This window comes from Lathyrus oleraceus, chromosome 4 (assembly GCF_024323335.1).
Source record: "Lathyrus oleraceus cultivar Zhongwan6 chromosome 4, CAAS_Psat_ZW6_1.0, whole genome shotgun sequence".
In the NCBI taxonomy this organism is placed as follows: Eukaryota; Viridiplantae; Streptophyta; class Magnoliopsida; order Fabales; family Fabaceae; genus Lathyrus; species Lathyrus oleraceus.
The window spans coordinates 194679695-194751783 of record NC_066582.1 but is presented as its reverse complement, the minus strand read 5'-3'; the positions used below and the strand labels follow the sequence as shown (position 1 = coordinate 194751783).

Here is a 72089-nt window from a genome sequence, read left to right as displayed (position 1 = left end):
TGGCACCTAATAGAAGAATGTGATTAGAATAAGAGACATCATTAAACTTAGCACCTATGATATTGTAATAAACAAAGCACATGAATTAACTACCTTGGAGAGAAATCCATCATTGGCAAGCTTATAATTACTTTCTAAGTTATCCTTTGGGACAACCCTCTCGTCAACCCAGAAAACATGCCATTTTGACCAATCTATGGTTTCAGCATATGGCGAATCAACCAATTTCCTGAAATCGAAACATACAATTTTTTTTGACAAAGCGCTTAATGTTCCTAAATTGCTCGATTTAATTTGCTTATATTCAAGATTAGAGAGACAAATTTTACATTGATAATACTCACCTAAGGTACTTGATCAAAGATCCACCAGACAAAGCAACCGTGAAAGCACCTCTTTCTTTGGTAAACTTGGTAGAAAGTTGAGCAACATCATAAGCCAAGGACACAGCAAGATGTTCCTTACTGAAAACCTCAACATTCTTATAACCCTTTTCCCACTTAAGTGATGCCTCTATTTTCCCCACACATCTATTGGGTGAAAACACTTTATTATTCTTCCTTAGAGGATGATAAACAATTTTGTTCCCAACTTGTGTTGGTAAAATTGATGTCCTTAGTGATAGTGGATTTGGTTTTTGTGCACAAAATAAACTACTTTGGAGAGTGCATGAATTAGACAAATGTAGATTGAAATTAAGAAGTTAGTTAGAAATGAAACTATTAGTTGTAAATTCAAATTGAAATGTAAATGTTAATGAATCACTTATGAATAACAGCGAACACGAATACACTTCCATTTTTCGGTTTCAATCATTGAACGTGTTTGAAGAATCGTACGTGTCTCGACATTTGGGTGTTGACTTCGTTTTTCGTTTCTACTGTTCTTCATTTCTTGCGGTATGTTCTTCAATATTTCTTCATTTCTTCGTTTCAACTATATAATCTTGTTGAGAATGTTGAGAATGTTTATAATCTTGTTGAGAATGTTTATAATCTTGCGGTAGTTTACTAATGTTGAGAATGTGCATAATCTTGTTGACTGAGTTTAGTGTATTATTCTTGTTGAAGTTGTTTTGATTCATAAAAACTGAGTTTAGAAGTTGACAATAGAAAAATGTTGATGTTTGTAAGGAAAACAATAAGGTACATTGTTGTTGTTATGTTTGATTAGAAAACTGAGTTTGTAAAAACTGAGTTCATAAGGTACATTGTTATAGAAAAATTAACGTGTTATAGGTATAGTTATAGGTATATTGTAATAGAAAAAGTTTGATTCTTGTAATATAAAAAATGAAAGTGATGAGGTAATTAAAGTTGGTATATTGGCGTATCGGATACGTTATTGAAGTTTATATTAACATTGGTTATGTATAGGTTTTTGAAGTTTAAAATGAATTGAACTTTATAATTGTTAGGATATTCAAAGATACTACCTTAGTTATGTATTTTCGTCTGGATTAATTGTTTACTTTAATAAGTAGGAAAACCATGGATAAAACATGGATCTGTGCCGATCGAATGACCAAAGAGTACGAGAGTGGGGTTGCGGAATTCGTTAAGTATGCTGTTCAACACGCTGAAAACCCCAGACGAATGCATTGTCCTTGCTTGCGTTGTTGTTATATTGGTAAGGTTGACGCACATGGATTGAAATCGCATTTGCTGAGGCATGGAATTGATCAAAGTTATCAGTGTTGGATATTTCATGGTGAGAAAATTAACGAGAATGTTGAATCGAGTGGAAAAAGTAATACGACCTATGCTTCATACGACAAAGACACGGAAACATACGATTGTGATCGAGTTGAAGAGATTGTATAAGCACTGGAAGAAGATCTTCATGATTGTCCTGAAATGTTTGAGAGGATGGTAAGCGATGCAGAGAAACCGTTGTACAAAGGTTGCACTAAATTCTCAAGACCTTCTGCGGTATTAAAGTTATACAACTTAAAGGCGGGCAATGGATGGTCGGATAAAAGTTTCACAGAGTTGTTGGCCCTTATGAGAGAAATGCTATCGGATGATAATGTTCTTCCTAATCGAACCTATGAGGCAAAAAAAATGTTGTGCTCTATTGGCATGAGCTATGATAAGATACATGCTTGTCCTAACGATTGCATTTTGTTTCGTAACGAATATGCAATGTTAACTGAGTGCCCTAAATGCGGTTTGTCTCGATATAAGAAAAGATTATCTCCCGCAAAAGTCTTATGGTATTTTCCGATAATTCCGAGATTTAGGCGCATGTTTCGTAGTGAAACCGATGCAAGACATCTTACTTGGCATGCAGATGAAAGAATTATTGATGGAAAGTATCGGCATCCGGCTGATTCACCACAGTGGTCGAAGATTGATAATGATTATCCTGAGTTTGGATCAGAAGCAAGAAACCTTCGATTGGCATTATCTACTGATGGAATGAACCCACATGGTCTTCAAAGTATCTCACATACCACATGGCCCGTGATTCTTATGATTTATAACCTACCTCCGTGGCTATGTATGAAGCGTAAGTACATGATGTTATCTATGTTAATCTCTGGGCCTAAACAACCAGGGAATGACATAGACGTATACTTGACACCTCTGATCGAAGATTTAAAGATTTTGTGGGAGAACGGTGTGGAGGTTTATGATGGATATAGGAAAGAAAGTTTCAATTTGAGGGCGATGTTGTTTGGCACAATTAATGATTTTCCAGCATACGGGAATCTATCTGGGTATAGCATTAAAGGTCAACGTGCGTGTCCTGTTTGTGAAGACGGAACCGATACGATTCGATTGGAACTTTGCCAGAAGAATGTGTTTCTCGGTCATCGTAGATTCTTACATTCTAAACATCACTACCGTGGGTGGAGAAAAGCATTCAATGGAGACACCGAACATCGTAGAGCTCCACCCGCATTGTCAGGTGAACAAGTTTTTGAAAAGGTGAAAGATGTGCGTACTGAGTTTGGCAAGCCTTTTGCACATAAGATTGTGAAAGGTGGGTGGAAGAAAAGGTCGATATTTTTTGAATTGCCATATTGGAAGTCTTTGTACGTGAGACATTTTCTCGATGTTATGCATATTGAAAAAAACGTATTTGAAAGTGTTATCGGTACATTACTCAATATAAAAGGCAAGTCTAAGGATGGCCTTAAAGCAAGGGAGGACATGTTAAAAATGGGAATGAGAACTGAATTAGCACCCGTGAAGAAAGGAAGACGAACATATCTACCACCTGCTGCTTTTACTTTATCTAGAAAGGAGAAAAAAAAATTGTGTAAGTCTCTGAGTGAAGTTAAGGTTCCAGAAGGATACTCATCTGATATCAGAAGACTTGTTTCTATGAAAGACCTCAAGTTGAAGAATTTGAAGACACATGATTGCCATGTTATAATGGAACATTTTCTACCGATAGGTATACGTTCTATTTTGCCAGAAAAAGTAAGAAGTGCCATAACTAAATTGTGTTTTTTCTTTAGGTCAATTTGTAGTAAGGTGATCGATCCCGAGATCTTACCAACACTACAAAAAGAGATTGTAATTACCTTGTGTGAGCTTGAAATGTATTTTCCTCCGTCTTTTTTTGACATAATGGTTCATTTAGTTGTTCATCTTGTGAAAGAGACACAATTGTGTGGACCAGCTTATATGAGATGGATGTACCCTGCTGAACGGTATATGAAAATATTAAAAGGGTACGTGAAATCCCGAAGTCGACCAGAGGGTTGTATTGTTGAACGATACATTGTTGAAGAAGCTGTTGAGTTTTGTACTGAATATTTGTCTAACGTTCAATCGATTGGACTCCCCAGAGCTCAGATTTTCGACAAAATGGAAGGTAAAAAATTAATTGGGAATAAAATTGTGACAATATCAAGGGATGAACGGGATCAAGTTCATTTGTATGTTCTGCACAATAATAATGAGGTTGAGCCATATGTTGAAATGCACAAGGATGTACTCCGAAGGTTAAATCCGAACAGAAATGAAAATTGGATAGTTATAGAGCACAATCAAAGTTTCATACAATGGTTGAAGGATCATATTTATTTGAAGCGCTCTTCAGATCCTTCTTCGGTAACAGAAAGGTTGAGATGTTTGGCATATGGTCCAAGTTTAAATGTGTTTTCTCATAGCGCATATTCAATTAATGGATACACATTTTATACCAAAGAACAAGATGATAAGAGTACTATGCAAAATAGTGGTGTCACCGTGCTAGCTGAAGCAATGCATATATCAAGTATGAAGGACTTAAACCCCAAATATGCAAATTTGTCATATTTTGGAGTTATTGAGCACATTTGGGTGTTTGATTACGAGAAGTTTCAGATTCCCATCTTTGGTTGCAAGTGGGTGAATAGTAGTGGCATACGAATGGATAAGTCTGGATTTTTGCAAGTTGATCTTACTAGGGTGGGGTACAAAGATGAACCTTTTATTCTAGCATCTCAAGCTAAACAAGTGCTCTATGTGAATGACCCGAAGAGTACAAAATGGTCTATAGTGCTTTTCTCTAACAAAGTGACTGATGATAGCGGTGTCGATCAATGTGATATTGATGTTGAGAATGAGTCATGCATTAGACGGAATGAGTTGAATAGAAATGATGAAGTTGAGGATCTTATACCGGATGAGTCATATATAAGAAACGATCATAATGAGGGAATTTGGATCAATTCATCCGTACGCATTGCTAAGAAACAAGTGATTAATATTCCAACAAAGAAAAGAAAGAGATGTTAGTGACTTAGGTAAATTATCCATGGTTTCTTTATTTATTTTTTTCAATTGTTTTGATTATAAGTTATATGTGATAATGCAGGATTTCATTATATTTTTGTTTTCAATTGCTTTGATTATAAGTTATATCTGATAATGCATGATTTCTTTATTTTTTTGTTTTCAATTGCTTTGATTATAAGTTATATCTGATAATGCATGATTTCGTTATATTTTTGTTTTCAATTGCTTTGATTATAAGTTATATCTGATAATGCATGATTTCTTTATTTTTTTTGTTTTCAATTGCTTTGATTATAAGTTATATTTGATATTTGATGGTTTCCTTGGTTTATTACAGGTTAGACATGGCTGATGACCAACATGAGGAAGTTAGTAAAAAAGTATCCGCGGAAGAAGAAATTCGAAGAGGCATCACAGTAATGAGAAGGGTGGTCCAAGGAAGATCTCGAGGCATCATACTAGATGTCTATTGGAATAACCAGGGACAGCTTATAGAACCTAATGGGCATACCTTAACTAGTTTTATCGGTGCACTAGTAAGGAATGAAATTCCCATTACATGTGATGATTGGAGAAACAAAGAGCTGAATGAGTCCAAAGAAAAAATTTGGAGTGAGATAAAGGTACAATCATTTGGCCCTTAATTATACGGTATCAATTATGTTTTTTCAATTACCGATACTAACTATCAATCTGTATGTTTTTCTTAGCGATGTTTTAACATCGAAGAAGAAAGAAGAGGTTTTTGTATGAAATTGGCCGGAAAGCTTCTAAGAGGATTTCGGACATTTTTATCATCCAAGTTCCTTAAGGATGCGGATGGTAATTTTGTGGATGCGGAGCTTCCTAAAAAATATGAAAGTTTGATATCGGCTGAAGAATGGGAAGCTTTCAAATCCAAAAGACAAGACCCGGTTTTTCAAAGAATAAGTGCTACAAATCGGGAAAGAGCATCAAGTCCCGCATATCCGTACCGAAAAGGACGTGTCGGATATGGACGCTTAGAACAATCCATGGTAAGTATTTATAAATTGCAATAACAAATTTGTTCATCATATATTAGTTTTATCTGATCAAATTGTATGACTTAATGTGTAGCTGCAGAAGGAGGAAAGTTCAGAAACATCTCTTCCTGCACATGTTTTGTGGAAGGAAGCCCGTGTGGGCAAATCTGGAGTTCCTCAAGAAGAAGTTTTACACGTATACCAGAAATGTGTAAGTATAACATTTTTTCATTAATTGAATAACATTTTTATACACAAATATTTGACAAGTATACGGTATTCATCTGATTTTTCAGGAGGAGCTATCTCAGTCTTTATCTCCCGATGATACTAAGGGCATACTTAGTCGGGCATTAGATGTCCCTGAGTATTATGGTCGGGTGAGGGGTAAGGGATTTGGAGTCACTCCGACCTCCCTGAGTATTAAAAAAGGAAAGGCTCCTAGTAATCGGGAGCTTCATGCAAGATTGGAAGCCATGCAAGCTGAGCTTGATGCATTGAGGAGAGAAAGAGAGGCTAGCGCATCAACAGTATACAGAGATGCTTCGGACAAAGACAGTATCAACTGTACCTTTCAGCCGAACATTCCAGAGGTAATTACATATAATTGTCTTAAATTGAACTATTTGCTTAAATTATGTATTTGACATATATACACATTAACGATTTCTTGTTATTATTGGTTTTAGGGCATTTCCCATTGTCAGCTGTATTTGTCGTCACCATACTATCGGATGGTTGGCAAGGGAAAAGTGCATAACGTTAGCGGAGTATTACTCCACACTAGAGAGCTCCCTGCTGGATGTTTGAAGGTATCAGTTGATATTGCAGTTGAGCCGAATGCAGCATTACCATATCCTAGCGATGATTCGGATGCAACAACGGTGCACGAAGCAGTAGGTTCGTTTGTTGCATGGCCGACAAACCTCATATGCGTAGGATATGAGGTATGCTTAAAACTTATGTTAACTTTAATGTGTATATTCAAAGTTTAAAATTTATGCTTAAAATTTTACTTACATATTTTCCTTGGTTATGTTAAATAGACTCCCACAAAATCCAAATCAAAAGATAATGCGATTCCACGGCATACCGAGTCCACGGTTTCAAGAAAAGAGGTAATATACAATTATATGACATATATTCATGGAAGTTGTTACATTCTTAATTTGATCTAACTATTTATATGACATGTAGCTTCAAGAAAATGAGGTTAGCAATGCCTCCGCACAACAAAAAAAGGAGGTTAGCAACGCCTCCGCACGGGTAAAAAGTTTTGGTGCTAAGAAGACCGTAGCTAGGAAAAAAACTACCACCAAGTATAGGTCGTGCCTCAGGACATTTCTAGAGATGACCGATATACCGACCGGAGGTGTTCGGACCCTACATATGGAGGTAGGGATTTTCGGCTTTGATTACGACCAAATGATTGGTAATGAAGACTTCATGCAAGTTTTTAGTCATGAAGAAATCGGCGTCAACGTTGTCAATACATATATTAGGTAAATCCGGTCTACTTTGTTTTATTAATTAAACAACTTATGTTAATGATGTTTACTTTATGTTAATCCGGTTTACTTTATGTTTCAAAAGAGGTGTTAATGATGTTTTTATATTAGGTTTTTGTATGACAAATTGATGCGCCCCAATGGTTTGGACGTGTCATTCGGATTCTTAGCACCCGCGACCGTCAACTTAGTTTTAATCTTAAGTAGACCGGATACCGTGACGGAGTACGTTCTTCGGATCCTCATGGACAATAAAGATGCGGAGAAGTTGTTTTTTATACCGTTTAATACCGGGTTAGCATTTCATTCTAAATTCATCTATTATAATTATTTTCCAAGTTACCATCTAACATTTGCCTAATCATTACAGTGGACATTGGTTGTTGCTCGCAATCAATCCTATCCGAGAAATTGTGTATTATCTTGACTCGTTAGGAAATGATTGGACAACATACCCGGATATGAAGGTCCTAATTGACACGTAAGTGAGAATGTTCAAAAAATTTCTTAGTTTATGTGAATTGTTCTAATTGCTTCATTTTTATTTTATTAGCGTCCTACAAGCTTTTCGGGCCCAACGAGATATCCAAACCTCAAGGAGGGGCGCCAACTCCATTACATGGATTAAAGTGGCGGTATATTTTTAATTACCACATTTTTTATTATATTAGTGATGACACTTGATAAAACTTAGGATTTATAATCCATATTTTTTTTTCATATGTAGTGTCCTCAACAACGTAATCAAATAGATTGCGGGTATTTCATGTTGAGGTTTATGCGAGATACTCTTGCTTTGGGCCGATTAAAGATTCCCACCGATGTATGTATTTCTAACTTATGAGTTATTTTTATATTTACACATATCTCATATAATTAAATAGTTGGAATTAATTCAAAATATGTTATATTATTATGTAGTACTTTGAGGAATTCAAGTGTGCATTTTATACAAAGGATCAAGTGGACGAAATCAAAGAGGAGTGGTGTCAATTCATGATAGAGCTCAATGTTTGTTCATAAATTTGTGTAATTAATGTGTACATTTGTAGTATATGTAATGACTTGTAAATGTGTACATAAATTTGTATATATTTTGATACATTTAAGGCAAAATTGGTTTGAATTGGTATATATATATATATATTTGTTAGCCAAAAATTGGTAGAAAAAAGGCCAAAATGGCATATATAAAATGTGATAATTGTCTGTCAAAATCTGGTTGAAAACAGGTAGAAATTCTGGTTTATAAACCTGGAAAAAATGTGGTTTAAAACAAAAGCTTCAAAAATTTTCGTATACCTTAGACAGCGCTTTTGTAAAAAGCGCTGTCTAAGGGGGGGATTAGAAAGCGCTTTAGGCAAAAGCGCTGTCTAAGGGGGGGCTTAGACAGCGCTTTTTGAAAAGCGCTGTCTAAGGTATACCTAAAAAAATTAAAATAGGAGGGTCTTAGAAAGCGCTTTTGGCCAAAGCGCTGTCTAAGGGGGTGGGGCTTAGACAGCGCTTTTCAAAAGCGCTGTCTAAGGTATACCTAAAAAATTTAAAATAAGAGGGTCTTATAAAGCGCTTTTGGCCAAAGCGCTGTCTAAGAGGGGGGGGGGGGGGGGGGGCTTAGACAGCGCTTTTAAGATTTAAAAAAGCGCTGTCTAAACCTTTAGCAGCGGAGGTTTAGACAGCGCTTTAAAGCGCTGTCTAAGGCTAAAAAAGCGCTGTCTAAGGTCTTGTTTGTTGTAGTGGGTCCAATCTATCGGGATGATTTTTTATGTTTATGTCTCTAATTTTTTTCTGGACCGCCCTTTTTGGTTTTCAATCCACTGAGACGCTCATTTTTTCCTAAGCGACCCTTTCGAGTTTTCAACTTAGCGAGTTTTTCTTTTATTTTTCTAGGCGAAGTATTTCTTGATTGCATCAGCATTCACAGGACAAGGGAGCTCCTCACCATCCATAGTCGTAAGATTCATTGCACCCCTAGAGAAGGCTCTCTTAATAACATATGGGCCTTCATAATTATGAGTCCATTTGCCGCTAGAATCAGTGTTGAAAGACAAGATATTTTTGAGCATGAGGTTGCCTTCTCTGAATACGCGGGGTCGAACCTTCTTGTCAAATGCTTTCTTCATTCTTTTTTGATATAATTAGCCATGGCATAAAGTTGTTATCCTCTTATCTTCAATCAAATTCAATTGATCATATTTGCTTTGACACCACTCAACTTTAGACAATTTGGCTTCCATCAAGACTCGCATTGATGGGATCTCAACCTCTACGGGGAGCACTGCTTCCATGCCATACACAAGAGAGAAAGGGGTTGGCCTTGTTGAAGTGAGGACGGATGTACGATATCTATGCAAAGAAAAAGGGATCATCTCATGCCAATCCTTATATGTAACAATCATATTCTGGATAATATTCTTAATATTATTATTTGCAGCTTCAACAATCTCATTCATCTTAGGTCTGTAAGGATAAGAGTTATGATATTGAATCTTGAAGTTGTCATAAAGCTCTTTCATCATCTTATTATTCAATTCAACCCATTGTCAGTGATGATCTTACTTGGAACACCATATCGGCAAATAATTTGATTCTTGATAAATCTGACCACAACCTGCTTGGTCACATTATCATAAGATGTTGCTTCAACCCATTTGGTGAAGTAATCAATAGCCACCGGAATAAAACGATGTTTGTTCGAAGATTTGGGTTCAATCATGTCAATTTCTCACATAGAGAAATGCCATGGGGATGAAATAATATTGAGAAGAGTTGGAGGCACATGAATCTTATCAGCATACATCTGACATTTATGGCACTTCTTCACACATTTACAACGATCAGATTCCATTGTCATCCAATAGTAACTCACACTTAACGTCTTTTTAGCCATTGCATGTCCACTGGCATGAGTACCAAAGGATCCTTCATGAACTTCTTGCATTAACATGTCTGCTTTGTGTCTATCCACGCATCTGAGCAAGACCATGTCAAAGTTTCTCTTATACAACACATCTTCATTCAGAAAGAAATTGCCATTCAGTCTTCTCAAAGTCTTCTTATCTTTGTTGGATACCCCAAGCGGTTATTCCTGACTTTGGAGGAAACACTTGATATCATGATAGCCAGGCTTATCATATATGACTTCTTCTGCTGCAAACACGTGAGCAGGCCTATCAAGGCACATAATTTTGATAATGGGTGCATCATTCCAACGGTATACTTTATACATATAAGAAAAAGTATCCAAAGCATCCCCATTTGATTCTCTTCACGAGGTATATGATGAAACTCAACTTTGTTGAAGAAAGTCAAAAACCTTCTTGCATAATCTTTGTAAGGAATCAAGCCAGGATGAAGAGTCTTCCATCCTTTAATCTAATTAACCACCAAGGTGTAATCTCCATATACATCAAGGATCTTAATTCTTAAATAAGTGGCTTCTTCAAGACCCATAATACAAGCTTCATATTCTGCCATGTTGTTCGTGCAATCAAACATCAATCTTACAATGAAAGGGATAAGAGAACCCTAAAGAGTAATGATGATTACTCCAATTCCATTACCATAAGCACTAACATCTCTATCAAACACTAAACCCCGTCGGGATCCAGGCTCTGGTCCTTCTTTAGGCAATGGTTCATCACAGTCTTTAGCTTTTAAGTTCACAACATCTTCATCAGGGAAGTTAAACCTGATGGATTGATAATCATCAATCGGCTGGTGAGCCAAATGATCTGCAAGAATACTTCCTTTAATCACCTTCTGAGTACGGTACTCAATATTATATTCAGACACTAGCATCTTCCAATGAGCAATCCTCTCAGTCAAAACCGGCTTTTCAAAAATAAACGTGATTGGATCCATTTTGGATATCAACCAAGTGGTATGATTAATCATATACCAGCGTAGACGCTTGGCAGCATAGGCTAAAGCATAATAAGTCTTCTCGAGCATGGAATACCAAGACTCATAGTCTGTAAACTTCTTACTCATATAGTATATGACATCCTCATTCCTACCAGTTTCATCTTGTTGTCCAAGTACACAATCCATGGACTCTTCTAACACAGTTAAGTACTTGATCAATGGTTTTCCTTCTATTGGATGGGACAAGATAGGAGGTTCAAGTAGATACTCCTTGATGTCGTCAAAAGCTTTTTGGCAGTCTTTTGTCCAAACACAACCTTCATCTTTACGGAGAAGCTTGAAGATTGGCCCACACGTGGCAGTCATGTGAGATATAAACCTGGAGATGTAATTCAGGCGCTCGAGGAATCCTCTGAATTTATTTTCTGTCTTTGGTGTAGGCATCTCTTGTAGAACTCTGACTTTATCAGGATCTACTTCAATACCTTTTTGGCTGATAATGTAGCCCAACAACTTTCCTAAACAGACACCAAAAGTACACTTATTAGGATTCAAGCGGAGTTTAAACTGTCTCAAACGTTGAAAAAGCTTCAACAAATACTTAACATGATCTTCTTTAGTATTCAAATTAGCAATCATATCATCGATATAGGCTTCTATCTCTTTATGCATCATGTCATGGAAAAGAGTAGTCATGGCTCTCTGGTACGTCGCACCAGCATTCTTTAAACCTAAAGGTATCACTCTATAGTAGAATGTTCCCCAGGGTGTAATAAATGCTTTCTTTTCCATGTCCTCTGGTGCCATCTTGATCTGATTATAACTGGAGAAACCATCCATAAAGGATAAGACATTGAACTTAGTTGTATTATCTACCAACATGTCAATGTATTGTAGAGGAAAATCATCCTTTGGAATAGCTTTATTCAAATCTCTATAATCAACACACATTCGAACTTTGCCATCCTTCTTTGGAACGGGCAAAATGTTGGCCACCCATTGAGGATACTCAGAAGTAACAAGGAACCCATCATCAATCTACTTTAGAACCTCCTCTTTGATCTTAACATCTATATCAGGATGAGTTCTTCTCAACTTCTGTTTAACTGGCTGACACTTTGGCTTCAATGGTAATTTATTCTCCACAATACCAGTATAGAGACCTGGCATATCTTGATAAGACCAAGAAAACACATACACATATTCTCTAAGAAGATCTACCATCCTCTTCTTAACATCTGGACAAAATGATGCCTCAATCTTGACTTCTTTCTTGTTCTCTTCAGAACCCAAATTAATCACTTCCAAAGGCTCTTCATGAGGCTGAATGGTCTTCTCCTCATGCTTAAGCAAACGGGAAATCTCATCAGGAATCTCTTCAACATCCTCTTCTTCCATTTCAAACACAAGGAACTCAAAGTTGGGAGAGGGCATAGAGTCATTATTTTCAATGGGTTTAACAATTAATTTGCACAATGATTTTATGCTTGATTTTTACAATATGAACAAATAAACGCATAATTATGATGCAGATGTAAAAAGTGATTATCATTATCTTGATTTTTTATGTTACCATTTTTTCAGAAAAAGCAAAAGAAGAAAACATAATATGGATAAGCAAAATAACATTTTATTAATGAAGATAAAATTTGAAACAAAACCCTCATAGATTCACTTTCACCTTGAGCATAGTGAAAGGATTTTTGAAAATAACAAAAGCATATTACTTTGACAAGTGAGTAACAGAGAGAACATCAACAGCATTCCAATTCTGGCACATCACTTCGTGCGTCACAAAGATTGGGGCTTCTTGCTCTTGATCATCTTCCAGGATTGCAGTAGCAGATTGATCTTTGGAATGGATAAAACCAACACTGTGAAAAACTTCTTGGGTACACTTCAAATCTTTATGGGTTGAACCAGGCGAGAAGCCTAAAACAACTATGTTCTTATTTTCAGCAAGTTCAACAACTTGACCCCATCCAACAGACTGACCATTCTCCACAACTTGTCGGGTGTCTTTCAAATAAGTCATGGATTCCCCATTCTTCTTAACAGCATTATTAATGATATAAAGAGCTTGAAATGGAGTTCCTACGACTTCGTCAGCATCAATGTACAATAACAAAGAGAGATGGCTCACCAATATGGCATGCTCGCACCCACAATCACCAACTTTCCATTTTTCATAAATGTCAACTTCTGATGGAGAGTTGACGTCACTGCTCCAACTTCGTAAATCCATGGATGACCCAGGAGACAACTATAGGCAGAATGGATATCCATCACTTAAAACATAATCTGAAATAAGAACGGACCTATCTTCAACGGGAGATCAACCTCTCCAATCACAGTTTTCTTTAAGCCATCAAAGGCGTTCACAATAATTCCAATGAACCTCATCGGAGCACCTGGATAAGAGAGCTTATACATAGTAGACTTCGGCATAACATTCAGATAAGAGCCAATGTCAACCAACACATTGGACAGAGCATGTTCTTGATAATTCATAGAAATGTGCAGAGCTAAATTATGGTTCCTCCCCTGCTCGAGCAATTTTTCATCACTGAAACTCAAGTTGTTACATGCAGTAATGTTGGAGACAATGCCATCTAATTGACCAATTGTTACATCATGATCCATATAGGTTTTCTCCAAGAGCATATGCAAAGCCGCTATGTGAGATTCTAAATTCATCAATAAAGATAAGATAAATATTTTGGACGGGGTATGCAATTACTGATCCACCACATTGAATTCACTTCTGTTGATCAACTTCAATACTTCATCCTAATCATATTTCTGGTTCATACTTCTGGACTAGCCAGACTGCATAACAGGAGTTTTCACCTGAGCTTGCTTACCCACAGAAGCATCTTCAATTCTTTTAGGAGCCTCGGAAGCAGATACTTGACCACTTCGGATCACATCACTTACATCAACAATATTCGTAACGGAAGAAAAGGAAGGAATACGGACTTCTTTTCCATCTTCCAACATAGTAGAATTTTTCTTGTAAGGGATAGCTCTATCAGATTCATAAGGCGTAGGACCCGTTAAATGAATAACCAAAGGAGAAACGCCAGACTTTTGACTACTGGAGGCAATCACAACGGGTTCTGGGATATTGAAATGGGGAATTATGACATTTACATCATGCTCATCTTCATCCTTGTCTCTCATAATCTGAATAAGATTTTGATCCAACATCTCTTTCAAATATCTCTTCACTACAGGACACCCTCGAGGGTTTCTTGAACATATATGACAAGAAACGTGATCATGCTAATAATAACTCAACTCGCACAAAGTTACGTGCATCTCGACCAAGGATCTTCTAATTGGATTGACATCAAAAACACGATACTTTCCAGGACATCCCTAAACCATATTCACAGATGCACCACCATATTTGGGCAACAAATTCGCTTGCACATTAGAACCAAAGTCTTCAAAAGACAAAATACCAATTTGCATTAGTCTTATCACCTCAGCTTTCAAAGCAACACAATTTTCAATATCATGACTGGGTGCACCTTGATAAAATGCACAATGATGATCAGATTTATACCACCATAGAAGTTCCTTCGGAATAGCTGGCGAAACTCTAGTATGTACTAAATTCTTTTGTATCAAAGCAAGAAATTATTCCGCATAGGACATCCGAATGGGATAAAATCACACCTGTCTTAGGACATGGTTCTGTTGATTCTATTGATGAGTATGTTGTTGAAAACGTGGTTGATAATTTTGTGCTACTTGAAAAAATGGAGCAGGATTAATAACCGGGGTAACTGATGCCACATGTTGATGACGTTGGTTGCTTCTCGGAGATCTCCTATGCTTCTCTTGTGAAATAACATTAGCATCATGTTCCTTCTTCTTGGACAAACAATTCCCATACTTCCTAGAACTGTCAGAAGAACCACTCTCTTTCAATCATCCCTCACGGACGCCTTCTTCTAGTCCCATCTCCATGTTGATCATCTCAGTAAAATCACTAGGAGCGCTTGCAACCATCCAGTCATAGTAAAACAGACTCAAAGTCTTCAAAAAAAGCTTTGTCATCTCTTTTTCTTCTAATGGGGGACTGACTTACGCATCAATCTCGCACCATCTTTGTGCTTACTCTTTGAAAGTTTCCTTATCCTTTTGACACATAGCATGGAGTTGATCTCGATACGGAGCCATGTCAATATTATACTTGTACGGACTAACAAAAGCTTCACCTAGATCGTTTAAAGTACAAATCTGGGTGATATGAAGTCCCATGTACCACTTCAAAGCCGCACCAATCAAACTATTTTGGAAGTAATGAATCAACAGCTTATGGTTATCAGTTTGAGTTGACATCTTACAAGCATACATCCCCAAATGACTGAAAGAAAAAGAGTTACCCTTATATTTCTCAAAATATAGAACTTTGAACTTATGCATAATTTTCACATTAGGAACCAAGAAAAGATCATGAGCAATCTTTCCAAATAATTATTTTCCTCTTAGAGATTGAATCTCTTTCTGCATTGCTTAAAAATGATCTTGAAATTCATCCATCCTTTCATAGACACCAGCATTTTCACTCTAATCAGCATGGAAAACAAGTTCTTCCATATAAGGAGCAGTATGGACCATGGGAGATGGTGTAAGACCCCAATTTTGGCCCTAAGATCCCTCATGGCCCATATCATATCATATCATGGCCTCAAGGATCATTGCATGCCCTAGCTTCCCTCCTAGTGGGTAGGTTGCCTTATGAGTGTGGTTTTTGATCACCAAGCATGCCTTGCATTTGTATATCTTTGCTTTTCATATGTTTACTAACCAAAAAGTACAAAAATATTGTCATCTAACCATGTTACTTGCAGCTGAAGCAATCATCAATCAATTAGGTCAAAAATCAGTCAAAGTCAGGTATTGCAGTGGATGGTGGCCATTCTTGCAGAATTTGGGCACCATGATCAATAATCAAGAGTTCATATGACTTATGACATCATTTGGAATCAAAATATCAAGGAATTAGGGTTTGGAATTCATCAGAAGGTGCTTCAGTCATCCAAAACCCTAGAAAGTCAAACTTGGTCAACTGTCCATTTAATCAGTGATTTGGTGATGGGATTTGGTCTGAGAGGTCTCATTCATGCTTATACAAGATTCATATATCATGTCAAGCATCCACAATGAAGAAAATAAAGTCAGACAGGAAAGTTCCAGAAATAGAAACTTGACCTGTAATTCAAATTTGCCAAAAATGGAAACTTCTTGATCTTAAACTTACATCATCATACAAGCTTCAAATGAATTTTTGCCCAACATGAAAGTTGAATATCTTGTTCTCCCATTTTCAAAAAGTCCAAGAACTCTCAATTCCCATGTATGGTTGGCAAGATATGATCAATTCATTTTCACAAATTCTTGAACTTCAAAGGGCCATATCTCATGAACCATTTGGCCAATTTTGGTGGGGTTTTTTCCTACAAGCTCCATTTGTTCCCCTCTTTCCAAAAATTCATTTATCATTCACCAAAACCTTACCATGCAAAATGCCATTTTTGGACTTGTCTTCATTGAATTTCAAGTGGTGCAAAAAGTTGACTTTTTAATTTAGCAATTTTTAACACATTTGGCCATTTGGGAATTGTTTGGAAGGGTATTTGAAACATGTTCAAGGCCCAAACTCGGCCAGAACCATACACCTCCATGTGCATATGTCAAAAGTTAGCAAAATGCAATTTGGCTTCATTTAAGTTAACTTTGATTAGTACCTTCATTAACAATGTTAAACAGCAAATATAAGGGACATTTTCTGTCATTCTAAACCTAGCTGCAGCCATCTAAACACCAGAATTCTCTCATTTGCAAAAATCACCATTTTCACGATTTGCAATTTCTGAGCAAAACTCCCAAAAGACCCGAGCATCCTTTCCTGGTTTCATCACCTAGCCATCATCTGGAAACCCTTTGGAGCATAAAATACCAGCTGGAAGTTCATTTCATGTTCTGTTTTCTTCAAGCATCTTCAATGGCCAAACTCGATTTAAGCTGGATTTAAGTGGGCTGAGCTAAACTTCTTCAAGAACCCATCATTTCCAACCATAAGGAGGACCTGTTTCAAGCTTGCATCATCAATCCATCACTGTTTTGCCATTTGCTTCAAATCCAAGTAAGTTTTCGACCCTCTTTATTTCAAAAATCATGAGGTGCTTAGGATAGATCTTTTGATGCTGATTCCATTGAACCTTGTATCATTGAAAATGGTTAACTGTGCTGGGAGAAATCTGAGTTTAAAGTTTGTTGGTTATTATTGTTTTGCATGATTTCTTGATAGTTAGCTCGAGTTAATGAATTTTAATGGTAGCATGTTAATATGCATTGCTTGTTGGTCACAATGATATGTGTGATTTCATTTTCTGGGTGCAATTGTTTTTCACGATTGGTTGATGATGAAGAACAAGATGATGCAGTTACTATAGCCAAAACCCTAGGTTTGAAATGCCCAGAAATTTGTCTATTTCGCGTTTGGCTTTGTTTGCTTGCATGAATATCACCATATCACTGCCATGCTGTTTGTGTAATGTTGTTGGAAATTCGTTTGATGTTGATGAGCATGAAGATGAAATGCTGTTGCTGTAGCAAACCCTAGCTATTTCCAGAACTGGATTTGTTTTCACGTGCATTTGCTTGCCCTGTTACTGTTCCATTGGTGACAACCAATGAGAACATTTCATTTCCCATGCCCTGTACGCACCGTTTTGATTAATGAGGGTGTTATTACCAGAATGCCACTCGGTCAATGTTGACCTACTAAACCATGTCACTTTGTTCATGTTATTCCAAATTGATTGCTTAACTTCTAAAAATCATTTCTCACTCGTTTCAATTCCAAATTTCATGAAATTTTTTCCATCATGTTCACATGAATGTCTACTTTTTTATCATGATTTTTAATAATTTTTTGGATGGATGGATTTTTAATGGCATTAGGTTTCTTGACATGTATGCATATTTCATACCTTTTGCCAAAACCATTGTGAAATTGTGATGATGTATCCAATGACCCTGAAATTTTTTGTGGTTAATCTACACTCATTCATGTTTGTTCTGATGTAGAGTTCTTGAATTTATCTTATCTGGTTGTTAAGATATGAATTTGGGAAGTAGGGTGTGACAATTTGTGTCACACCATGGTTATGCAATTTCATGATTTTTGTTGACATGCTTCCTGACCTCCAATTGATGTGAAATTTTGTATGAACCTTCTCTTATATGTCTAGTTCACTTGTGATTTTTCCTGGAATTAATTATGCCATTTCCTAATTGTTTGAGATTTTTATCCCCTGCCTAGTCAAATGTTGACTTTGTGTGACACATCTTGCCATTTCCTTTGTGAAATTCTCATACTTTATTGGATGATCATGAAATTTTACATGTGCATACTAGACATCTTAAGCTTTGTCATGGTGTTGATCCCATTCATTTATCATTTGTTATCACTGATTTATGAATTTTTGAAGATGATGCATGTTTGTTTGACTTCTTTGAGCATGCTTGAGATTGCTTTGACTTTCTGATTTTAATTGACCATCTTCCCATGATCCAATTGAGCTGAAATTTTATATGCATGTCATGTTATGGATTGTGATTGATCATGATTTATTTTCTGATTTTTGGAATTGATTATGATTGCTTTTGAGCTAAGTCTTGCTGTTGACTTCTATGAGCTTTCATTTGCCATGTTTTGACTTCCTTTGCTTATGAAATCATGATGATGAATGATATGAATGTGGGACCAATTGAGTTTGCTTCTTAAATGTTTGAACTTGATTTTGATTGACTTTCCTTTGCTGTTTTGACTTTCTCATTCACTTTTGACCCTAGGCTTGTCCTAGGGGTCTCCTGGCTTATGTTTGAGTTCATTGTTTCAGGTTAAGCTACAAATGCTTCAAAGAAACTTTTACAAGTTGATTGAGTTTATTTGTTTATCATGAGCTAACCTTTGTTTTGTAGGTGGCTTGACTCATATGATTTGAGTCTTGTGCTTTGCACATTTGCCTGTCTGTGTTGACTGTTGATTCCTTTCCTTTTGCTTTAATTGTTGAACTGTGTACTGATTTGTTTGACTATTTCAGGTACCACTTAGTTGCTTAGTTCTTTGAACTTGCTTTGCTTTGCTATTTAGCAATTTGCTTTGAGGTATAATTCCTTTTTCTTCATGTAGTCTGGAAGACCTGGCCTGTTACTTGGCCAGGCAACTGTCTGAAGTCCTCCTTAAGAGGCAATGCTTGTGTGTGTTTATATTTGTCCCAAGCAGGAAAAGTCCTTTAAATAAGGCAATTGGTAGATCAAAGGGATAAGCAACCTATCCCCTACTATTCTGTGAGTCTTCTCCTTGCTCCCATTACATGGTTGTAGCATTGAGATCCAAGCCCAAGATCAATCGAGTCAATAATATGTGGAGAGAGTTCCTACTTTCTGAACTCCCACAACTTCTGATATTCAAAAGCTCTCCCTGATCAGGGATAAGAGCAATGAGGCACACCCCTCATATCCTTTCATCTGCTTCACCTTAGCCCCTTAATGGCAAAGTTAAGAGCACCTGTGACCCTATTCCAGTTGGCTTCAATGCCTGACCCTTTGAATGAGCCTCCTTGTTTGGTTATAGTGTGTGCTGTTTGCTTTCATTGATTGATCACTTGTTCCCTATGCACATGTTTGCTTGTATGCTCTATGCATTTATCATCATTAATTGCTCATTAATGCATAATCATCTCATTTGTCCTTGTGACATCATTATCATTGTTGTTTACCCATTGAGGACAGTTGTAAGACCATTCCTTTGGCTATTGTTCCTATGATATGGAAGTGAGTATAAGACCATTCCATTGGCCACTCATCTTATCTTTGCTTGATGCATTTGATTATATGTGAGGATGCAATTGTAAGTCCCTGCAAGTTGGCATTTGCTTTCCTATGATCACATGTTGTTTTGTTTGTTTGTATGTGAGGATACAACTGTAAGTCCCTGCAAGTTGGCATTTGTATTCCTAGGACCATACTGTGGAAGTTAGAGTAAGCCCAGACAGATTGGCATCTGACTTCCATGTTTTGTTTTTCTTTGTTTATGTGAGGATGCAATTGTAAGTCCCTGCAAGTTGGCATTTGTATTCCTATGATCACGTGTTGGATATTGGTATAAGTCCAGACAGATTGGCATCCGGTATCCAAGTTTCTTTTTGTTTTAGGAGATTAGTGTAAGTCCATTTAGTGGCCTCTGATATCCCTTTCTGCTTTAGGAGATTGGTATAAGCCCAGTGATTGGCATCCGATATCCGCTTTTGTTGACTTTCTTGCTTGTTTGTTATTATCCATTGCTTATTCCAAAGGACACACTTGAATCATCTCCTATATGATTTCAAGAGGTGAACCTCCTAGGAAGTTTTACAATCCATCCTCATCCATTCATCCCCATTATGTCCTAAACCTTTTCACACTTTACTTTCAAACTTGACATAGATATTGTGCAAACATCTTCATGTTTTCAAACTAAAAACCTGGACCCCAAGTCCTTGACCTTTTTCAAACTCCATTTCATAATACTTCTTTTGAATCAATCTTAATCATACTTTGACTCCATTTTCATAATCATAATCAATTAACTTCACCCATTCACTTGTTTTGGCTTTGTCCATTGTTAGTCTTTTCATGCATTAGCCATAGGTTTCAATTATCATTGTGGTTGATGTAAATCTTGCCTATCCTTAGTGAGTCGACTATAAGACTTCCGTACTGAAAACAGGGTTAACCCCTCTAGTACGTCGAAGCTATCCTCGCATGGTGGATGTTGGTCTTGGTCGAGTTTTCTCCCATTGATAATGAAAAGCCTCAGTGCTATTGTTTAAAACTGAATCCACCAACTTTTGGAAATCTTTTAGCCGAACTACGGCGTTTTGATCCTTACCTTTGATGGAAGGTACGTAGGCAGCGGGTTCATCCGTTCGAACACAAAAATAACTAACTTGCACATTCTTTTCTCATCATCCCAATCATGTTTGCACAATGTTTATGTCATAACAAATAACAAATTAGTACAACAAGTGTGAAAAGGGCTCCCTAGGAGTACCTAGGACGTGATGGGTGCCTAACACCTTCCCATTGCGTAATTTACCCCTTACCCAGACTCTCTGATCTTTTTATTAGTTTTCTACGTGTAAAACTTCTTAGGCTTTTGTTCGCTTTTTAGCCAGTCCTTTGGATAAATAAAAGTGCGGTGGCGACTCGAAATTTCATTGTATACCTTGCTTATGATTTAATCGATAGATCATATAGCGACGAATACACCGCTACAGAAAAGTGGCGACTCTGCTGGGGAATACGTCGATCCCTGGTTGTATTGCCTACTTTTCACCCTTGTTGTGCTATATTATTATTTGTTATTTGACATATTTTTGTACAATTTGGGATAACTGTATTGATTGTAATGTTTGAATTGCTTGATATACAATTGCTGTTTGCTTTGGTGATCTGTGAGATGAGTTCTATACCCGAACTCGAGTGCACTCTAGGATAGGAGAATGGCATAGTCTTGTTGACTGGTGTGGAGTATTCCTTAGCCAGTTGACTTGCGAGTCCATTCACTTGGTGGAGGTCATGTTGGATTAATAATGTCACACAAGTTATTTGTGGTTAGGCATTATTCTTTCAATCATGTTCCGCAGAAGCCAAGGACCTTAGTTTACCAAACCCATCTTGGCCTATTTCTTAAGAACGTAGTGCGGAGGTCGTTCAGATGTCAGTTCTGATACGATTGTTACGCGATACTACACTCATAAGAGTTTCTCTTGAGAATATTCTTGGAATACGAGTATTCGTTCCTCCGATAATATTCGAAAGATGGAACGATGATTATGGGAACCTCTGATAGAACATGTCTGGCAGGTTTAAACCCTAGTACACTCCCTTTGGGTGGTTCTTAACCGAGACTCCATGCTCGTGACTCTCAACAAACCCATGATTCGTGGTTGAGTCGTTCAAACATTGTTAATATCAATGGATCCCGGATCAGGTGTAAAACCTAAAATCCACCAAAGCGGCTGGTTGATATTAAGGATGTTCGAGCCGGTTCATGTACCGTTAATATCAATGGAACTTGGGTGTCGATAAGGTGAAAACCTAAATCCACCAAAATGGATGATTGATATTAGGGATACATAGAGCTTTCCCACGACCTTTGCTTGGTGTGCTTTGCTTGATCCTTGAGTGTGTTTGTTGCATTCATACATTCACGCATTCATCCGCATTCATGTCATCATAAAAAAGAAAATTTTCAAGGAACTTAAAGGGTTATTTGCAAAATTTTCAGACATGGAAAGACCAAAAAGGCATACAAAGAAGTACAGCTTCAAACAGCCCGATGTAAAAGAGTTAAGGAATCTGACATCATATGTATTAGATCCCTTGGGTTTCAAAGCTCGCTATGGGAAGCTTCTACCTCTGCTCACCACTCAGGTTGACGAAGGATTGATGAGTACCTTGGCTCAGTTCTACGATCCTTTGCATCATTGCTTCTTATTTCCGGACTTCCAGTTGTTGCCAACTTTGGAGGAATATTCTCATCTCATTGGGATTCCGATTCTGGATCAAGTGCCGTTCAGTGGCCTAGAGAGTATTCTATCTGCTCGAGAGATTGCTAGTCTGTTGCACATAGATGAAGATCTGATTAGAGCTAATCTTACTACCAAAGGCGGAATTCAGGGTTTTCCTTCCGAGTTCCTCATTGCCCAAGCTACCTTTTATGGGAAGGCCATGAGTGAGGATGCCTTTGAGGCTCTATTTGTGTTGCTCATCTATGGATTGGTGCTATTTCCCAACTTCGACAAGTTCGTGGACATGAATGCCATTAGGATCTTCTCAGTTCTTAATCCAGTTCCGACTTTGTTGGGTGATGCTTATGTCTCCTTGCACCTAAGGAATATGAAAAATGGAGGAGTCATTGTCTGCTGTTTACCCCTGCTGTACAAGTGGTTTATTTCGCACTTGCCGCAGACAGTTGCTTTCAAGGAGAACAAGGGATGTCTACGGTGGTCTCAGAGACTCATGTCTCTCACTAATGATGATATCACCTGGTATGATCGCGTGTATGATACCGTTCAGATCATCGATTATTGTGGTGAATTCCCTAATGTGCCTCTTCTTGGTACATGTGGTGGGATTACCTACAATCCTATTCTTGCACGTCGTCAGCTTGGGTTCCCCCTGAAGGATAAACCTAATAACATTCTGTTAGAAGGTGTGTTCTTTCAAGAGGGTAAAGATCCCCAAGGCCTGAAAGCCATATTTGTCCGTGCATGGCGCAGTATTCATAAGAAGAGTAGGAATGAGTTGGGTCCAAAGAACTGCATTGCTTTAGAGCCATACACCTCTTGGGTCAGACAGAGAGCTGCCACCTACCTGATGCCGTATGATCATCCGAGACCTACACCGTTGGATGTGGCTGGGCCTTCAACCCTCCCTACCCAACGTGTAGAGGAGTTGAGAGAAGAAGACCTTTCGCGTGCTTGGATCCGTGAAAGAGAGGAATTGCTGCAGCAGCTCAAGGAGAAGGACGCTATGATTGAATTTCTCGAGCACCGAGTGATCGACGATCCGAACGACGCTTGGACTTCTCTGCTTCCTCAGTCATCCAAATTCTGGAAGACGAGGTATGATCGACTTGCCAAAGAGAAAGCTGATATGGAAGCTGCCTATGAGAGAGAGATCAAGAAGTTGTGCACTTCTCGTCCTCCAGCATCCCGAGCTGTTAGGGATCCATAGGATGTCATTTACCTTTTCTCTTTGTAATGAATCAAAAATGCTGTATTTCTTTGTTTTGATATATCAAATGAAATATTTTCCATGAGCAATTAAAATGTTTAAATATTCAAAATATTGCAAATAATACCCTAAAGGTTCCTTGAAAAACAAAGCATTTGCACAAGCATTTCATGCATCATTCTTGCATAAACAGGTACCCCTTTTTCTGGTCTTCTTGTCCTAACCTTTGCTCTTCATTTATTTTGAAGACAAGCTGACTCACCGGTATTATACGCGAGTCAACTCTGCCAGAGTAATGGAGCAATTGGAACAAGAGAACAGAGAACTAAAGGAAGAGGTCGCCAGACTTGGCGCTTTGATGGAGCAACTCCTTGCTGCTCAGAACCAGCCTGCCCAACAGCCAGCAACGCCTGTTCAGAGGACAGTCATTTCAGAAGTGGCTACTTCAACGGTGCCAGTCAGTGCCCATCAGTCTAATGCCATGCCTCCCGGTTTTCCTTGGGGGATGCCTCCAGGCTTCATGCCTGATCTGCCAGCTCCTACATTTGCTCAAATGTCGGCATCTAGCCCGGTCCCTGTTCCCGCTCCTCCTATCGTGCATACCATGCCTAGGGTAGACGACACCATCTATCACTCTGAGGCGTCTGAGGGCTCAGATGTTCATGAGAAGATGGATGCAATGAACGATCAATTCCTTGAGCTGAGAAAGGAATTGAGGACTCTCCGTGGCAAAGATCTCTTCGGCAAGTCTGCAGCCGAATTGTGCCTAGTTCCCGGTGTCAAGATACCAATCAAGTTCAAGGTCCCAGACTTTGAAAAGTATAAGGGGAACACCTGTCCACTAGCTCACCTGGTCATGTACGCCAGGAAGATGTCAACACAGACTGATAATGATCAACTCCTGATCCATTATTTCCAAGATAGTTTGTCTGGTGCCGCGCTCAGATGGTACATGAGTTTGGATAGTGTCAACATCCGATCTTTCAACGACCTTGGCGAAGCTTTCGTCAAGCAATATAAGTACAACGTCGATATGGCGCCTGACCGAGATCAACTCAGGTCCATGTCACAGAAAGATAAGGAATCGTTCAAGGAGTACGCCCAGAGATGGCGAGAGCTGGCAGCTCAAATAACTCCACCGCTGGAAGAGAAGGAAATGACCAAGATCTTTCTGAAGACTCTTGGCTCATTTTATTATGAGCGGATGGTAGCAAGCGCTCCCTCTGATTTCACCGAGATGGTGAATATGGGGATGCGTCTTGAAGAAGGTGTCCGTGAAGGACGGTTGGCCAAAGATGATGGTTCTTCCTCTAAACGATATGGAGCGTTTAAGAGGAAAGAAGGCGAAGCGCATGCGGTGCAGTCTCAGCCAAAGCATAGAAGACCCTCTGTTCAGAGGAAACCTGCACGACATACCAGTCATCAGCACCAGGTGGCTCACGTAGCGCCTGTTTTCAAGGACAATACTCCTCAACGTCAGCAATATCAACCTCAACAGTATCAGCATCAGCAGCAATATCAACAACTGCAATACCAACAACAACAATCTCGTCCACAGCAACAGGCTTACCAGCCTCGTGGGAGTACGAGTAATCAAGCAAACATGGGTTATGAAAGGAAGAAGATCAGTTTTGATCCGATTCCTATGTCGTATGCAGAATTGTATCCCTCTCTAATAGAGCGGAAGTTGGTTTCTCCGAGAGATCCTCCGGCTATACCTGTCAACCCTCAGTGGTGGTATAAGCCTGATCTGCACTGTGCCTATCACTCTGGCGCTCCGGGCCATGACATTGAAAATTGCCTCCAGCTGAAGACTAAGGTTCAAGACCTTATGAGAAGTGGAATCCTGAGTTTTGAGGACTCGAGCCCGAACGTCACCAAGAACCCATTGCCGCCGCATGGGAAATCTGTGAATATGATTCAGGAGTGCCTTGGGAAATACAAGGTTAAGTACGTCAGCCACATCAGGCAGTCGTTGGTTGATTTACATAAGATGCTGTGTCAGTACAGCTATTTGGAGCATAACCACGACAAGTGCCGCGTCTGCTCAGTTAACCGCTTGGGTTGCGACCAGATCCGCAGAGAGCTTCAGAAGATGTTGAATGAGGGTACCATTGAGATTCTGCAGAATCGCAATGTTGATGAAGTCGAACCTGAAGTGAATGTCATCTCACCAGTGTTCAAGCTGCCAGAACCCGTTGTTATTCGTTACAATAGCAACAAACCGAAGGCTTCCCTTCTTTGGTCATTAAACCGGCAGGCCCTGTGCCTTATACATCTGATCGAGCTGTGCCATTCCGGTACAATCCTGTTGCTGTCCAGGATGGGATCGAGGTGCCTTTGCCTTCAACTTCTGTAACCACTGTTGCTGATGTCAGTGGGTTGACCCGAAGCGGTCGTGTATTTTCTGCGCCTCCAAAGGCTGCTGCTTCTGACACTGTTGAGCGTCCGGTTGGGACCGCTGTGAATATCCAGAATCCGGCACTTGATGTTGCCAAACCCTCCTCATCCGTACAAAAGACTCATGTTTCTTCAGTTGGCCCAAGTGGCATTGTTGATGAAGAATCTGATGAGATGCTGAGGCTCATCAGAAAGAGTGAGTACAACATTGTAGATCAGCTTCTACACACGCCCTCCAAGATTTCTATTCTTTCTCTATTGCTGAATTCAGAACCCCATAGGGAGTCTCTGCAGAAAGTCTTGGACCTGGCATACGTTGATCACGACGTCACCCTGGAACAATTTGATAGTATTGTTGCAAACATTACCGCTTGCAACACCTTGAGCTTTTGTGACGCTGATCTCCCTGAGGAGGGAAGAGACCACAACATGGCTTTACACATATCCATGAATTGCAAATCTGATGCAATGTCCAATGTGTTGGTGGACACTGGGTCGTCTCTTAATGTATTGCCAAAATCCACACTCTCTCGATTGTCATATCAAGGTCCTCCTATGAGGCAGAGTGGGGTTGTTGTGAAAGCTTTTGATGGGTCACGCAAGACCGTGATTGGGGAAGTTGATCTCCCAATCAAAATAGGACCAAGTGATTTCCAAGTTACTTTCCAAGTAATGGATATCCACCCATCATACAGCTGTCTCTTAGGCAGACCATGGATTCACGAGGCTGGCGCCGTGACATCCACCCTACACCAGAAGTTGAAGTTTGTCAAAAACAAGAAGTTGGTTGTAGTAGGGGGAGAAAAGGCTCTCCTGGTTAGCCATCTATCTTCTTTCTCGTATATTGACGCAGAGGATGAAGTTGGAACTCAGTTCCAAGCTTTATCTATTGATGAACCAATCGAGAAGAAGTCTCCTTCATTCACTTCCTACCGAGATGCGAAGCTGGCCATTGAATGTGGTGCAGTTGCTGGATTAGGGAAAGTGCTTGAACTCGAAGATAATCGATCCCGGGCTGGCATTGGCTATGGTTCTGGGGCATGCAATGAGCAAGGTTTGTTCACAAGTGGAGGATTCATCCATGCCGATCAACCTGCAGAAGAGGAAGCTGCTGCTATCATTGAAGAAGAAGATGCAGAGGACTTGAACAATTTTGTTATTCCTGGTGGTGTCTGCCACAATTGGGTCGCTGTAGATGTTCCTACAGTCATCCATAGATCAGAGTAAATTGTTCACTTTGTTTAAAACCCTTCTCCCATGCCAAAAGGAGAAGTGATGACATTGTTGGCAAAGCATATATACAATGATGTTTTCATTCAATTTTCACATTGTTAAACATTTATTTTTCCTTTGTTTTCACTTTTTGCTTTTCATCATGAAATCAGTGATCACAAAAAACCATAAAAACAAGAATAAAAGCAAACATTTTTCATCTGCATAATGATTTGCTTGTTTAAATTCTGAAGTTTTTTCATTAACCGAAATCATTATGCAGGTTGATTCTAAAACCCATTGAACATAATGATCCAACGCCATCTCCCAATTTTGAATTCCCTGTATTTGAGGCAGAGGAAGATGACGTTGAAGAGATTCCTGATGAGATCACCCGTCTCCTTGAGCACGAAGAGAAGATCATTCAGCCGCATCTCGAAGACTTGGAAACAGTCAACTTGGGGTCTGAGGATTGTGTTCGTCTGGTAAAGATTGGGGCACTTCTTGAAGGGTCTGTCAAGGAAGATTTGATCAGCTTGCTACGAGAATATTCAGATATCTTTGCTTGGTCCTATGAAGACATGCCGGGTTTAGATACAGATATTGTGCAACATTTCCTGCCTTTGAAGCCTGAGTGCGTGCCTGTGAAGCAGAAGCTCAGAAGAACTCATCCAGATATGGCAGTGAAGATCAAAGAGGAAGTTCAGAAGCAAATTGATGCGGGGTTTCTGGTGACTTCTACATATCCTCAATGGGTGGCCAACATTGTGCCTGTTCCTAAGAAGGATGGAAAAGTCCGTATGTGCGTTGATTACAGAGATCTGAATAAGGCTAGCCCGAAAGACGATTTTCCTCTACCACACATTGACATGTTGGTAGACAATACAACCAAATTCAAAGTCTTTTCCTTTATGGACGGATTTTCCGGATATAATCAAATCAAGATGGCACCAGAGGATATGGAGAAGACAACATTCGTCACACCTTGGGGAACATTCTGTTATCGAGTGATGCCCTTCGGTTTGAAGAACGCCGGAGCCACGTATCAACGAGCTATGACTACCTTGTTTCATGACATGATGCACAAGGAGATCGAAGTCTATGTTGATGATATGATTGCTAAGTCCCGAACGGAAGTTGAGCATATTGAGCATTTGTTGAAGCTTTTTCAGCGTTTGAGGAAGTTCAAACTTCGCCTGAATCCGAACAAATGTACCTTTGGAGTCCGTTCCGGCAAGTTGTTGGGTTTTGTGGTAAGTGAAAGAGGTATTGAAGTTGATCCTGCAAAGGTCAAAGCAATACAAGAGATGCCTGCACCCAAAACTGAGAAGCAAGTCCGAGGTTTTCTTGGCCGCTTGAATTACATTTCCAGGTTTATATCCCACATGACTGCCACATGTGCGCCGATATTCAAGCTCCTCCGGAAAGATCAGTCTCATGATTGGACCGAGGATTGCCAGAAAGCTTTCGACAGTATCAAAGATTATCTGTCTGAACCTCCGATCTTGTCTCCGCCTGTGGAAGGAAGACCTCTGATTATGTACTTAACAGTTCTTGAAGACTCGATGGGTTGTGTACTCGGTCAACAAGATGAATCAGGGAAGAAGGAGTTTGCTATATACTACCTCAGTAAGAAGTTTACTGATTGCGAGTCTCGGTACTCTATGCTTGAGAAGACGTGTTGTGCTTTGGCTTGGGCTGCTAAGCGTTTGCGCCAGTACATGATAAATCATACAACTTGGTTGATATCCAGAATGGATCCAATTAAGTATATTTTCGAGAAACCTGCTTTAACTGGGAGGATTGCCCGTTGGCAGATGTTGTTGTCTGAGTATGATATTGAGTATCGAGCTCAGAAAGCTATCAAAGGTAGTATCTTGGCTGACTATTTAGCGCACCAGCCAATTGAAGATCATCAGTCTGTTCAGTATGACTTCCCTGACGAGGAAATTCTGTATTTGAAGATGAAAGATTGCGATGAGCCTACACTTGATGAAGGTCCAGAACCTGGTTCCAGATGGACGATGGTGTTTGATGGCGCTGTTAATCAATATGGAAATGGAATTGGGGCAGTGATTATTACTCCCCAAGGTCCACACATTCCGTTTACAGCAAGGCTAACTTTCAAATGCACGAATAACATGGCGGAGTACGAAGCCTGTATAATGGGACTTGAAGAATGCATCGATTTGAGAATCAAGTACCTTGATGTCTATGGTGATTCAGCTTTGGTTGTCAATCAGATCAAAGGTGAATGGGAGACAAATCAACCTGGTCTCATCCCATACAGAGATTATGCAAGGAGAATTTCAACTTTCTTCACAGAAGTTGAATTTTATCATATTCCTCGAGAGGATAATCGGATGGCAGATGCCCTTGCAACGCTTGCTTCCATGATTGTAGTCAGATGGTGGAATGATGTTCCCAACATTACTGTGATGCGCTTGGACAGACCCGCTCACATATTTGCAATCGAAGAAGTAAAAGATGACAAGCCTTGGTATTTTGATATCAAGAATTTCCTCCAGAACCAGGTCTACCCGCCTGGGGCATCTGTGAAAGATAGGAAAACTTTGAGAAGGTTGTCAGGCAGTTTCTACCTCAGTGGTGAAGTGATGTACAAGAGAAATTTTGATATGGTTTTGCTCAGATGCGTGGATAGACACGAAGCAAACCTGTTGATGATTGAGATCCATGAGGGTTCATTTGGTACTCATTCCAATGGACATGCCATGGCTAAGAAAATGTTGAGAGCAGGCTACTATTGGCTGACAATGGAGTCTGACTGTTGCAAGTATGTGAAGAAATGTCACAAGTGTCAAATTTATGCGGATAAGATTCATATTCCTCCGACACTCCTGAATGTGATTTCATCACCATGGCCTTTCTCTATGTGGGGAATCGACATGATCGGCATGATTGAGCCGAAAGCGTCCAACGGACATCGATTTATTCTCGTAGCAATTGATTACTTCACCAAATGGGTTGAAGCCGCGTCATACGCGAATGTAACCAGACAGGTGGTTGTGAAGTTTATCAAGAACCAGCTGATTTGCCGTTATGGTGTGCCAGAGAGGATCATTACTGATAATGGATCTAATCTAAATAACAAGATGATGGATGAGTTGTGCGCTGAATTCAAGATTGCACACCATAATTCCTCTCCCTACAGACCTAAGATGAATGGGGCTGTTGAAGCTGCTAACAAAAACATCAAGAAGATTATCCAGAAGATGACTGTCACGTACAAAGATTGGCATGAGATGCTGCCATTCGCTTTGCATGGATATCGTACGTCTGTACGCACTTCAACAGGGGCAACCCCTTTCTCTCTTGTTTATGGCATGGAAGTTGTTCTCCCAGTAGAGGTGGAGATCCCATCAATGCGAGTCTTGATGGAAGCCAAGTTGACTGATGCTGAATGGATTCAGAGTCGTTATGACCAGTTGAATTTGATCGAAGAGAAGCGTTTAACTGCCATGTGTCATGGTCAGCTATATCAGCAGAGAATGAAGAAAGCATTCGACAAGAAGGTCAAGCCTCGTGTGTTCCGAGAAGGTGACCTCGTGCTCAAGAAAGTTTTGTCTTTCGCGCCCGATTCCAGGGGCAAGTGGACTCCAAACTACGAGGGTCCATATGTTGTTAAGAGAGCCTTTTCAGGCGGTGCTTTAATGCTTACAACAATGGATGGGGAGGATTTCACTCGTCCTGTGAATTCAGATGCAGTTAAGAGATACTTTGCCTAGAAAAAAAAGTATATGCAAATGAAAAACAGAATAGCTCGCTAAGTTGAAAACCCGAAAGGGCGGCTTAGGCAAAAATGAGCGTCTCGGTGGAGAACCCGCAAGGGTAATTCAGGCAAAAATTAGAGACTTGAAAAAAAGAGAATATTTGCATCCCGCTAGATTGAGTACCTCACCCTGGGGCAATCTAGGCAAAAATTAGGGATCTGGCAAGTAACTGCATCCTGACAAGACTTTCTGTTCCATCAGCTGTCATTTCGTCAGAGGATTCTCGATTCGTCGTCGACTGAAGCTTCGGATACATCGAGATTCAAATTGGTAGAGAAAGGATCATTATGTTCAATGTAGCCCTCTTCCAATATATATCACTGATTTCAAATTTGTACAGATCTATGGAGTCTTGCCATTTGCAGGCTACCATTCCATCAAATCAATTTGAGCTTTTTATCCAATTATTTGCACTCTTATTTGTTTCAATTCAACAAATGTTTTGCATGTTTTAAATTGATAAAATATCATTGTTTTAAACAAATCAAATTTTTTAAAATTTTTTGTTTAAACAAAGTGAACATTCACAAGATTGAAAGGATACTCAAGAAAATCTCAGTGCTCTCCCAAGGGTGGCATGATTTCCAACAGGTAAGACATTTGTTCATATTCCTGGTTTGGTTGTATCTTCTTTCTTCAGACCTTTGTCGGGGTTGTTCCCCGAGCAGATTTGTTGTTAGGGTTGTTCCCCAGTATAGTCGCAAGCAGAGTGTTGTTGAAGACTTCGTTTTCTCCAGCAGCAGTTTTCCCAGCATGGGTGTTTTCTTGTAGAAGTTTCGGTGGTTGATGGTTTGTCACCTTGGTGCCCCGTCACTTTCTCCAGTGGGTCGATATCCCCAGACTTTATTTGTCTCCTCAGTACAGTCATGAGCAGAGCTGTTATTGATATCCTCATCGGATTTGCGAGTAGAGTTGTTGTCACTCTTCCCAGTGCAGTTGCCAGCGGAATTGTCTGTTTCCTCACCACGATCGCTTTCTTTTTAAAGACTCGGTAAGTCAGTGGTTTGATACCCGGTACTTTACCTTCTCCCCGGCGAAGTCGTCTGCGGAATTGTTGCTATCTCTCCATCAGAGTTTTTCTCCTCAGCAGAGCAGGATTTATTTTCCTATTCAGTGGTTGATTGGGTTGATATCCCAGTATATTTCAACCATCTTTTCCTCAGCGTAGTCTGCAGAATGTTTGTTGTGGCAGCTTCGCCTGTTGAATACTCTTTCAATCCCCAGTATGGTCGGATGATGGCTTTGGCCTCCAGTGAACGGATTGATTTCCTGACTGTCTGTGATCCCCAGTAGAGTGGCTTATCTTGCAGATTCTACTTGTTGTGATCAGATTGCTATGTGTATTCTCCCCAAGTGGAATGGTTTGTTGCAGAATCTACTTGTTTGATCTGTCCTCCCTCAGTGGTTTGTTCCTCAAGAGAGTAGCCGACAGTTTTCCCCAGTAGAGTTGCTTATGCAGTTAGATTCTATTTGGATGATATCATTCTCCCTCAGTGGGTTATTCCCCAGTGGAATTATGTGGAGTTGCTTCTACAGCAGTTTGTGCTTGTACAATGCGTCTTTTGTTTCTCAGTTGACACTGAGATTCCCGGCAGATACTTTGGGACTTCTCTTGTTCCCCTACAGATTCGTCTTGGTGGCTGCTTTGCCCATTGTGACTTTCTGTACCCTGATTGGGTCGTTTCCTGATATCTCTGATCCTCTGCTTCTCCAGCAGTACCCGCAGATCTTTGCTTTACAGCATATGAATCTCCGCAGATTGGCTCTCCAGCTGGTTTTTCCCCTGGAAGTATAATACCGGGCGTTTAGTTCCTGGACCTGTTCGTGTTAGAATTGTCTGTTTTGTCAGCATTCATCAAACATAAATCACGCATATTCATGCATATTCATAAACATTCAGATATTCATGTTGCATTTCTTGCCATGTATCCTTTGTTTGTCGTTCCCTACTTTTGGGTGATATAGATCTCTTTACAGGTCTCCCCAAGCAGATGTCGGGTGTTATAAAATCTCTCCATATAGAGTCAGCCCATAAGCAGAAAATGTTTGTCTTTCTTTCTGCAGTTCCCCACTGAGATATATCCTCGTGGATGACGGTTTCTTCCGTTTCCTCCCAACACATATATTGGGATGGATTTTCCTATTTGAGTTACATCCTCATTAGGACATGTCTTTATTCAGTCTGTCTTTTCGGATTATTCCCGAATTGGCTATTTGTCAAATGTCTTGTGCTTCCCAGTGGGTTGTTCCCCAGTGGAGTAGTTTTTGGGCCTCTACCCTCATACCGGTAGTTGTAAGTCCTACTTTTCCTGGCTTTCTTGGCAGAATTTGTGGTTATACACCTTTTATTCTCCAGCCAGAGTTTTGGTTTTCTACCTACTACCCGGTAGTTGTAAATCCTATTTTTCTGCTCTTCAGCAGTTTGTGGTTTGTTATAAACCCTATCTTGGTTTCCCGTGCGGATTTGTGATTTATTCTATCCCCACGCGGAGTTTTGATCTTCTACCCCGTATTCGGTAGATGTAAACCCTAATTTTGTGGTTATCCCCACCAGATTTTGGCCCTCTGCCTACTAACCAGCAGTCGTAAGTCCTATCTTTGCGGTTTTTCTACTTACAAACCGGTAGTTATAAACCCCGTTCTCTCCACTTGCAGAGTTAACTTTGTTGTTCATCCCAACCGATGACAATTCCCCCCTTGTGGTTATCTTCATCTAGTTCTTGATGTTGATTTTCCTTTGCTTGGATAAGTTGCTCAGATCAACACTTATATCCCCAGCAAGTTTTTTGTGGATAATTGTCGTATGCTAGCAATTTTATCCCCAGCGGGTCCTTTCACCTTTTGTCAGTGATTGTGTTCCCCGGATCATTGATTTTCATCAATGCATCCTCAGCAGATCGCCTTTCATTTACTCTTTTGTTGGTAATGTCTGTTGTTCCCTTTGATTGGTCATCATTGTATACCTATTCTGGTATCCCGATGCCTTTCTTTTCGGATTTTATCCTATAAACAACCTACAACCCGGTTAAGGATAATTTTCCATGCGAGGTTATTATTCACGTTTTGACGGCTATGAATAATATATCTCATGCGCTCTTTAGTTGGAATCCTTTGTTGATTTCCCCCAGCTGAGCAAGATTCGTATTCTCTGTAGAATCGAATATCCATCCTTTAACCAGTTTGTGTTTTGGATGATGAGTGTTTTGGAACACACACCAATTCACGTTTTTTCGGCCATCCTATAAACAAGTCTGTTGTTCTAGCTTTCTTCAGGGTGATGAGTGTTTTGGAACACACACCAATTCACGTTTTTTCGGCCATCCTATAAACAAGTCTGCTGTTCTAGCTTTCTTCAGGGTGATGAGTGTTTTGGAACACACACCAATTCACGTTTTTTCGGCCATCCTATAAACAAGTCTGCTGTTCTAGCTTTCTTCAGGGTGATGAGTGTTTTGGAACACACACCAATTCACGTTTTTTTTCGGCCATCCTATAAACAAGTCTGCTGTTCTAGCTTTCTTCAGGGTGATGAGTGTTTTGGAACACACACCAATTCACGTTTTTTTTCGGCCATCCTATAAACAAGTCTGCTGTTCTAGCTTTCTTCAGGGTGATGAGTGTTTTGGAACACACACCAATTCATGTTTTTTCGGTCATCCTATAAACAAGTCTGCTGTTCTAGCTTTCTTCAGGGTGATGAGTGTTTTGGAACACAAACCAATTCAAGATTTCGGATTTATCCTATAAACAACCTACCACCCGGTTCAGGATAACTTTCCATGCGAGTACATTATCTACGTTTTGACGGCTATAGATAATATATCTCATGCACTCTCTTGTCGAACACTTTGTTTGTTTCCCCAACTGAGTAAGATTTGCATTCTTTACAGAATCAAATATCCATCCTATAAACAAGTTTGCTTTCGCTCTCTTCAGGATGATGAGTGTTTTGGAACACACACCAATTCACGTCTTTGGTCGGTCACCTGTTACATACCTACAACCCGGTATCCTTGGTGTTCCTTCCTGAGTCTGTTACCCTTATACCGGTAACATCTCATTCTTTGATGCTTCCTCAGTGAGTTTTCTGTTGCTTCTCCCCAGGAGTCAGCTTATGTCTCTCCAATGGATTTATTTCTCCTTTGGAATCCTTTTCCCCAGTGTGAGTCCTTCACTCCCCAGTGAGGTCTCCAGTCCGCTTTTGTTTTCCCTAATCATAGTCGTGTCTTGTTCACGCGGTGTCAGTTTTGTTTATCCCCAACTAGAGTCTTGTCAGAGTCTCTGTTCCTGGTGAGTGTATTACTCCGATGGATCGTCTTTTCTTCTGTGTGAACCATATTCCCCACAGAATTTATGTCTTTTGCATACATACATTTGCATCATGAGGTCTCTTAGGGACCAAAATTTGTCTCATTACTGTTATTTAAGCCCATTCTACCGCGTCGAGATGAAGATTTCTAAACTTCACTTCTCCGGTTAGAATGACCTTAAATAGGGGCATCTGTAAGACCCCAATTTTGGCCCTAAGATCCCTCATGGCCCATATCATATCATATCATGGCCTCAAGGATCATTGCATGCCCTAGCTTCCCTCCTAGTGGGTAGGTTGCCTTGTGAGTGTGGTTTTTGATCACCAAGCATGCCTTGCATTTGTATATCTTTGCTTTTCATATGTTTACTAACCAAAAAGTACAAAAATATTGTCATCTAACCATGTTACTTGCAGCTGAAGCAATCATCAATCAATTAGGTCAAAAATCAGTCAAAGTCAGGTATTGCAGTGGATGGTGGCCATTCTTGCAGAATTTGGGCACCATGATCAATAATCAAGAGTTCATATGACTTATGACATCATTTGGAATCAAAATATCAAGGAATTAGGGTTTGGAATTCATCAGAAGGTGCTTCAGTCATCCAAAACCCTAGAAAGTCAAACTTGGTCAACTGTCCATTTAATCAGTGATTTGGTGATGGGAATTGGTCTGAGAGGTCTCATTCATGCTTATACAAGCTTCATATATCATGTCAAGCATCCACAATGAAGAAAATAAAGTCAGACAGGAAATTTCCAGAAATAGAAACTTGACCTGTAATTCAAATTTGCCAAAAATGGAAACTTCTTGATCTTAAACTTACATCATCATACAAGCTTCAAATGAATTTTTGCCCAACATGAAAGTTGAATATCTTGTTCTCCCATTTTCAAAAAGTCCAAGAACTCTCAATTCCCATGTATGGTTGGCAAGATATGATCAATTCATTTTCACAAATTCTTGAACTTCAAAGGGCCATATCTCATGAACCATTTGGCCAATTTTGGTGGGGTTTTTTCCTACAAGCTCCATTTGTTCCCCTCTTTCCAAAAATTCATTTATCATTCACCAAAACCTTACCATGCAAAATGCCATTTTTGGACTTGTCTTCATTGAATTTCAAGTGGTGCAAAAAGTTGACTTTTTAATTTAGCAATTTTTAACACATTTGGCCATTTGGGAATTGTTTGGAAGGGTATTTGAAACATGTTCAAGGCCCAAACTCGGCCAGAACCATACACCTCCATGTGCATATGTCAAAAGTTAGCAAAATGCAATTTGGCTTCATTTAAGTTAACTTTGATTAGTACCTTCATTAACAATGTTAAACAGCAAATATAAGGGACATTTTCTGTCATTCTAAACCTAGCTGCAGCCATCTAAACACCAGAATTCTCTCATTTGCAAAAATCACCATTTTCACGATTTGCAATTTCTGAGCAAAACTCCCAAAAGACCCGAGCATCCTTTCCTGGTTTCATCACCTAGCCATCATCTGGAAACCCTTTGGAGCATAAAATACCAGCTGGAAGTTCATTTCATGTTCTGTTTTCTTCAAGCATCTTCAATGGCCAAACTCGATTTAAGCTGGATTTAAGTGGGCTGAGCTAAACTTCTTCAAGAACCCATCATTTCCAACCATAAGGAGGACCTGTTTCAAGCTTGCATCATCAATCCATCACTGTTTTGCCATTTGCTTCAAATCCAAGTAAGTTTTCGACCCTCTTTATTTCAAAAATCATGAGGTGCTTAGGATAGATCTTTTGATGCTGATTCCATTGAACCTTGTATCATTGAAAATGGTTAACTGTGCTGGGAGAAATCTGAGTTTAAAGTTTGTTGGTTATTATTGTTTTGCATGATTTCTTGATAGTTAGCTCGAGTTAATGAATTTTAATGGTAGCATGTTAATATGCATTGCTTGCTGGTCACAATGATATGTGTGATTTCATTTTCTGGGTGCAATTGTTTTTCACGATTGGTTGATGATGAAGAACAAGATGATGCAGTTACTGTAGCCAAAACCCTAGGTTTGAAATGCCCAGAAATTTGTCTATTTCGCGTTTGGCTTTGTTTGCTTGCATGAATATCACCATATCACTGCCATGCTGTTTGTGTAATGTTGTTGGAAATTCGTTTGATGTTGATGAGCATGAAGATGAAATGCCGTTGCTGTAGCAAACCCTAGCTATTTCCAGAACTGGATTTGTTTTCACGTGCATTTGCTTGCCCTGTTACTGTTCCATTGGTGACAACCAATGAGAACATTTCATTTCCCATGCCCTGTACGCACCGTTTTGATTAATGAGGGTGTTATTACCAGAATGCCACTCGGTCAATGTTGACCTACTAAACCATGTCACTTTGTTCATGTTATTCCAAATTGATTGCTTAACTTCTAAAAATCATTTCTCACTCGTTTCAATTCCAAATTTCATGAAATTTTTTCCATCATGTTCACATGAATGTCTACTTTTTTATCATGATTTTTAATAATTTTTTGGATGGATGGATTTTTAACGGCATTAGGTTTCTTGACATGTATGCATATTTCATACCTTTTGCCAAAACCATTGTGAAATTGTGATGATGTATCCAATGACCCTGAAATTTTTTGTGGTTAATCTACACTCATTCATGTTTGTTCTGATGTAGAGTTCTTGAATTTATCTTATCTGGTTGTTAAGATATGAATTTGGGAAGTAGGGTGTGACAATTTGTGTCACACCATGGTTATGCAATTTCATGATTTTTGTTGACATGCTTCCTGACCTCCAATTGATGTGAAATTTTGCATGAACCTTCTCTTATATGTCTAGTTCACTTGTGATTTTTCCTGGAATTAATTATGCCATTTCCTAATTGTTTGAGATTTTTCTCCCCTGCCTAGTCAAATGTTGACTTTTTGTGACACATCTTGCCATTTCCTTTGTGAAATTCTCATACTTTATTGGATGATCATGAAATTTTACATGTGCATACTAGACATCTTAAGCTTTGTCATGGTGTTGATCCCATTCATTTATCATTTGTTATCACTGATTTATGAATTTTTGAAGATGATGCATGTTTGTTTGACTTCTTTGAGCATGCTTGAGTTGCTTTGACTTTCTGATTTTAATTGACCATCTTCCCATGATCCAATTGAGCTGAAATTTTATATGCATGTCATGTTATGGATTGTGATTGATCATGATTTATTTGCTGATTTTTGGAATTGATTATGATTGCTTTTGAGCTAAGTCTTGCTGTTGACTTCTATGAGCTTTCATTTGCCATGTTTTGACTTCCTTTGCTTATGAAATCATGATGATGAATGATATGAATGTGGGACCAATTGAGTTTGCTTCTTAAATGTTTGAACTTGATTTTGATTGACTTTCCTTTGCGGTTTTGACTTTCTCATTCACTTTTGACCCTAGGCTTGTCCTAGGGGTCTCCTGGCTTATGTTTGAGTTCATTGTTTCAGGTTAAGCTACAAATGCTTCAAAGAAACTTTTACAAGTTGATTGAGTTTATTTGTTTATCATGAGCTAACCTTTGTTTTGTAGGTGGCTTGACTCATATGATTTGAGTCTTGTGCTTTGCACATTTGCCTGTCTGTGTTGACTGTTGATTCCTTTCCTTTTGCTTTAATTGTTGAACTGTGTACTGATTTGTTTGACTATTTCAGGTACCACTTAGTTGCTTAGTTCTTTGAACTTGCTTTGCTTTGCTATTTAGCAATTTGCTTTGAGGTATAATTCCTTTTTCTTCATGTAGTCTGGAAGACCTGGCCTGTTACTTGGCCAGGCAACTGTCTGAAGTCCTCCTTAAGAGGCAGTGCTTGTGTGTGTTTATATTTGTCCCAAGCAGGAAAAGTCCTTTAAATAAGGCAATTGGTAGATCAAAGGGATAAGCAACCTATCCCCTACTATTCTGTGAGTCTGCTCCTTGCTCCCATTACATGGTTGTAGCATTGAGATCCAAGCCCAAGATCAATCGAGTCAATAATATGTGGAGAGAGTTCCTACTTTCTGAACTCCCACAACTTCTGATATTCAAAAGCTCTCCCTGATCAGGGATAAGAGCAATGAGGCACACCCCTCATATCCTTTCAACTGCTTCACCTTAGCCCCTTAATGGCAAGGTTAAGAGCACCTGTGACCCTATTCCAGTTGGCTTCAATGCCTGACCCTTTGAATGAGCCTCCTTGTTTGGTTATAGTGTGTGCTGTTTGCTTTCATTGATTGATCACTTGTTCCCTATGCACATGTTTGCTTGTATGCTCTATGCATTTATCATCATTAATTGCTCATTAATGCATAATCATCTCATTTGTCCTTGTGACATCATTATCATTGTTGTTTACCCATTGAGGACAGTTGTAAGACCATTCCTTTGGCTATTGTTCCTATGATATGGAAGTGAGTATAAGACCATTCCATTGGCCACTCATCTTATCTTTGCTTGATGCATTTGATTATATGTGAGGATGCAATTGTAAGTCCCTGCAAGTTGGCATTTGCTTTCCTATGATCACATGTTGTTTTGTTTGTTTGTATGTGAGGATACAACTGTAAGTCCCTGCAAGTTGGCATTTGTATTCCTAGGACCATACTGTGGAAGTTAGAGTAAGCCCAGACAGATTGGCATCTGACTTCCATGTTTTATTTTTCTTTGTTTATGTGAGGATGCAATTGTAAGTCCCTGCAAGTTGGCATTTGTATTCCTATGATCACGTGTTGGATATTGGTATAAGTCCAGACAGATTGGCATCCGGTATCCAAGTTTCTTTTTGTTTTAGGAGATTAGTGTAAGTCCATTGAGTGGCCTCTGATATCCCTTTCTGCTTTAGGAGATTTGTATAAGCCCAGTGATTGGCATCCGGTATCCGCTTTTGTTGACTTTCTTGCTTGTTTGTTATTATCCATTGCTTATTCCAAAGGACACACTTGAATCATCTCCTATATGATTTCAAGAGGTGAACCTCCTAGGAAGTTTTACAATCCATCCTCATCCATTCATCCCCATTATGTCCTAAACCTTTTCACACTTTACTTTCAAACTTGACATAGATATTGTGCAAACATCTTCATGTTTTCAAACTAAAAACCTGGACCCCAAGTCCTTGACCTTTTTCAAACTCCATTTCATAATACTTCTTTTGAATCAATCTTAATCATACTTTGACTCCATTTTCATAATCATAATCAATTAACTTCACCCATTCACTTGTTTTGGCTTTGTCCATTGTTAATCTTTTCATGCATTAGCCATAGGTTTCAATTATCATTGTGGTTGATGTAAATCTTGCCTATCCTTAGTGAGTCGACTATAAGACTTCCGTACTGAAAACAGGGTTAACCCCTCTAGTACGTCGAAGCTATCCTCGCATGGTGGATGTTGGTCTTGGTCGAGTTTTCTCCCATTGATAATGAAAAGCCTCAGTGCTATTGTTTAAAACTGAATCCACCAACTTTTGGAAATCTTTTAGCCGAACTACGGCGTTTTGATCCTTACCTTTGATGGAAGGTACGTAGGCAGCGGGTTCATCCGTTCGAACACAAAAATAACTAACTTGCACATTCTTTTCTCATCATCCCAATCATGTTTGCACAATGTTTATGTCATAACAAATAACAAATTAGTACAACAAGTGTGAAAAGGGCTCCCTAGGAGTACCTAGGACGTGATGGGTGCCTAACACCTTCCCATTGCGTAATTTACCCCTTACCCAGACTCTCTGATCTTTTTATTAGTTTTCTACGTGTAAAACTTCTTAGGCTTTTGTTCGCTTTTTAGCCAGTCCTTTGGATAAATAAAAGTGCGGTGGCGACTCGAAATTTCATTGTATACCTTGCTTATGATTTAATCGATAGATCATATAGCGACGAATACACCGCTACAGGTGGTACAGACATAACCGGTTGAGCAACGGGAACTTCACCCACTGGTTGATATCCTTTTGGCACGAAGTGAGGAGGCATACCCCAAGGGAAACCAGGAGGCATTTGGTGTTGTGAAGCACTGACTGGAGTCACATAAATAGGCACAAAAGTGATTTCAGAAATCACGGTCCTCTAAAATAGAGCCTGAGGGGAAGGGAGAGGTTTATTCTGAGCAGTCACCAAAGTTTACACCATAGCAGTGAGCCTTTCAAAGCTTTCCCTCAAAGTAGTCACTTATTCACGGAGTTCACGGTTCTCTTTCTCTAGATGATCCATCTTCTTTCGTTGATTAACATGAATGTTGTAACGGTGAGACAACTTGTCTGAACGAAGACCGAGAAAAGGAAGCAATAAGATAACCGACAACTTACACAAAGCAATACCAAGATGCAATATGATGCATGATATGCAAATGCAAATGCAAAGTTTTCAAGGAACTTCAGATATAAAGAAAATTGTAAACATCATAAAGGAAATAACACATTTTAAAATACTAAAAATCTCATCTTATTAATAATGGAAAGGATTACAATCTAAAATACAATCTCAATAATCCTAAAACGTAAGAGGAGAGAAACTAGGTATATGGAATCATATCCGATGATGACCCAAATCCAAGCTAATACTTCTTTCTAAGTCTTTTGATCTTTCTTTCATAGTTGCTCTTTGTGGCATCCTTCTCCATTACGAGATGATCTACAATGCCTTTCCAAACACCGGAAGTAGGAAGATGAGTAGATGATGAACTGTTAGAGGAAAATAAATCCTCTTGGTCCCTTGACCTTTTCATAGCATGTTTCTCAAGCAAATCTATCAAGTCATCCTTTTCCTTCAACTGCCTCTGCAATTCTATCTTCTCAAGGTTTGAAGAGTGAAACTTATCTTCCCAAGCATCCTTCTCTTGCTTCATCCAAGCCAAAGCTTCTTGCAACTCGTCTATACCTTCAATATTAATAGTGGGTGATTTGACCACTACTAAAGAAATAGGTCTCTCATATATGTATGCGTAAGACCCCAATTTTGACCCTAAGATCCCTCATGCAACTTCATCATGTGCATTAGCATTAGTATCATACCTTGGCATCCTCCTTACCCCTCTTTCATTGGGTTTGTTTTGGGAGAGATCACCAAGCACTATGTGATTGTATCATACTTGTATATTATCATTTTTTCTAACCAAAATACCAAAAATATGTCTTTGCATTTACCTAACTCTTTTGTAGGTAAGGCATGGTCTCATTGATCTATCAAGTTCATATCTAGGGTTTGAGACCCTCATGACAAAGAGCACAACCATGAATTGATCCAATAATGGTTATAATCATCATATATGAGTTCCAATGATTCCTACATGTCATATTGATCAAGTATTCTTCAAGAGTTTGAGGGTGATTTGCCTTGGAAACCCTAGTTTGACTGGGTATCTTGAGTAACTTCTCCAACAAGCTATTTCATCAATTGATCAAATTTATCAAGGGATACTTAAAATTTCATCATCTTATGCATATATGATATACCATGATCCAATAAAGTCCAAAGAATTGAAGGTTAGCAAGTTAGTTGGTGGTGGTTGGCCAGATGAATTCATCTGATCAAAACTGGGTCTCCCTAGACCCTATCTCCTACAATTTTCACCATATGAAAATTATTCCAAGACTAAAGTTACTCTAAATAACATTCCAAACAACTTTCATGTTGAGACCTAGATCAAGTTCTGCTTGGAAAATCATTTTCTATGTTGAAACATTATAGGTCATTTTGTCTAAACCCTAATTTGAAAGTTAACTTCCCAAGGCCATAACTTGCTCAATTTTTATGATATGAAATATTTCCAAGTTTCACAATCAAAGTCAAGATGTCTACTTCAACTTTGATGTTTGGAGTGAGATCTAATTCAACTTTTATGAGCATGTGATACGAGGTTACAATATAGGTCATTTTTGACCTATACCATTGAACAGGTGATTTTCCTCAACTTAAAAAATGCATAACTCTATAATTCTAAATCCAAATGACATGAAATTGGTGACCATTTTGAAAGTATCTGAAAGAGTTAAAACTTTGATGAAGACACGTTTCTCATTTGAAGCTCACATAAAAAGTTAATTAAGGTGGAATATTGAGATATATGGCTTTACACTTAGAAAAATTTTCAACATGTTGAAATTTCCAAACTTCCACCTCCAAATTCACCATGTTCCAAGCTCCAAATGAAAAAGTATTAAACATCAAACTTGTTCCCCTTGATCCAAGCTTTCCAAATAACCCAAGTTCATGCATGTTGGATGAAGTTTGTTAGGTATGCACATGGCTTTAACAGGGCTGCATCATTAGAAAGAATCAAATGTACAAACTTCATTTCACATTGCCTTTCCATTCAAGCTTCATTCAGACTTCAACATGAATGATTTTGGACCTTTATGCATGGCATCATGGGCCTGTACATGCCCATGCACTCGTGCCATTCACATTGTCAAATTTGGACAGATTTTGAAGTGTGCAAATAACACTTCAATTGGCTATAAATAGAAGGCTTCTGAGCTCATATGAATCACACCTTGCACGCCAGTTTTGCGCCCCAATTCAAACCCTCTCATTCTAAAGGAAAACCTGAGAAATTTCAATTTGAAATTTGAGTTTGAATCTCAACTATTGGAGATTCAAGAACTCCAGGATCCAAAGCCTTGCACCCTTACCAATCACTCCCTACTAGCTTCTCAAGTGTGATCAGATCGTGTTTAAAGTAAGCAACATCAAGTTCTGCATAGCATTGAAAGTAATTTTCAGAAAACTTCATCTCTTCGATTCTCACTCAATTCTACTCAGTTCTCTTGGATCTTTGGTTGTCTGAAGTCCTACCAATGTAGGCAAGAAGATTGAGTTGCTTAGAGGTCAAATCGAAGCAACTCAGTTGACACACCTCAAAATTCAACTCCTCATATCTTTCTATATATGCGGAGTTAGTTAAAATTGAGGTCAGATTCGTGCTCTAGGTCATTTTTTCTTTCAGATCATGTCCTCCTTTTTCATTTTCTTTATGGTGATGAGTGAACTAGTCCCATGGACCTCGCCTGAGAAGGTGACCGGAGGTCCAGCACCGGTGATGTGCTTGACAGGTTCTGAGCCATTCATCTCATTTGAAATGTTTTAATCTCACGCGTTGGTTTTAATTACCATCCCTGTGACGCATTGACTTAAGTCCATGGTAGAAAGCGCGTTGAGGACCACTTGATCTGCCACCTCAATTAATGAGGGAGATCAAGTGGTCTGCTTTTTTTGCTATTTTCTGATTTTTATTTTAATTAGTTTATTTTCATTAATTCATATTAATTTTAATATTGATCCAAAAAATACGAGAGTTTCACCAAAAAAATTCAAATAATTTCCTCTTCCATATTCTGAATTAAAATTATTTTTTGGATCATTATTAATATTTTTCATGATTTAATTGATTTTGTGATTGTTTTTAATTGTTTAAAAATACTTTTAAGTCTTTAAAAATTCTGAAATTTTTCTCCAAGGTCTTTTGACCTTGTTTGGCCTATGATAAATCTCATGGCCATTTCTTTGGTGTTTTGATGAGGTTTTAGGAATTTGACAAACCATATTTAATTTAAATGTATTATTTTAGTATTTTTAAATTGAATGAATGCCAATTAATTGTGTTGACCTATTGTGATGACTTGTTTGAGTTTGACTCTTGTTGTTGGGCCTTGGTCAAGGTTAATTTGACTTTGTTGAGTTAATATCATTGGATTTAGGGGATTGATGGAATGTACATTCCATCTCCCAAAATGAATGAATGATATTAATTTGGTAAATGTCCTCCTTTGACCAATTTGAGTTTTGATCCATTCCCCTCCCTCTTCATCTCATTCCCCTTCTTTATGAATTCATCTCATTTGGTCTATGATATCTCTAAATCCTAAGGCTAGTTGATTGTAAAATCAACATAAGTATGGATGAGATTAGGCCACCTCTTTTGCATATTCTTTTTGTGTGTGGTATGTTTCATGAGCATAATCCATTAAACTATGTCTCTAACATGCATTAACACCAAAATTCTATTGCCCGACCTCAAATAGTTGTGACTTCTACATAAGTCCAATTACGATTGCTTAACATAGCGCTAAATTTGTGACACAAAAGGCATAACATTCTAGTTACTGAGATTGTAAGTCTCCCCTCTTTCATGGTATTGTGTGGAATCTTGGCCTTTTTTCCTTCCTTTGGAAGATGTCTTGGTTCAAGGATCCATGCTTGTGATAAGTGGGTTGAGTGTTCTCCAAAGAATGACTTAAAAATAAAAAGCAAAAGCAAAACAATACTAACTTCTAACTCATTAACAACTAACATTTAATTTCAAGCCATTTACTTTAATGCACTTTAATTTTTAAGCTCTATTCATTTGCCATTGTTCATACCATTCTAATCGTTTATGTTAATGCAATTTTCACTTTGTCCATTTGGACCATATTGTGTGATATATCTTGTTTATGTATATTTTGTTTGCTTGTGTGGTCTTGGACCATTAATGCACATAATAAGAACAAAAACCCTAAAAGACTTTTGTGTGGACTGTTGACTTGATCTTGGACCAATTGGACTTAGAATTTAGGCAACACCCATATGCTAAAGGACTTGGCCAATGCCAACTTGTTGATAAACCAAGTGCTTGCAATTTGAAACTTCATTTGATGCATCTTTGAAGATCCCTTTGAGTTCATCTGCAACATGATCATTGTGAAGCTGTTATTTTGAACCTGTGACTTGTGGAATTCATCGGTTACATGGGCTATCTTGAAGAAGATCATGGAGTGGCTAAGCTTGGATGTGGCTATTTTTATTTGATGTCTTGCTCTTCAAGATAATATAATTGTGCATTTTTATGTTGCTTAATTCTAAATGTCCAATGGAATTTGGGTTTCTATAAGACATTCTTGTCTATTGGATTGCTACCAATTGGTTAGATCTTTTCAACTCTTAACTTTTAAATTTTTTACATAGGGTAGTCTCTTTATCTCTTCCCCATTTATTTAATTTCAAAATCTCTCCCTCCTTTTAAAAAATCTTCTTTGTTTGAACTATTTTTTTCTAAACTTTGACCCTATTGCAAACTAGAAACTTTGGCCTTAGGCCATTGCATTTTCTTAACTTCTTTTCTAAATCAAACTTGTAAATAAGCTTAACTATACTTGACTTAAACTTTCAAAAAAGCCAAAAAGAACTAACTCATTCAAACCTTTTTTTAGGCCTTTATGCCTTTCAAACTTAAATTTTGTTAAAAGCAATACATCCACTTTGAAATTTGTATCACGAACTACGAGGTTTTGATCCCTCATTTTTATGTTGGTACGCAGGCACAAGTCCGAAGGTCTTGTCAAACACAAAAATATAATTAATGAATTCTTTTCTCATCCCCTCATTCTAGTTGTTTGTAAACATCATTTTGTACAAAATACATATGCACACAAAAAAGGGCTCCCTAGGAGTACCTAGGACACTTTGGGTGCTAACACCTTCCCTTTGTGTAACCAACCCCCTTACCTGTAATCTCTGACATTTTATTAGTTTTGATTTGAAAACTTCTTACTTTTGGGTTTTGTTCGTACTTTTCCATTTTCCCTTGGAAATAATAAAAGCGCGGCGGCGACTCTGGTTTTATTGATCTCTAGTTTGTCAATAGCTTGACGATCATGAATTTACAACTACAGTATGACATCTTGAATTCTTTTGATATCTTCTTCACCGAACTAGTGTAAGGCTCTAAAGCTACACAATTCTTCAACCCCAACTCACTTTTTCTTTTCCTACGAATATTGTATTAAGCATGCACCATCCTAGTCTTCAATCCGTGAGTGTTTTTCCCTTCTTGGAAAAATAAACCTTCTAACAAAATGTTATTAGGTTTGTTCTTCATAGAGAACGCAAGTTGAAATCTTGCCAAAGCCGAATTGTAGTGGATCCCTCCTTGTGTACCAAGAAGATGCACATTAGAGAACTCCCCACAACTATCAATAATCTCGACGCCGTTGTAAAAACAAGAATACCAAGTGATGTCATCATTGGTGAAAGACATCAGTCTTTGAGACCACCTTAAACAACCCTTGTTTTCTTTTAAGATAGGAGACTGTGACAATTGCGAAATAAACCACTTGTACAACAAAGGTGCACAACAGACAATAGTTCTGTTTCCCTTAGAAGTCCTATGATGAATGGAGAAATAGGTGTCACCAATCAAAGTTGGAATATGATTATCAACCAAAAAGATCCTAATAGCATTAACATCAATAAAATTGTCGATGTTGGGAAACAAGACCAACCATAGATAAGTAAGGCAAGAATAGTTTCAAAGGCCACCGTGCTACCAGCATTAGCAAAAGAAGAAGCTCTCATAATCACAAATTTTAAAGTCAACCCTCTGAAACCTCCTTTGATAGTGAGATTAGCATCTACGTTAGATTTCTTCAGATATGCGATAAGCATACTTCTCCATGGTAGGCAACAAAAAGGAAACCCTATCAAAAATTGGTATACCCAAAAGATAAGCATACTCCTCCATGGTAGGCAACAACTGATAATCAGGGAAAGTGAAGCACCAGTAGACGGGATCGTATAACTGAACCAGAGTACAAAGAAGACCATCTTCAACATCAGTAGATAAAATAGACAAAAGCCTTCCAAAACGGTCTCTAAAATCCTTGGGATCATCCACAAAAGATGCTAGCTTTCTCAATTCCTTAAGATTAGGACATCTAAAACTGTATTTCTGAGTATTCCTTCTTTCATTATCAATGGTCAAAATATATGCGATGTTTGCAAAGAGAATCTCTAAGTTGGTTGAAAACTGAGAAAAATGCTCATGAATGCAATGAGTGCATGATGCAACAACCACAAACAAGATCACACAAGGCACACAAGCAAGGTCCAAAGTTTCAGAGTCACGAGCATGGAGCCAAGGGTAAGAACCAACCCACAATGTATGTAGTAAGGGTATAATCACTTATAGAACAAGGTTCTAAAAAGTTCCTTGAGTCATAATTCCATCTTTCCAATATTACCAGCTTAAACGACTACTCGTCAGCCAATAACATTCTCAAGAGAAACTCGTCCGAGTGTAGTATCGCGTAACAACTAATTCAAGTTTGCACCTGAATAGCCACTACACTACGTCCTAAAAGACCAAGATGGGTTAAGGTTCTAAGGCCCTCAGCTTCTTGGGCTCCAAGGTCGGAAAAAGTAATACCAATTACGACTACTCATAAAACATCAGTAATCCAAAAGGAGCCTCCACTGAGCGAGGGATCTCAAGTCATCTCACTAAGGATTAACTCCATGTAATCCAAACAAGACTATACCACCCTCCTATCATAGGAGCATTCAAGGCCGGATATATGAATTATCTCACCATACAGAAATCACCAAACACCAGATAGAATAAACAATAACAAACAACAACACACATAATATAAACATATAAACAAAGATAGGCTAAACCCACTGAGGATTACTCCCCAGCAGGTCACCATTTTTACAGAGGTCACCATTTTTTCTGTAGCAGTAAAATTGTGAGATTAAGCTATTGATTAACTTAACTTACAAAGAAAGAGTCGTCACCGCGCTTTTATTATTTCTAAAGGAAAGGGAAAAAGTACGAACAATATCCAAAGAAGTTTTAACACAAAAAAAGAGATAAGAGTCTGGTGGTTGGTTATGAAAAGGGAAGGTGTTACCACCCTAAACATCTATAGTACTCTATATGAACCTCTTTGAAAATTTGTGCATTTTTTTCTCAAAATGGTGTTGTTTGCAAAAGATTGGAGAGATGAGAAGAGAAATGTTTTTTATGATTTTTGTGTTTGCCAAGACTTCTTGAGTCTCATGCCTACGTACCAACAAAGTGAAATAGAGGATCAAAATCTAATAGTTCATGGTAAAAATAAAAAATATGTTTGTTTTGATTCATTTTTAATAAAAATACATTTTGTCATTTTAAGGAGAATACTCAGCTAGTCATCCACAAGTATGAGAACTTTGCATCACCATAGAGAAGGGCTTCAACTTGGATAAAGATCAACAAGTGTGCCACTAGCTCTCTTAGGTGGAAAAGAATTATCTTCAATACTATGGGGATAGGATAATTATATCTCAACTATGGAAATGACTAATGTCTAAACTTTGATAAAAGTTTTAAAAGAAAAAGTGCACAAAGGGCACAAAATAATTTGAATGAGTTATGCATTTTATAAGTCTTTTGAAATTTATTTGAGTATGCTTAAGATGTGTTAGCGTTTATTATGAAAAAGGTTTTGAAAATCACTTGACAAGTGTCAAGGTTTTATTGAGAAAGTGATTCTAGTTTGAAAACAAGAAAGTTTTGAAAAGAGATAGGAGATTTTTAAAATCAAAGAAGGAGAGGAGGAGAAGAGACTATCATAGAGCATAAAGTAAAAGCTAGGGAGTAGAGATCTAACCAAGAGATAGAAATATTTATGACATAAGTCAAACAAGAATTCCCTCCTTCGGATTAAGCCTCAAGAAAGCCAAATAAGCAAAGAATAAACCATGTATCAAATGAAACCAAAGTAACCGAGCCAAATCTTCAAAAGAAGTACAAAGTCAAAGATACCAGATGAATCCCAAGGTCTCAAAATCACAAACTTCCAAAGCAAGGGTCAAGGTCCTAGTTCTAAGTCCATAACTCCACAACAATGCTAAGGATATTAATCATAAGTTCATGAATCAAGAGAACCATTTTTTTAGAGAAAGAGAAATCCAAATTGACAAAGAGAAAATAACATAAGCATAAACAATATGATATGAGATTCTAAAATAAAAGTATAAAGTAGATAGCAAAAAAGGGAAAGACAAATTGTCATTTTTTGGAGAACACTCAACTATTCACCCACAAGCATGAAAATATGGACCTTTACATCACCATGAGAAGGGCTCCAACTTCTGAAAATGACTTACTTTCGAGACAAATTTAGCGCTACGTTAAGCAATCGTAATTGTACTTATGTAGAAGTCACAACTATCTGAGGTCGGTCAATAATAATATTTGTGTTAATATATGCTAGAGAAATGATATGTAAATTATTCTCCTAAAGCTATGCAACACAAAAAATAAAAGAGAATTGATCAAGCACAAAGACTAGGAGAGTGGTCCATTACATCAATTAATACTTCATGGTACTTAGGACAAACTTATGCATCAATTCAAAGTACCTTAAATGATCCATGATAAATTAAGAGGTAAATTTGAAATGATGAAAGTTCATCAAGCACCAATCCACACATCATGATCAAGATGGACACAAACCACCCAATTAATCAAAAGAAAAAGAAAGAGAAAGGGGATGAATAAGAAGAGGACAAGAGAGATCACACTCAAATTGGATCAAAGGCTTGATTTAGTCATCATCAAAATCAATCATCCATTTTGGTGGATTTGGGTTTTCACCCCATCAACACCCAAGAACCAATGAGTTTGATGACACCAATGATCAAATCAACTAAGATCCAAGGCTAATAAAAGTCAACAAAGGTCAAACAAATATAAAATGCAATAAAATAAAATAAAATGCATTAAAAACATTTTTAAAATGAATTTTAAAAGGGAATAAAATATAAAATCCATAAATTCCTTCAAAATACCAAATAAATGACCAAGAAAATTATGGAAGGTTGGAAATAAAATGAGAAACATAAAATAATTTTTTAGAAATTTTAAATACCTAAAAGTATTTTTAGAAAAATTAAAACAAAGGAGAAAAGAGAAAATTCAAGAAAAATAGAAAATCAAGAAATAAAATTTGAAAAAATGAAAGATGAAGAAAAATAAAAGAGAATTTTAGAAATTATTTTTGGATTTTTCTGATAATAGATGAATTTTCTAGGAATTTTAAAATAAAAAATAATTTAAAAGAAAAAAAGAAAAAAAAATCAGAAAAACACAGAGCGTTGGATCTAGCCTCATTAATTGACATGGCAAATCTAACAATCCTTAGGTTGGGGCGCACGATGTAAATTAATCAAAATAAAACCCGAGATCTGATTCAAATTGGACCAATAAAAACATTTCAAATGGAAAACGTGTCCAGCCAAACTCAGATGACCTGAGATAACTCTGACCATCTTCTTTTATGGTCCCTCATCGGAGTTTTATCGTTTCGTAAATTCAGAACATGAGCCTACCATCATTGTGATCGCCTCCTCATCACGAATTCAACCTCATGCTCCAAATTCATTTATCTAAACTGAGCATGGGTAACTTCAGAGAAGTTTCAGAAGCAAGCAAGCCACGAAAAATAAAATTAAATAATGGACACGATCAATCAACACCAGATAAGTTAGGGAAAAACATCAGAGAGTGAAGGACTACATTGTGGTAACTTATTTGAGTTCAAATGATGCTCAAAACTACCTTGTCTAAATGGTGATCAGAAGTTGATGAAACTCGATTTAGTTAGAGCACTTCAGAAGGTCTTGGAGCTTGGGAATTGTTGTAAAAACTTCAAAGAAGACTGAAGGTGCTAATGAAATCAAGAAATTAGATTGAAACAAGCTGGAATTCAAAACATGATAGTTGAATTTTTCTGGAAAATTTCATATTGAAACAGGGATTTCTTGGCTCTAAAAAGCTTGGAAATGAATGCAGTAATTTCTTCTATTTATAGGGAATGTGTTTGGATCCAAATACGTGTGGAGTCAAGTTTTATTCGTACAAAACGAATTTGATCTAAAAGTCTGAAAAGTTTGACTTGCAATCCATCAAAACTAAGTCAAATCACGTGTTTCAAGGGTTAACTAACTTCCGTAGAAGGCATAGAAATAAACACATGAACCTTTGACTTTTCTTGAGAAGTAAGCCACAAGACTTTGAGATGTTCTTAATCAAAATGAGATTGAAAGATGTTTGAAAACCTTAGAGATCATGCTTTGAGAGATAGACCCTTGAGAATGCATGGTTGATCACACTTTGATTTGAGGAATCAACAAAATTCTAGCTGAGGAGTCATGCTTGATGCTCTTGATTGAAAAGTCATATCTTGCCCAATAAACTTAAAGGAAACAAGACATATTTTTGTTATATTTATTAGTGGTTAAATAAATAATAAATATATAAACACAAAGGTAAAACACCAACAAAGATGTGTTTGATGATCCCCGTAAAAGCAAACCCGAAAATGAGAGGGGGAGATGATCAAAATGTGATCTTGTTTCTATGCAAGGTTGCAAATGACATGTGGAATCTTATGGTTAAAAATTAGGGTATGATAGTTATGGATCACCAGTTTTTAATGACATGTAGGTTAAATTTATGTATTGTTTATCTATTTAATATTTATTTTGATGTTGATTTATGTTATTTTTTCATTCTGCATGTTTTTGATTTGAAATAACGGAACATATTTAAGAAATGAATCTTCCAAAAATTCACATAATAATGAACTAAGAGGGGCTTCGAAGATACATCATCGAAGTATTCTTTTGTGCATATGGAGATGCATCTCCGAATCAAATTTTAACGAAATAATATTTTTCACCATTTATTATCTTAGTTTGTGAAAAAAAATACATCCAAATATGCATCTTCAAACATCAAAAATATTTGAATCTTTTTACCGTGGTGGGAAAGGTGGTGGAAAGAGCAACCCCGTTCAACTTATTAAGTTTTCCAAACGAGTGTTTCAGATTCAACTGAACATAAAACTAGGGGAAGTTCCTGCACCATCCACCATGGAAATCCGGGTCCCATAATTAATGCACCCTTTTCACATTTTCTTCTCCAACAACTCATTATTTCCTTCTAGTCTTCTTGACCTTATGCAAAACAAAGTTACTTTGACTTAATCACATCGTAGTTGGTTTTAGGGATGACAATTTGACTCATCCCCAATGGACACCTGCAAATTTATCCACGACGGGTATGATAAAAACCTGTAAAAATGGATATGGACATGAGCTCGGGTAATTACCCATAAAAATAAGCGGGTACGGGTGCGGGTATGGGCACATTGGTACTCACCCCCGCCTCATACCCGCACACTATATATTTATATATTTTTATATATATTTATATATTTTATTTTATATTATTATATTAAAATGTGTCTATCAATTATAAAACGTATATCAATGTTAAATCATTACGTATTTAATATAAATGTTCGTTTATTTCAACAATAAATTGTTTGAAAACTTTTTAATATTTTTAAAAAACTTAAAGTTATATGATATTTTATAATTGATCTATTTATATTTAATAGAAATGCGGGTCACGAATATGGATATAAGTACTTACATATCCATAGGACACAGAGATAGATGTTAACTTTGGCATCAAAACAGATAAAAGTGGGGCACAAGAATTTTTTCAAATCAGAATATAGAAATAGGCATTATAGTATCTACTCATACTCAAACTATGCTACTTGATTCCATCCTAAAGCAAAATGAACAAGAAAGTTCTTTTACATTGAATCCATCGAAAAAGAAAACACCAGGGGCCACAAGACTAAATTATCAATGAAATTAAACAATCTTTATATAAATAAATAAGTACAAAACCCAAAATATTCTCATTTATCAAAGAATAAAACTCTTAATAAAATTTTTATTCTATTCCTCCTATCAGTGAGAACAAAAACAGCTGAAGCTCTAGTTGATTAGAGAGAAATTTTTATAGCACGTTGATTTGTTAGTGGTAAATATATCTTCATTTGTTTTTAAATTAAAAAACATGATGTTTGACTCTCTTTGACCTTTTTTAGATCAATGTTTTTTACTATTAATTTTGTGTTTCATTGTTTTTTATGTTTGTTTGTTAGTAGATCATGGCTATGGTTCTAGATGCAGTTATTGGAAAAGTAGTGGATGAACTTTTGAGTTCAGTAGTTGAAATGAAGAACAGAGCTTTGAAGTTCAAATCAACTCTAGAAAGATTAGAAAAAACTCTCCAATCATTAGCACCGTTGATCAATCAAATAGATGAACTCAACAAGAAACTAGATCGACCAGCTAAAGAAACAGAAAGACTAATCAAGCAAATGAAAGACGGAAAAGAACTCGTCCTCAAATGTTGTGATCAAGACAAAATCCAGTGGTGGAACTGTTGTTACAAAAAGGCAGAATATCAAGAACAGCTTGAAGAGTTGGATGGTGAGATTAGAAGATTTTTTGAGCTTGATTTGAGAGCTCAAGATGCGAGGAATGGGTTGGAAGCACTTTTGGAGATTAAGGAGTTTCGTGCTGAGTTTAGAAGTGTTGGTTTGAGGAATGAGAGAATTGAATTAAGAGGTGTTTGTTTGCCTCCTCAACCACCTGGTTTTACTGTTGGGTTGGATGGGCCTTTGAATGAGTTGAAGAAGAGGTTGTTGAATGATGAGGTTAGTGTTTCTGTTGTTACGGTTACTGGTTCCGGTGGATCGGGGAAATCTACGTTGGCGAAAAGGTTTTGTTGGGATGAACAAGTAAAAGGTATGTTTATGTTAGTGAATTTTAGTTCTCTTTGTCAAGTTATATGTTAGTAACTTGTAAAGTTAAATTAGGTTTGGTAAAAATAGTTGATAGCTGGTAGCTGATAAGTTAATTTGAGTATTTACATAAGCATAGTTCAACTGATAAATATCGATATTGTTAGTTGAATATTTTGTCTCGGATTTAAGTCTAGGATCTCGCAGTTGTATGTGTCTAACCGCGTGTGATTTGATATCTTAGATACTTTGAACTTTGAGTTTGCGACTTGTATAACCCTAATCGCGCATGATTTTTTGGTTAGGTAAATTCAAGGATAATATCTTGTTCATTACATTTGCAAAAACACCAAAGCTGAATGCCATAGTGCAGAAACTGTTTCAACACACTGGCTATCAAGTTCCCGATTTTCAAAGCGATGAAGATATGTTTAACCAATTGGAACAATTGATGAAACAAATTGTGAAAAATGGCCCGATATTGTTGGTCTTGGACGATGTTTGGTTAGGATCGGAATCACTTGTTGACAATTTTGTGTTTGAGATTCCAAATTACAAGATTTTAGTGACATCAAGATTTGCAATTGGAAGATTTGGACATCCATTTGTCTTGAAACCACTTTCGGAAGCAAATGCTATAAACCTGTTTAAACATTCAGCTTCCTTAACCAAGAGCAACTCAGATATTCCTGATGATGTTGTGAAAGAGGTGATTTCTAATTTTCCATTGTCTTGTTAAACTACAAAACTAGATTTTTTCTATCATTCTTATAATATAAGTCATTTTATACACAAAACATGTTGCAGATAGTAAGAGGTTGTAGCGGTTCTCCCTTAGCGCTTCGAGTGAGTGGAAGATCGTTAAGTAATGAACCACAGATAGTTTGGCTTAACAGGGCTAGGGAATTATCAGCTGGTGGTACGATTCTCGATTCTAACACCGACATACTTTCGTGTCTCCAAAAGAGCTTAGATGTTTTGGATCCAAAATCCATGGAGTGTTTTCGGGACTTAGGCTTATTCCCTGAAGATCAGAGGATCCCTGTCGCTGCCCTTGTTGATATGTGGGCAGAACTAAGGAATGATGATGATGCAACTGCAATGGAGAGAATCTATAAACTGGTTAACCTCAACTTAGCTGATATTATTGTCACAAGGTATGTTTCTTAAATAATGTCTCATTGTCGAAACTCGAAGATTAGACTCGTAACAGATCTTTCTTTTGGCCATTTATTAACAACTCGTTTGTGTTTCATTGATCAGGAAAGTGGCGAGTGGTACAATTGACTACAACTATCATTATGTTACACAACACGGCCTTCTTCGTGACCTAGCCATCCGTAATAATAGCCAAGAGCCCGAGGATAAGAGGAATAGACTCATAATTGACACAAGTGCAAATAATCTTCCCTCGTGGTGGACATCAGAGACTGAATATCACATTGCAGCTCACGTTTTATCTATATCAACTGGTTTGTTCATCTTTCTCTCTTAAATCTTAATGCACACTCCAAAAATTCGGGTCTGGTCTAACTCTACCTCATAAGTGTATACTCTTCCTCAGTGTCCGTCTGTCCGTTTTTTTTTTCAATCTAGTTTATAATTTGTCAAAAAAATGATGAATGTTACAAATTGATATAGTACTTTATAGTAATTCATTATTGAACCTTTTTGCAGATGAGGCATTCCCTTCGAAATGGTGTAACTTGCAACCAACTCAAGTTGAGGCTTTCGTGTTAAACCTTAGAGAAAAGAAGTGCATACTACCAATGTTCATGAAGAAAATGAACAAACTAAAAGTTTTAATAATAACAAACTATGACTTCTATCAAGCTGAATTAGAGAATTTCGAGCTTCTCGACCATCTATCAAGTCTCAAGCGAATCAGATTAGAGAAAGTCTTGATTCCTTTCCTCGGGAAAACAATAGTACAATTGAAGAATCTTCAGAAGTGTTCTTTCTTCATGTGCAATGTGAATGAAGCATTTAAGAATTGCACTATCCAAGATTCAGAAATTTTTCCAAATTTGGTGGAGATCAATTTCGATTACTGTGACATGGTGGAACTGCCAAATGTGATTTCTTACATTGTATCCCTAAAGAAGGTTAGTATTACAAATTGTCATAAGCTTAGTGCACTTCATGAAGGAATTGGAAAATTGGTTAATTTGGAATCACTAAGGTTAAGTTCATGCAGTGGTTTATTAAAGTTGCCAGATTCAATCACAAATATTCATAGGCTAAAGTTTCTAGACATCTCTGGATGCATAAGCCTTAGTCATTTACCTGATAATGTAGGTGAGTTGGAGAAACTAGAAAATCTGAATATGAGAGGTTGCTCAAGCATTAGTGAATTGCCATCATCAGTTATGGATCTTGAGGGATTAAAGCATGTGGTGTGTGATGAAGAAACTGCTGAAAAATGGGAACCTTTTAGAGCCATTCTTAGTGATCTAAGGATAGAGGTTGTTCAAGAAGATTTCAATTTAGATTTTCTTTACAATCAGTAGTGATGATATTTGGAAATTGACAGAGAAATAAAGAATCAAATGAGAAGGTATTATGGATTTCTTTACATTTTTGGAGTGATTGAGTATAAAGAATTATTGTTGCAAAATAGTATGAGAAATATTCATTACATTGAGTTTCTAAGCTTTATGTTGAAGACAGTGAACAATAATCAAAAACAAAGAAACTGAAGTGATGTTTCTTTGATTTGAACTAAAATAGTTATGGGAATTGAAACCCAGAGACTTGGCAATTAAAATGGAATTCTCAGCTGCTGAGATAGGTTAAATGTGTTGTTGTATTTTTGCTTTATTTAAAATTATATAATTTTTCAATTTAATTTTTGGATTATTTTATGTTTGAAGAATGTTTTAGAAATAAATTTATTCTATACATAAATTAGATCAAATGCATGATATTTGGATTAGTTTCATTGAGATAATCTGAATGGATAATTGTGCGAGAATATTCAATTGCAAGAGTGCATGTTCAAACAAACTTGTGACATCCCTTTTTTTTTATTTTTAATAGGTGAAATTTCAACTATAAGACTAAAAAAAATAGTTATGTCTAGTAATATCAATTCAATTATGTAAGACATCAATTGGAACATTCTCCAAGGTTTATCCATTTTATCTTCTCAAGTTTTTGAAGATATTTTGAAGATTAACTTGTCATTTGATAATACTCTTGTTGCTAAACTCATTTGAAAAAAAAAACTCATTTGAAAAAGGTCTGCAAATGATGGTTTATCTTTTAAAGATGTCTATAATTGTATCATCAGGGGTCATATTGAGCTTTCTTGGACAAAATTCATTTGGCATCCCTACATACCACATGCTACGTCATTAAAAAACTTGAAAACTAATGCATAATGTTATTGCAATAGAAAATAACATGATTCGAATGAGAATGCATATGGTTTCGAGGTGCTCTCTTTGTAATCATGATATGGAAGTTGTAGACCACTTATTTCTTAGATGTAGGTTCACTTTACCCTATGATCATTACAGATATATGCAATGTTTAATCCTTTCTCGTTCTAGATAATCCTGTCAAGTTTCCGAAAAGCAACATACACGTCTCTTTTTTAAGATAGAAATGATGTCCATGTATAGCGAGAGTAGTCATCCACAACTACAAGGGCATAGAGATTTTCGACAAAAATTTTGGTTTTGGATGATCCTGAAAGATCCATGTGCAAAAGTTGTAAGGGCCGATTTGTTGTAACAATATTTTTAAATTTAAAAGAGGTTTTTACTTGTTTCCCTTTTGGAATGCATCACATAATTGACTTTTTTCAAAGCGTGTGTTTGATAGGCTAATCATTAACCTTGTGAAAAAAAACTTGTTTAAGTGGTCCATGTGGATATTGGCTATTCTCATGTGCCATAGTTAAGATTTATTATCGTTACTAAGAAGGCAAACATCATTTCAAGGAATCTTATTTAGATTCACGATGTAGGTGGTTCCATCATTAGAGATGGTGAAAATGGTTTGATCATATTTAGATTTGATAACCCTACATCCAAAGAAATTAAAAGTTACATTGTTATCTTAGTCGCATAATTGGCGGATACTTAGGAAATTAAGCTTTATGACATCAACTAAGAGAAACTCTTCAATCATTGGATTGGGAAACTTATCAACAGTACCAATACCAATTATTCTCCCTTTATTGTTATCACCATAGGAGACAAAACCTCTTTTCATAGGAGATAAAGAGGAGAATGGTGTTTTGTCTCTGTTCATGTGCTTTAAATTGAGATACCACTTAGTTTTTTATACTGTAAAACACTCCTAAACAAAAACTCAGATCTTAACTTTAACTACCCGGATCATTTTGAGTCACTTAACGTTAGTTTGATAAATATTCACATTGGGTTTTCACGAGTATCGTATTGTAGAAATATGTAGTAGACATGTTTTTTATTTTGCATTCATGATGCTTTCCATAAAAATATGAGGGAGGATGACCATCTTTACATTCATGACTTTTTTTAATGAGACAGAAAAGAGAGATGTGGCCATTTTTATTGCAATAACAGCATTTAAGAGTTTTGTATTTAGGGGTTTTATGATCATGGCAAATTTTATTAAACTTAACATTATTAGCAAGTTCATAACCTAAGTCGACCTTATTGCACAAAGCTCTTTGATTTCCAAGAAGGGGATTCAAGTTATCTCTTCCTTTAGTGAATTTTTCAAGTGTTTTTGTAAATATTTATTTTTCGTTTTTCAAAATGTCACATTGATTTCACTTGTCAGATTCAACTAAAACTTCGTGAGAAGGGGAAAAGACTTGAGCTGAAACGCTTTGTCTTTCTCTAAGAGTTTCCACTTCTTTCATAAGGTTTTGATTTTAAATTTAAAGGAAGGAGATAATTTCTTTATAAATTGAGACAATTTGTGCCAACTTACTTGTTTGTTTATTTAACTTCTTGGAAATATGAAACAAGTCCTAATAATAAAGTGGGAACTTACCTCATTATCTTTGTGATCTGCCATGGGACATATATTGACTTCTTCGTCTGAGAAGTGTCATCCTAGGAAATATGCGTTTTCTTTTCTTCCTTCAGAGGTTTCTTCGAATTTTTCAAATTTTGTTTTTTCTTTTGATTTTGAGGTCAATTTGGTCTTATATGTCATTTCTTTCCATATTGGTCTTCTATTTTTTAGAGATTTTTTTTATATTTGTTTGATTATTTCTTTAAGTGTATCACTTGAGAAAAATTTCTGAGGGGATTATGTCTCTCATGATTCTTCCTTTTAGGATTTACGTTCCAAGGCAGTGAGGATCCAGTGTTAACATGTCCCTTAGGCGACAAGGATTCTTTTATGAGGAGCCATCATTTCAATAGCCTCATAGGCGGTAAGGATTCCTCTATGAGAATCCATCATTTCAATAACCTCGTGGGAGGTAAGTATTCCTCTATGAGGATCCAACATTTCAATAACCTCGTGGGCAACAAACTCCTCTATAAGGATCCAGTATTTCGTAATCTTGTGTACAACAAGGATTCCACTTTGAGGATCCAACATTTCAATAACCTTGTGGGCGAAAAGAATTCCTTTATGAAGATTCAGTATTTCAATTGCCTCCTGAGCAGAAAGGATTCCTCTATGAGGATTCATCATTTTGATAGCCTCGTGGGCGACAAGGATCCCACTATGAGGATCCAGTATTTCAATATCCTCGGCGGCGTCAAGGATTCTTCTATGAGGATCCAGTATTTTGATAGCCTCGTGGTTGGAAAAGATTCCTCTGTGTGGATCCAGCATTTCGACAGCCTCGTGTGTAACACCATGCTTTATTTAAATTATTTATTTAACTGGTTTTGTGATTTATTAAGTTATTTAAATGAATTAAATTGGTGATTTGGTATGTTTATGTGGTAGTTATGAGTTAGTATAAATAGAGTTAATTGTCTAGTTAGTTGAGTAGATAATTAAAATAATGAGGATTATTATTAAGTTAAATATGAAATAGAGAAAATATTAAGAGTTGGGGCGGGAATTATAAATAATAGAAATAAAGATCTAAGGAGGAGAAATCTAAAAGGAGTTGGGCCAAGGTAGAATTAATAAGAGATTATATTAGGTTTTTAGAATAAGAATGGATTAAGAGCCTAATATTTGTCAGTATGTAGAAAAGAGAAACTTGAGATAAAAGGCAAGGGTTTTGGGAAGAAGAAGTTAAAGCTTGAATAAATCATTGTTGCTTGCTGAAAATCCGAGGTAGGGGGGATTATTCTAAATATGGTGTTTATTGTATGGATGGGTAGGGGAAGTCCTTAATCGCCATTACGTTTTTCTCTTTTTTTATTCATTGTTGGATGTTTGATGAGATGAATGAAATTGGTATGATAATATGATATAATTTATGTAAATGTTATGATTTTCGTGCATTGACTTTAACACAAATTTCACGCGCCTCTGTTTGTGAATATCGATTAAGTATGTGTTCATATGAGTGATATGATTTTAATGAAAATACATGATTTTGTTGATGCTAATTTGTGATATATTATGAATTTGTTATTTTAATTATTGGATAATTCTTATGTGTCGAATTCTGAGATCAAGACTTTTTATAGAATCAAAACCGGAGGTCCGGAAGGCCTCCAATGGGGAAAATAGGTTATTAGGTTGTTTTTTGTGCCTGTAACCAGTTACACACTGAGTGTAGCCGGTTACCACTGTTTGCGGTGGAAAATTGGAGAATTGAAAATGGCATATTTGGAATTCCGCAACTTTGTTTTATGTGCGACTTGAAGTGTTGGAAAGTTAACACATAGTGTTATCTCATGGAGAAGCCTTAAAAGGCTGAATGTACACTTAAGGATGTTAATATACTGTTTTACTTAAGATGCAATGTTAGTGGTTGCATTTCTAGTTGATGAGTTGGGTTTTCTGTGTTGTTTTGTCTTGCGGTTCATGTTAACTGTTGTTGGGCATATTTTGGTGACTTTAATTAATTAAATGAATGGTTAAATTATGTTGTTGAGTTTTAATAATTGATTTAAAAATTATCCAGTTGTTTAATTAAATCGATTATGTTATTTCGTGTTGTTATGTGAATAATGAAAGATTATGTTTTATATGTATAATCATATTTTATATTGAAGTTAAAAGCATATTCGGAGTGAAGGAGGGTCGAATAACTCTTTGAAGTGCTAGACTTAATTCAAAGAGCTAGTTTGAGCCAGTTTTTGTAATTTTCCGATCGGATCCCATAAGGGCTCAAACTTCTCTTTTATTATATTAGGTTTTTCACTGCTACAGTAATCCTATTCTGAATTTTGAAGATACAATATTGCTTAGACAATTTCATGGAAAACTAAAGTTCACAAGGTTGATCTGCTGTAATCGGTTTTCGTCGATACTTTAAGGTTTCTTAATTTTTAATCAAATGTCTTTTCCCTTTCAATATTTTGTTCTATGTCTTGTATGCTTTATTCAAGTTGTATAGAATATGTGTTGATTAATTTTAATTGATATATGTTCCATAACCGCGTTTGCTTAATTCGCTTGTGCCTAACCCGTTTGCTTAATTCGGAATTTGTTTGCTTAATTCAGAAATTAGGAACACATATCATATATTAGTATCAATACGCTTGTTATTGTTATTTTAACTGAAAAGGGATTAGAATCCGCTTAGGGCATGAAAATTATAGTAACCAATAATAAGTTAGAAAACCAAAACAGTAGATCAACTTATTTCATAATCACTTTTTATAATCACACTTCATAATCACTTTTTATAATCACTTATTCTAAATCGAATCGAAATCCCCATATTTTGTTTTCTTATTTGGTTAATTTGTCAAGAGTCCTTGTGATACGATACTCGAGTGTCGCTTCCCTAGACTATCGTTCTTAGTTACTCGATTTTAACCCGTGTGCGACAGCGAATCAAATCGGCGCCCTTGTCGGGGACTCTTTGATAATATTAGCTGATTTTAGAATCCTAGATTAGAGTCTTGATATAACTTTGTTTTGTTTTGTTTTTTATTCGTTTGTTGATTTTCAGGGTTGTAATATAATGGTGTAACTATCCCAACAGCGTATTAGGTGACTCTGTAAGCTACTATTCTGAATCGCTCCAATTTTTTTCTAGAAAATCATAAAAAATTCAAGAAATAATACTCCCTTTGAAGAGACATCTAAGGGATCTTGACCCTCAAAATCACAAATCTCTTAGTTTTCTATTTTATTTGATTTGCTTTCTGTTTTTATATTCTCAAAAAAATCCAAAAAAAAATTGTAGATTCGTTATTTTATTTTATTTGATTTTTAGTCAAATTTTCATAATTTTTATATTTTATTTTAATTGTTTTTTTCATTAGATTTTATTAGTGATTTTATTAGTCTGATTTGATAGTGATTTGATTATGTGTTGATTTTACTCTAATTTTGATTTTATTATTGATTTTATGCCATATTTGATAGTGATTTTATTTGATTCTACATTGATTTAATTCTAATTTTAAATTTAATAATCATATCATGAATGATCAAAATAGAATCTTAAGAGAACTTGTTGCAGTTGATTCACTTTTTGCTGATTTCTCTTCTTTGTCTGATTTTGATGACACTTATACTTGTGGTGTTTGTATTGATACTCACTTATGTTTAATTTGTGCTGAAATTGAAGTTGTTTTGCATGTTGATATTTCTTATGAGTTTTCTACTGACAAAGTTGACGTTGCATATGTAAATGTAGTTCCTACTGCCAAAATTTTACCATCCACTGAGCAACCATCTACTTTAGAGCTAAAGACACTCTCTGTATTTTTAGAATGTAATGGAAATTTTCCTATAATAATTTCATTTAAATTTGAATCTAAATAGGAATAAAAGTTGTTACAAGTATTGAGGGAACATAAGAAGGCAGTTGAATGGACCTTGGTTGACATTCCTAGTATTAGCTCATTAATGTGTATGAATCAGGTCTTACTTGAAGATGAAGCAAAAGTAGTGACGCAACCCCAAAGGAGGTTTAACCCATTGATCTTGGATGTTGTGAAAAATGAGATCTATATTGTACCAGAGGATAAAAAGAAGACCACTTTCATTTTTCCATACGATACTTTCACCTATAGAAGAATTTTTTTTGACCCAAGAATAAAAAGTGAAGGCATTGATAAAAACTTCAAAGTCAATGGACATCGCCTTAAGCTACTCCATGAAAGCCCAATTGGAAGAAGATGTTGTAAAAGAGATCTCTTTGAGAAATGTTGTTTATGCGGTCATCTATCTGCCTTGATTCCTCGGGTGTGTTCTTTCCTATCTCTCTTCTCTCTTATTTTATACTTATGTTCTTTCATTGAGGATAATGTGTGTCTTAAGTGTGGGGGAGGAAATCATTTACTTATGTGTTTTCTTGTTTTTCATTTACTTACTTATTTTATTTTATTTTTAAAGTAACATATTTTTTCTGTGGTTTTCGAGTTGCAATTGTAAATATTTTCTTTGTTCTCTTGATTAAAGATTTGTGTTGTGATGTGATTGATTCTTTTTGTGCATTCTTAGTATGATATGTAGGACTAAACTCTAAATTGTACATAATTTGTGGTAGCTCAATTAACCTTGTGAGATTTTGAGCCTTTTAATGGATAACATTAAAAAATTCATCTCTTTTTTTCTTGTGTGTTTCATTCATGTCTGATAGTCTCTAGAACTTGAATTGACTCTCGTTGAAACTTTTTGTTTACTTATGCACATTGATATGATAAAGGCAACTTGCTTTTGTTTTGTTTATTTTTTTAGCCAGTAGCCAAAAAGTCAACCCTGAATAATATCATCCCTTGTTTGAAAACCTCATTGAGCATATTATCTCATTCTTTGTTTAAACTTATTACAAGGTTGAAAGTGAAAAACAATGTTATGACTCATTCAAAGGGTTGAAAGAGTCTTGCTGGAGTTGTGTGAGGTTGAATAATTGTGATATTTGAAAGAAAACAAGTTGGCAGAATAAAATAAAAAAAATTGAAAAATAAAAAAATTGAAAAAATATTAGGAAAAGAAAAGAAGGATGTCATTACATGTTCCTTCTGATCTGTAAAAGGAAAAAAAAAGAATAAAAAGATAAAAGAGAAGAAAAATAGCTGACAAGTTGTTGTTTGAAAGTTAACAAAATATTTTTAGTTCAACTTCCACAACTCTTTCAATTTTCTTTTGACGCTTTGAATTTTAGCCTAGTACCCCCTTAGGATTTGTCTCACCCGTACCCTGACCAAGTTACAACCGAGCAAAAGTCATTTTGATCTTTGTGTGCATGTAATTCAATTGTGGATGTTAGAGTCTTTTCAAGCTTATGGTAGTACTTTCTTTCACAATGTGCTTTGAGTGTAAATAGTTAACCTAAACACTTGAGAGTTGAGTGAATTGTATCTTGTGAGGATCTTACTGCTTTTGATGTACTCTTTGGTAATCTATTTTTCATATTTGTGTTGAATGTCACAAAAGAGTTATTACTAATTTCATTTTCTTGATGTTTAAACTTAAAATTTTGTTTGCACCTTGTATCTTGATAGCCTTTGGAATTACATGTTTTGTTTGTTCTTGTTTTTTCTGTTTTGAGTTTTGAATTTATAATTTTGCTCGGAGTGCAATAGTTCAAGTGTGGGAAAATTTGATCAGTGCATTTTGATGCACCTTCTTATGCTATTGTACTTAGGCAACTCTATAGTTTATTCTATTATTTTTACTATTTTAGTGTCTTTTATATTTAAGTTTATTTTTGGCTTTATTTTATTTTCGTACTTTACTTTCAACATAAATAGTTATTTGATACTTTGTCACTATGCAGATCATAACTTGAGCTATAGGAGCCGGATTAACATATTCTAATATGCGTTGGAAAACTAAGAGAATAAGTGACAAGTTTTATATTGAAGTCAAGAGCAGATTCGGAGTGAAGGAGGGTCGAATAATTCTTTGAAGTTCCAGACTTAATTAAAATAGTTAGTTTGGGCCAATTTTTGTAATTTTCGGGTCGGATCCCATAAGAGCCCAAACTTACATTTATTATATTAGGTCTTTCACTGCTACAGTAATCCTATAGTGATCTACTGTAATCGGTTTCGCTGATACTTTGAGGTTTCTTAATTTTCAATCAAATGTCTTTTCCCTTTCAATATTTTGTTGTATGTCTTGTATGCTTTATTCAAGTTCTATAGAGTATGTGTTGATTAATTTCAATTGATATATGTTCCATAATCGTGTTTGCTCAATTTGTGTGTGCTTAACATGTTTGCTTAATTCGGAATCTGTTTGCTTGATTCAAAAATTAGGAACACATATCATATATTAGTATCAATGTGTTTGTTGTTGCTACTGTAATTGAAAAGGGATTAGAATCCGCTTAGGGCATGAAAATTGTAGTAACCAATAATAACTTAGGAAACCAAAACAGTAGATCAGCTTATTTCATAATCACTTTTTGTAATCATATTTCATAATCACTTATTCTAAATCGAATCGAAATCACCATATTTTGTTTTCTTATTTGGTTAATTTGTCAAGAGTAATTGCGATACGATACTCGAATGTTGCTTCCCTAGACTACCGTTCTTAGTTACTCGTTTTTAACCTGTGTGCGACAGCGGATCAGTGGTTCTATGCTCCTTCTTGGGGTACAGACGAGTAGGTAAATGAGTAGTTGTTTAGAAGATGAAGGATGACGTTGAGTTTATTCTTCTTTTCTCGTTTTATGCAATATTTAGGTTATGTTGCTTTGATCTGTAGAACTTAGTGGGTGAATGTTATTTTTTATTGTTTTTTTATGTTGTTATTGGGAGTTAGGTATTATAACTCATCATGTTATGCATTATTTGATGTTAAAGGTATTTTGCCTTAACAAAGTTTTATGTTTAAAAAGATGAGTTATTGTGAGACTTAACTAATTGTTGAGTTGTTTACATCATTAATTCCACTGCGATGAGCTCATGTGAAGGCGGGCATGTGATGACAGGTGTTTATGTTATTATATGTTATATTTAATTCGTGTTACGGATCAGGTTTATGTTGTGTTTGTGTGACACCCTACGTGTATAGTTGTGTAAATTCGTATTATTATGTGTGGGGTTTTAGGATGTTATATAGTGGTGTCATAACAGGTCGTTCCATCCGGCCAGGTTGTGTAACTTTGTTTATTCCCTGGTACGCGATATGTGTGTGAAACACTGTCAGTGCTCGTTTGTTTTTCTAACTGCTTGCCAACAGGAGCGGGATTGAAACAAGTGGGGGAGAAGCTTCTAGTTCTCTGAAATGTTTCAGGTGTGAGGGTTGGTTTATCATGCCACTGATTTTAAGAGTGCAGGTTTTTGGACAAATCTGTGTTGTTTCCTGAACTCAAAGAGAGTGTGGTTTAGTGAATACTTCGTTGGTGTTCCTGAATTGTACTTTGATAATTTGTGGTAGATATTTTAGGATTGACTTGGTTTATTTGCCTCTAATCCAACTTGATGTTATTTTGGGAATGAATTGGTTGGAGTTCAACCATGTGCATATAAATTATTTTGATTAATCGATGAAGTTTCTTGAATTCGAAGAGAGTATAGAGTCGAGTTTCATGACCACGAGGCAGGTAGGGATGTCCTTGAGAGAGAGTGCCCAAGTGTTCATGGTGTTCATGTCCTTGAGATGGGGAAAAGAGAGAATTATTACGAATATACCTATTGTGTGTGAGTTTCTTGAAGTGTTCCCAGATGACGTTAGTTATTTTCCTCTGGAGCGTGAGGTGGAGTTTGCTATATACTTAATACCGGGTACTACTCTGGTGTCAATGGCTTCTTATAGAGCTTCAGATTTGAGTGAGATGAATAAAAAATTGGAAGAGTTTCTTGAGAAAAAGTTTGTTTGACCGAGTGTCTCGTTGTGGGGAGCGTCGGTGTTGTTAGTAAAGAAGCAAGATGGCATCATGATATTATACGTTGATTATCGACAACTGAATAAAGTTACCATTAAGAATACGTATCCACTTTCGAGAATTATCGATTTGATGGATCAATTGGTTGGTGTGTGTGTGTGTATTCAGTAAGATTGATTTGAGGTCAGGTTATCATTAGACTCGAGTGAAATCAGAAGACATTCCAAAGACTGTATTCATAACGAGATATGGTCACTATGAAGACTATGTGATGTTTTTTGGTGTATCTAATATTCCAGGTGTATTTATAGAATATATAAATAGGATTTTCCATCCTTATATAGATCAGTTTGTGGTTATGTTCATCAACAATATTTTGATATATTCTAAGTCTGATGAAAAGCATGCGGAGCATCTCAAAATCTTGTTGCAGATCTTGAAAGAAAAAAGTTGTATGCGAAGTTACCTAAGTGTGAATTATGGCTGAAAAAAGTGAGTTTCCTAGGTCATGTGATTTCTAGTGGTGGTATTATTTTTGATCCATCTATGTTTGATGGTGTGTTGCAATGGGAAACCCCGAAGTCTGTTATCGAGATCAGAAGTTTTCTAGGTTTGGTCGGCTACTACAGGAGATTTATTGAGGGCTTTCTGAAACTGGTGATTCCTTTGACTCAAAAGGGTCAAGCTTATGTGTTGGATGCTCTGTGTGAAGAGAGTTTTATAGAGCTCAAGAAGAATTTAACGACTACTCCAGTTTTGATTTTACCAAGTGCGAGTGAACCATTTGTTGTGTATTATGATGCTCCGAAAATGGGTCTAACTGGTGTATTAATGCAGAATAGCCAGGTTGTGGCTTACGCTTCCAGGAAGTTGAAAGTTCATAAAAGGAATTATCCTATGCATGATCTAGAATTAGCAACAGTGGTGTTTGTGTTAAAAATTTGGAGGCATTATCTGTTTAGTTCCATATTTGAAGTGTTCAATGATCACAAGAGTTTGAAGTACTTGTTCGGTCAGAAAGAGTTGAATATGAGAAAGAAGAGGTGCCTTGAATTTCCGGAGGACTGTGATTTTGGGTTGAATTACCATCATGGTAATGCCAATGTCGTAGTTGATGCTTTTAGTAGGAAGTCGTTTCATATGTCGATGCTTATGGTTAGAGAGTTTGAATTAATCAAGAAATTCAGAGAGTTGAGTTTGTTTTGTGAAAGAACTTCTAACAATGTGAAGTTAGGTATGTCGAAGTTGACTAGTGGTATTCTTAAAGAGATAATATAGGATCATAAGATCGACTTAGGATTGGTTTATCGGTTAGTGTTAATCAATCAAGGTAAAGGTGGAGACTTCAGAATCAACGAGAATGGTGTTATGAAATTCAGAGACTGAGTTTGCGTACCAGATATACCAGAACTTAAGAAGAGTGTTCTGGAGGAAGGTCATAGAAGTGGTCTGAATATTCATCCTGGTGCTACTAAAATATATCAAGATTTGAATTAGATATTTTAGTGTCCATGAATGAAGAAGGAAGTAGTCGAGTTTTTTTATGCTTTCTTGACTTTCCAGAAGTCGAAGATTGAACATCAGAAGTTGTTGGGTCTGATGCAACTGCTGAGCATTCTCGAGTGGAAATGGGACAGTATATCCATGGATTTTGTGATGAGTTTGCCAAAGATGACGAAGGTATGTGATTCTATCTGGGTTATTGTTGATAGAATGACTAAACTGGCTTATTTTATTCCGACTGAAATCAGTTACCCTTTGCGGAAGTTAGTCGAATTATATATCGAGAAGATTGTCAGTTTACATGGTATTCCTTCAACTATTATGTCAGGTAGAGATCCGAGAGTTACATCGAGGTTATGAGGGAGTTTGTAGAATGCTTTAGGTACTAAGTTGAGGTTGAGTTCTACCTATCATCTGCAGACAGACGGTCAGACAGAGAGCATTATCCAGTTTTTGGAGGATTTGCTGAGAGCTTGTGTTTTGGAGCAAGGAGATGCTTGAGATAGCTACTTGTCGTTGATTGAGTTCACCTACATAAATAGTTTCCATTTAAGTATTGGAATGGCGTCATTTTAGGCATTGTATGGTATAAGGTGTATAACTCCTTTATATTGGTATGAATCAGGCAAGCATGTTGTGCTCATACCTGAGATTGTTTAGCAGAACTCTGAGAAGATCAAAATGATTCAAGAGAAGTAGAAAGCTTCACAGAGTTGTCATAAGAGTTATCATGACAAGAGGAGGAAAGCTCTTGAGTTCCAAGAGGGAGATCGTGTGTTTTTGTGAGTTACTCCGGTAATTGGTGTTGGTCGAGCCTTGAAGTCTTGAAAACTCACGCCGCATTTCATTGGTCTGTTTCAGATCCTCCAGAGAGTGGGAGAGGTGGCCTATAAATTTGCATTACCGAAATTTCTTTCGAATCTTCATGATTTCTTTCATGTGTCTCAGTTGAGGAAGTATATTCCTCATTCGTATCATGTGATTCAAGTGGACGATGTGCAAGTTAGAGAGAACTTGACCATTGAGACATCTACCTTGAGAGTAGAGGATCGCAAAGTGAAGCACCTGAGATAGAAGGAGAATGTGTTGGTGAATATGGTGTGAGGATGACCTACTAGTGGAAGCACGACGTGGGAGATGGAGAGTCAGATGAAGGAGTCGTGTTCGACTCTGTTCTCTTCAGGTAATTGTCAAGGGCGAAAATTATATAAGTACTGGAGAGTTGTAACACCTCATTTATTTAAATTATTTATTTAATTGGTTTTGTGATTTGTTCAATTATTTAGATGAATTTTATATGAAATTGGTGATTTGGTATGTTTATGTGGTAGTTGGGAGTTTGTAGAAATAAAGTTAATTATTTAGTTAATTGAGTAGATAATTGGAATAATTAGGATTATTATTAAATTAAATATGAAATAGAGAAAATAGTAAGAGTTGGAGTGGGAATTATAAATAATAGAAATAAAGGACTAAGGAGGAGAAAGATAAAAGGAGTTTGGCCAAAGTAGAATTAATAAGAGATTAAATTAGTTTTTTAGAATAAGAATGGATTGAGGTGTTTAATATTTGTCAGAATGTAGAAAAGAGAAAGTTGAGAGAAAAGACAAGAGTTTTGGGAAGAAGGTAGAGTTTGAAGAAACCATTGTTGCTTGCTGAGAATCTAAGATAAGGGAGGAGATTACTCTAAATATAGTGTTTATTACATGGTTGGGTAGGGGGAAGTCCTTAATCCCCATTAGATTTTTTTTCTTCATTGTTGGATGTTCAATAAGATGAATGAAATTGGTATGATTATATGATGTATTTGATGTAAATGTTATGATTTTCATGCACTGATTTTCGTGTGCCTCTATTTGTGAATATCGATTGAGTATGTGTTTATATGAGTGATATAATTTTGATGAAAACACATGATTTTGTTGATGTCAATCTATGATATATTATGAATTTTTTATTTTGATAATTGGATAATTGTTGTGTGTCGAATTCTGAGATCGAGGCTTTTTACGGAATCAAACTCGGAGGTCCGACAGACGTGCAATGGTGAAAAATAGATTACTAGGCTATTTTTTCGTGCCTGTAACCAGTTTTCCACTGAGTGTAACCGATTACCACTATTTTCGGTTGAAAATTCCTGAATTAAAAATGGCGTATCTGGAGTTCCGTATCTCCGTTTGACGCGCAGTTTGAAGAGTTGGAAAGCTAACACGTAGTGCTATCTCATGGTGATGCCTTAAGAGGATGAATGCATACTTAAGGATGTGATTATACTATTTTACATAAGATGTAATGTTAGTGGTTGCATTTCTAGATGATGAGTTAGGTTTTCTGTGTTTTTTGTCATTCAGTTCATGTTAACTGTTGTTGGGCTTATTTTTGTGACTTCAATTAATTAAATGAATGGTTAAATTGTGTTGTTGAGTGTTAATAATTAATTTAAAAATTATTGAGTTGTTATAATTAAATCGATTATATTATTTGGTGTTTTTTTGTGATTAATGAAACATTATGTTTTGTATGCATAATTATGGTTGTTATGTTGTGTTTGATTATTATCAATGTTGGATAATAATTGAATTATTGATTGTTGTTGTTGTGATTGGTAGATAATAGTTCAGAGTAGGAGACTATCATTGTGTTGTCAATGCATGATTATT

At 36.9% G+C, this 72089-nt stretch overlaps 2 protein-coding genes and 1 pseudogene across 4 annotated transcripts; 1 reads left to right on the top strand and 2 right to left on the bottom strand.

Moving 5' to 3' along the window:
• Positions 1-694, bottom strand: part of LOC127136638 (probable 6-phosphogluconolactonase 4, chloroplastic) — a 1191-nt pseudogene extending 497 nt beyond the window's left edge.
• A 12141-nt stretch (positions 695-12835) lies between these two features.
• LOC127136637 (uncharacterized) lies at positions 12836-16943 on the bottom strand. Its single transcript, XM_051063174.1, has 5 exons — positions 16875-16943; positions 14500-14736; positions 13977-14397; positions 13453-13799; positions 12836-13375 (listed from the first exon to the last, which is right to left on the bottom strand). Exons 1-5 carry the CDS (start codon positions 16941-16943, stop codon positions 12836-12838), a joined length of 1614 nt encoding a protein of 537 aa, XP_050919131.1.
• A 37067-nt stretch (positions 16944-54010) lies between these two features.
• LOC127074486 (probable disease resistance protein At5g66900) lies at positions 54011-57902 on the top strand. Of its 3 annotated transcripts, XM_051015816.1 has the most exons (7): positions 54013-54274; positions 54402-55047; positions 55349-55752; positions 55851-56200; positions 56307-56515; positions 56721-57148; positions 57342-57695. In XM_051015816.1, the coding sequence occupies exons 2-7, from the start codon at positions 54405-54407 to the stop codon at positions 57357-57359; spliced, it is 2052 nt and encodes a 683-aa protein (XP_050871773.1). In that variant the 5' UTR covers positions 54013-54274; positions 54402-54404; the 3' UTR covers positions 57360-57695. The 3 variants fall into 3 exon arrangements, with proteins under 3 accessions (XP_050871772.1, XP_050871771.1, XP_050871773.1); XM_051015815.1 differs by having other exon boundaries at positions 54011-54274; positions 54399-55047; positions 56721-57902; XM_051015814.1 differs by having other exon boundaries at positions 54012-54274; positions 56721-57902.
• Positions 57903-72089: the final 14187 nt, after the last annotated feature.

Excerpts from the sequence above, each read along its gene's own strand:
- LOC127136637 (XM_051063174.1), bottom strand. The coding sequence starts at position 16,943 with ATGGCTGCAGCTAGGTTTAGAATGACAGAAAATGTCCCTTATATTTGC. Across the intron at positions 14,398-14,499 it reads GTGGTGCATCTGTGAATATG|CATGATCACGTTTCTTGTCA; the intron begins GTTTAGGGATGT and ends AGTTATTATTAG. Across the intron at positions 13,376-13,452 it reads AGAAAACTGTGATTGGAGAG|TTGTCTCCTGGGTCATCCAT; the intron begins GTTGATCTCCCG and ends TTCTGCCTATAG.
- LOC127074486 (XM_051015815.1), top strand. The coding sequence starts at position 54,405 with ATGGCTATGGTTCTAGATGCAGTTATTGGAAAAGTAGTGGATGAACTT. Across the intron at positions 55,048-55,348 it reads TTGGGATGAACAAGTAAAAG|GTAAATTCAAGGATAATATC; the intron begins GTATGTTTATGT and ends TTTTTTGGTTAG. Across the intron at positions 56,201-56,306 it reads GCTGATATTATTGTCACAAG|GAAAGTGGCGAGTGGTACAA; the intron begins GTATGTTTCTTA and ends TTCATTGATCAG.